Source organism: Myotis daubentonii, chromosome 15, assembly GCF_963259705.1.
Source record: "Myotis daubentonii chromosome 15, mMyoDau2.1, whole genome shotgun sequence".
NCBI classification, from domain to species: domain Eukaryota; kingdom Metazoa; phylum Chordata; class Mammalia; order Chiroptera; family Vespertilionidae; genus Myotis; species Myotis daubentonii.
In genome coordinates this window covers 15522996-15594925 of record NC_081854.1, presented here as the reverse complement: position 1 = coordinate 15594925, position 71930 = coordinate 15522996, and the positions used below count along the sequence as shown (strand labels likewise).

The following is a 71930-nucleotide window of genomic DNA, read 5'->3' as shown; positions in this document are numbered from 1 at the left end:
CTGGCTAAGGCTTTCCCTGATCACCCCCGAGTGGTTGGTGTAGAAACAGCAAGACTCTCCTAGAGCCAGACAGAGGCCTTCCTGCTTTAGGAAAAGCAGATCTAGGCCTCGTCTGCTTTGTAATACTACCTCTGCAAGTGAACCAAGGGAGTCCTCCAGTTGGCTAACAGATTTTTCGAGAGAGCTTAAATCTTGATCTATCTGCTTACTTAACTCTTTATAATTCTGGTGGCAGGTTGCTAGGGCGGCTGTTCTGACGGCCGTGGACCCTGCTAGTCCTATTCCCATAAGGAGGGGGACTAGGATGGGGGCCCTTTTAATCCTTTTGGATTCGAGGTTTAAATGTTCTCGGCCCCCTTCTCCCGAATAGTAATATACCTGTGGGAGGATATGAATTAGAATGCATAGTCCAGGGTCCATCGGATTCTGGAGGACTGGAGAGAAGATGCAAGGAGTTATACCAGTTGTACATGCCCACCAAGTCCCCTTCGGAGCCACTAAGTAGGTGGGGGGCCTACCTTCTCCCATGCCTCTACATTTACCTTTCCGGCACCTTTCCTTCCTCAGAAAAGCATGGACGTATTTCTTGTATAAAATGTTCTGTCTGACTGGGAGTAACCTTAATTCCTCTGCTAATAAGCATATATGTTAAAAGATCAATACGGAGTCTTTTTTCTTTAGACTCAGTATGGCACATCTTCTTAATCTAAAGATCAGTACAGAGTCTTCTTTCTTTGGACTCAGTATGGCACATCTTCTCAATCTAAGAATCAATACAGAGTCTTCTTTCTTTGGACTCAGTATGGCACATCTTCTCAATCTAAGTTCTGTACTATCCACCTTCTTACCCTACTTATCCTCTATAGGGGGGTCTGTAGCACCCTGGTGGAGTCCTATCCGTCCCGAGTGTGGGGTTCTCAATGGGGGGGGGGGCTTACCTAAGGGAATCCTGTTCCAGGGGTTCCCAAAGGTGTGGACGGAGTCAGCGAAGACTATCCACCCTCTTCCTACGGTGGAGTCTGATCCGTCCCGAGTGTGGGGGTTCTCAATGGGGGAGGGGGGCTTACCTAGGGGAATCCTGTTCCAGGGGTTCCCAAAGGTGTGGACGGAGTCGGCAAAGACTATCCACCTTCTTCCTACGGTGGAGTCCGATCCGTCCCGAGTGCGGGGCGCTTACCTAGGAGTCCCTGTTCGGGCGCCATATGCCAGGGTCCAACCCCAGCAGGTCCAGGGGTCCCCAAAGGCGTGGACGGAGTCGGCGAAGAAGGAATGACACAGGGACTTCTCCAGCCAGGTTTGGTGAATCACATAGATCTGTATAGGTGGAACTGCTAAGGGGGTAATTCATAGGGTACACACAAGTCCCGGGGTTTAAGATGTCCCCAAGAGTAAGTCCTTGGTGTTTGTGTCCCCACATACACAGTCCGTCTGGCAGACTTTCTGCCGAAAGGTTCCTGATGGCAGAAGCATCCTTCCCGAGCTGGGCCCCTGCCCCTATCCCAACATAATAAGGGGGTTCAGGGTTGAGGCACAGCCAGCAATCCGCGGTCAGGTTTGGGGAGGTGCGATTTAGGAAAGAAAACATTAAGTCCAAGGTTCCCAGCAGCTTCCGGTTTGGTTTTCCTGTGCCTGTATCCAAAAGCTGTTGTAGGTCCCCAAGGGCTGGCAAGGTCGTGGCTGCAGGTGGAGTAGGGCTGGGGCTCCCAGAGTTTTGTGCCCCAGGGGAACCAGGAGGTTTAGCTGGGGCTGGGTGCTGTGGCTGGCTGGGCCTCTCTGGCTTGTCTAGGCGACGCAAGGGGCCAATCGGGTTGAACCCCCGGGGAAGAGTCCGGCACTGAATGGTGAAGAGCTGGCCAGGGTCTCGGCCGCTTACATAGAGTCTTAGTCCCCACGTCTTTCCCCCTTCCCATTGGTCAGTCCACCAGGCGAGAGGCATGAGGAGGACGGGGTTACAATTTCCGATCGTGCAGTTCTTCTTCGGGGCCCCAGGTCGAACCTCTCTGTTCAGATGGAGGAGCTTGTCGGTGGGAGGTTTTTTCCATGGGGCTAGGGTCTCACAACCCCAAGAGGCACAATAGAAGTCACCCTCTCCTCCACAGTTACTACCCCCTTCCTGGGGGCAGACATAATGTCGAGTGTGCCACAATTTTTGCTCTAGGGCTAGGTCTCCGCACCCGTAACCCCTGGCTTTGGTGACCCGTGGATGGCCCCCCGAGCCATGCCCAGTCAATGCAGTTTTGCTATGGGAATTTCCCCCGTTTTCTCCAAACAGTTTCCAGAGATCTGTCGGGATGACAGGCGCCCCTATTCCAACAACAGAGCCTATAACAGTCCCATCAATAGTACGTGTGACCTCCCAAGAGTAATTTCTGGCCGAATGGGGATTTCCCAGTCCCGGCTGCAGGCAGATGAGGAGAGTTAGGAAGAACACTGAGTGAGTCTGACCTTCAATGGGTCTCCGGTCTTCTGGACCCGCCATCCCTTGACGCTGTCATTCGTTTTCTTAACCTGCGTACGATGGATCCAGTGTCTCTTTCCTGCGACTCTGATGGCGGTTGGAGTGCTCAGCACCACCTGGTAGGGTCCATCCCATCTAGGTTCCAGGTTGCCAGGGTCGTGACGCTTCACCCAAACGAGATCTCCCAGAGAGAAGGCAGGCTGTGTTGGACTGGATCTCAGCACGTCCTCCTCCCGTATGGCTCTCACCACCCGTCGTGCCGACGAGGCGCTGCTCTGCAAAGCCTGTAAGGACTTAAGCAAATTTTGGGTAGACAGTCGGGCAAGCTCTTCCTCCCTTAGGCGGGGAAGAAGAGGTGGTGGCCTGCCAAACATAATTTCAAAAGGGGTGAGTCCCTTTATGTATGGAGTGCACCTAGCTCTGAGGAGAGCAAAAGGAAGGAGACTTACCCAGTTTTCGCCAGTCTCTAATTTTAACTTAGTTAATTTTTCCTTTAAGTTCCCATTCATCCTCTCTACCTGTCCAGAACTCTGTGGCCTATAGACACAATGCAATTTCTAGGTAACCCTCAGGACCTTAACTATGGATTGTGTAACTTTGGCGATGAACGCTGGGCCATTATCGGACCCCATGTATAGTGGCAGGCCAAACCGGGGGACAATTTCAGTGAGGAGTTTTCTAACTACTACTTGTGCTGTCTCTGCCTTGGTTGGGTATGCCTCAGGTCATCCAGAGAAGGTATCAATGAAAACCAGCAAGTATTTATACCCTCCTTGTCCTCCTGGTATCTCGGTGAAGTCCAAGTCCCAGTGTTCTCCAGGGTTCTGTCCTCAGAATCGCTGCCCTTGCGCGGCCACAACAGGGGGCCCTTGGTTTACCCGGCCACATACTTGGCACCTCCTAACCACATCTTGGGATATTTTCGGGAGCCCTGGGATGCAAAATTCTCTTCCCAGTAGTTCTGATAGCTTCGTTCCGCCCAGGTGGGTGCTCTGGTGGGTCTGGGAAGCGATGGTCCGCCCCAGGGCTTCTGGCACTATAGGCCTTCCATCTGGCAGGATTAGCCATCCAGCCTCTCCTTCCTGGGCCCCTAGTTTCACAGCTAGCCTCTGCTCCCCCGTCACATAAGTAGGCTTCTCTGGGAGCCTTCGTGCTGGCAGGGCTATGAGAACTTCTAGGGGCCCTACTGGTCTTTTAGCCACGTCCTTGGCGGTTTGGTCTGCAAGTCGATCTCCCTGTGCTTCGGGACTATCACCCTTCTGGTGTCCTCGGCAATGAATTACTGCCACTTCTTTTGGCCCCCATATGGCTGCCAGGAGGTTAAGTATCTCAGAAGCATTTTTAATGTCCTTTCCTCCTGAGGTCAGGGGGCCTCTTTCCTGATATAGGGCCCCATGTACGTGTACAGTGGCGAAAGCATACCGACTGTCTGTGAAAATGTTCACTCTTTTTCCTTTTCCCCAATGGAGGGCCTGAGTGAGTGCTATAAGTTCTGCCTTTTGGGCTGAGGTGCCTCGTTCTAAGGCCTGTGCCCAGAGAACCTCCTTTTGTGTCACCACTGCCGCCCCCGCATACCAGGTACCTTCCTCTACGAAGCTGCTCCCGTCCATGTAGAGGGTCTCATCTGGATTCTGCAGGGGCTGGTCCACAAGGTCCTCTCAGAGGGAAGTGAGGGCAGTCAATGTCTCCTCCCAGTCATGCAAAGGAGGCTCTGCCTCCTTGTCAGGGAGGAGTGTGGCCGTGTTCAAGGCAGCTGTTTTCAGGAAGCTGACTTGTGGTGGGTCTAGCAGTAACACCTGGTACTGGGTAATGAGGGCGTTGGACATCCATCTCTCCGGGGGGCTCCTTAATAAGGTCTCAACTGCATGTGGAGCGACTACTTGGAGATTTTGGCCAAAGGTTAGCTTTGAGGCTTCCTTTACCAGGAGGGCGGTGGCTGCAATGGCTCTCAAGCAGTTGGGCCATCCCGAGGCCACCAGGTCAAGTCTCTTAGAGAGATAAGCTACGGGGCGTTTCCATGGTCCTAGGGGTTGTGTGAGGACCCCTTTCGCCACCCCTTTGTTTTCAGCTACATATAGCTGAAAGGGTTTGGTTAGGTCTGGCAGGGCGAGTGCCGGGGCGCTTACCAGGGCTTCTTTCAGTCTCTTATAAGCCTCTTCTTCCTTTTCTGTCCAGACCAGGGTGGCCTCCTTTCCCCCCGTTGCAGAGTATAGTGGTCTTGCAATTTCTGCAAAACCTAGTATCCATAGCCTGCAATAACCCACTGCCCCGAGGAACTCCCGGACTTGCCTTTTGGTGGTAGGCCTGGGGATTGACAAGATGGCCTTTATTCTGCTACTGGATAAAGTTCGCCTACCCCCTTCTATGTTGTAACCCAAATATGTTACTCGGGTAGTGCATAGCTGAGCTTTCTTGGTTGAGACCCGATACCCAAATGATCTAGGGTGGTCAGCAACTCTCAAGTGGCCTGTCTATAGTCCTGTTCCTCCTCCGTGGCCAGTAGGAGGTTGTCTACATATTGGAGCAGAGTCACCCGTGGATGGTCCTGACAGAACTCCCGGAGGTCTTGGTTTAGGGCCTCATCGAACAGAGTGGGTGAGTTCTTAAACCCTTGTGGCAACCTGGTCCAAGTTAACTGTCCAGACTCTCCCTCTGTCGGGTCCACCCACTCAAAGGCGAAAACAGGTTGACTCTGCTTTGTCAGCGGAAGGGAGAAAAAGGCATCCTTTAGGTCTAAAACAGTATAGAACCAGTGTTCTGGCTTGAAGAGGCTGAGAAGAGTGTAAGGGTTCGGAACCTTGGGATTAATAGTCTCAACCCTCTTGTTTACTTCCTTTAAGTCCTGCACCGGCCTGAAATCCTCAATACCTGGGTCTTGTAACTTGACCTCTGGCCTTGGCCCCTCAAAGGAGATTGTGGCCCGTAATTTACTCAGCAAGTCCCCGCCTAGCAGAGGGTAAGGGCACTCTGGCATTACTAGGAATGAGTGAGTCACTGAGCCGTTTCCTAGGTCACTGATCCAACCTTCAGTTTATGGGTAGGATTTTACTTTTCAGTTGCCCCTTTGATGGGGATTTTGGTCTTAGAGACTGGACCCACTGGCTATTGCAGGACAGAGAAAGTGGCTCCCGTGTCCACAAGGAAGTTCACCTTCTGGCCCCCCACTGCCAGAGTTATCCTGGGCTCTCGGGGGCCAGCTGAGCCCTGATGACCCTAATCCACCTCCTCCACCAACATGGGAGTTGGTTCCCCCCACGTGTTTAGGGCACTCCCTTTTCCAATGTCCTTCCTTTTTGCAAAATGCACACTGATTTTTTCCAAGCCCAGGTTGGACTCCTTTTCTCCTGCGAGGCTTTCCTTTGTCCTCCTTGTCTCTCCAGCCCCTTGGGCCTTTTTCCTCATTTAGGGCCAGGAGGACCTTGGCCATCCGGGTGTTTAAACATGTTGCCGGGTCCCCCCGATTGTTAAAAACCTTCTGGACTACCTCAACCAACTCAGAGATTGATTTCCCCTTAAAGCCTTCTAACTTCTGCAATTTTTTTTCTAATATCTGGGGCCGACTGGAAAACAAATGCAACAATGACAGCCCTCCGATTTTCTGGGGCATCAGGGTCAATGGGAGTATACACCCGATAGGCCTCGCACAGCCTCTCAAGGAAAGCTGCCGGGCTCTCATTAGGCCCCTGGACTGTCTCTGTCACCTTAGAGAGGTTTGTGGGTCTCCGAGCAGCAGCTCAGATGCCCCCCAATAGAGTCTGGCGATACCGATCGAGAGCCTCCTTTCCCCTCTCACTACTGGGATTCCAGTCAGGTCGCCTGGAGGGAAACACAGCCTCTAATCTATCTTGGTCAGAGGTAGGCTGCCCATCCGGACCCAGTACAAATCTCCTCCCTTCCGCCTTGACTCTCTCTCTCTCCTCCGAAGTGAAAAGAGTTTGCATCAACTGTTGGCAATCATCCCAGGTAGGTTGATGGGTAAAAAACACGGACTCTAAAAGAGAGATTAACCCCTGTGGGTTCTGGGACAAAGAAGGATTCTGGTTCTTCCAATTGTACAGGTCACTGGTAGAAAAGGGGACATAGACCATGAAAGGTTGCCTGTCTGGACCCAAATCTCAAGGGCCTGCCTGCCGTAGTGGCAGCATAGGAACTGCAGGACTGGCAGATGCTGCTGGGTCCTGCAGGTTCTTCCCCCATCCCTCTCTCTCTCCATATGCTGTCCCTTGCCTAGTGTGAGGAGGGGAGAACGAAGCCGGGTCCTGGACTGGTGTTTTCGGAGGAAAGGAAACCAGCTGTGGAGGAGGCAGAGGTTCCGGGCCGGCGGGTGGGGGAACATACGGGGGAGGCCTGACCTTGGGGAGTGCCTCCTCACTTGGATCCTGGAGAACAGGGGGAGTCTTGTCCTTCTGGGCCGAAGCCAAGAGGACTGTCTGTCTCTGTTCCAATTTTCCCCTTGGGAGGCAAGCCCTCATCCACCGGGGTTTCTTGGACAATATGTCAACCCAAACCTGAATATAAGGAATTTGATTAGGATGCCCTGGGCTGTCGTATATGACATAATAGACCCGGTAGGCAGTGGTCAGATCAAAAGACCCCGCATCCAGCCACCCCTCCTGGAAAGAGGGCCACTCCCGTTCACAGAAAGCAGAATAAATCAGAGTAGCTTTCACTTCACACAGACTCCCATACTCACATTCATACACCAGACAGTCCGAGTTTTTGACTTCTACCAAATGTTTACTCAGAGTTTCAGCAATCCAACCAATACCTGACTAATTGCCTAAGGGAGCTCTATGGCTTCCCAGGAGGTGATCAAGCTCCCCTTCCACTCACTTGGAGTGGGCCTGACTGATAGGGGGTCGACGAAGATCACTGACTCTATCCCTTTTTGACAAAGACAAAGAACAGAGACAAAACAAACCAGCCAAATGCAACCTAAGGTTGCCCGGAACCTGCAGCTCACTCCTTGAAGTCCTGAAAATTTTTCAAAAAACATTGCAGCAGGGTGTACACAGAAGCAGACAACTTTTTGACAATAAACACCAAGACAAAGAAATACCAGACAGACAAACCCAGTGCAGCCTACAGCCGCACAAACCAGGACCCCGACCACCGTAGTGGCCGCGGGTCAGGATCAGGAGTACCACTGCGTCCAGCCTTCCGTATAGGTCCTTCCATGGGATGTCCCAATTCCAGTTTAACGACCAGTCCTTACCTCTCTCAAGAGTCCAGGTGGCTCGATTTCCGAATTGAAAGTTTTGGGTGGAGTGGATGCCTCCTTGATAGTTGTTCTCCACCGGTGTGGGGTATCTCGCTGAGTGCCCGGCGACAAGTGGGGGAGAGCCTCCTGCCTTGAATAGGGGGTCCCTCTCCTCCCTGCCGCGTGAGAGCCTCCAGCCCTAAATAAGGGGTCCCTCTCCTCCCTGCCGGGTATCTCACTGGAGCCTCCAAATGTTATGGGTTGACTCAGCGAGATAGACCACCGACTCAGAATTTAAATTTAGGAACCTTTATTAAGCTGGCCAGCTGTCTGCAGTCCCAGCACCCCGCCAAAGCAAAGGCGGAACTATAGCCCTGACTGCAAGAGTTACAGCATATTTATTTGCAAAAACTACAAAGTTACAAAGCCTTGTTTACGCAATTTGTTCCCGACACAGTATAGCATTATCACCTTCCTATCTATGTTTTCCGGGAACAGAGAGCACAGTATATTGAGGAGGGACCATGAGACCATATCTCAAGGCCTGACCTGATGTCAGTACCTTCCTATCTGTCTGTTCCAGGAACAGACAGTACAGCGCGCCCCGATATGCAGCCCAGTACAGTTTGTCATATAAGGTTTTTATTATGTTGAGGTATGATCTCTCTATTCCCACTTTGCTGAGAGTTTTTATCAAAAAAACGGTGCTGGATTTTGTCAAGTGCTTTTTATGCATCAATTGATATGATCACGTTGTTTTTGTCTTTCAATTTGTTTATGTGATGTCTCACATTTATTGATTTGCGGATGATGTACCAGCCTTGCATCCTGGAATAAATTCCACTTGGTCATGGTGTATGATCTTTATAATGTATTGCTGGATGTAATTTGCTAAAATTTTGTTGAGGATTTTAGCATCTATGTTCATCGGGGATATTGGCCCATAATTCTTTATCTTTGTAGTCTCTTTATCTGGTTTTGGGATTAGGGTAATGCTGGTTTCATAGAAAGAGCTTGGGATTGTTCCTTCCTCTTGAATTTTTTGGAATATTCTTAGGAGGATATGTTTTAGTTCTCCTTTGAATGTTTGGTAAACTCCCCTGTGAAGCTGTCTGGATCAGGCCTTTTGTTTGCTGAAAGTTTTTTTTTTTTATTACTGCTTCAATTTCATTGGTAGTTATCGGCCTATTCGGGGTTTTTTATTCTTCCTTATTGAGTTGTGGAAGATTGTATTTTTCTAGGAATATGTCCATTTCATCCAGTCCATTTCTCTACTTTCCCTATTTTGTTGGAATAGAGTTGTTAATAGTATTTTGTCATAATCCATTGTATTTCTGTGGTGTTGGTTGTTACTTCATCTCTTTCATTTCTGATTGTTTATTTAAGTCCTCTCCCTCTGCTTCTTGCTGAGCCTGGCTAGAGGTTTATCAATCTTGTTTATCTTTTCAAAGAACCAGCTCTTGGTCCAATATATCTTTTGTACTAGAGGCCCAGTGCACAAAGTTGTGCACAAGAGGGGGGAGGGTCCCTCAGCCCAGCCTGGGCCCTCTCACAATCAAGGACCCCTTGGGGGATGTCAGGCCTAAACTGGGAGTCAGACATCCCTTTTACAATCTGGGATGCTATATGCACCAGTGACCATACTTTTCATACAGCTGAAAGCATCTTGCTGTTGTATGGGCAGCTACATTATTTGCCCTGATTATAAAAAGTAGTACATAACATGATCCTTCTGAGGCAGTAGCACCATTTTCCTCATCTTATGGGTGGAAAAACTGAAGCAGAGAGAAGTTAAGTAATTGGCTTTGTCACACAGTTATAAGTTTCAGAATCAGGTCTGACCACAAAATGTGCAAGCCAGAGTCCATGCATGTCATCACTGCATCATCCTGTTTTTTCAGTGTTAGATTAGCCTTGTCAGGTTTTAATGTTTAAATCTAAGAGACTGTTCCCAATATATAGGGTAGGATCACTAGGCCTGGCCTGCGATCAGGGCCATCTGTGGGGTGACCGGCCGGCGGGGTGATAGGTGGGCCCCCGCTGGTACCTGCCTTCGCTGGTGGCCTGGCACTGCCCGCTGGCTGTCCCTGCTCCCCGATCACCACTGCTGTACCTCCCTCTCAGGGGACAGTGAGCATCATAGCAACAGGACCTTCCACCAGTTGTTCCACTGTTCAGTTGATTTGCATATTAGGGTTTTATTTTATAGGACTAGAGGCCTGATGCACAAATTCGTACATAGGTGGGGGTCCCTCAGCCTGGCTGGTGTTTGAAGCTGATCAGGGCCATATCGCCCAGTCCTGATTGAGGCCGGTTGGCTGGGGGGAGTGACTGTGGGAGGTTGGCTGGCTTGGGGAAGGCACCACAGAAGGTTGGCTGTCTCGAGGTTGGGAGGGGCCATGGGAGTTTGGCCCACCAGGAGGAGGGGCTGTGGGAGGTTCCGATTGGGTCCATTGGTGCCGGTCAGCCAGGGGGAGGGGCCATGGGAGGTTGGTCTTGGGAGTGCACTGACCACTAGGGGCAAGCTCCTGCATTGAGCGTCTGCCCACTGGTGGTCAGTGCACGTCATAGCAACTGGTCGACAGGTCATTCTAATCGCCTGGTCATTCCAGTCGTGTGGTCCTAAAAGTCGCTTAGGCATATATATATATATATATATATATATATATATATATATATATATATATATATATATATAGAGAGAGAGAGAGAGAGAGAGAGAGAGAGAGAGAGAGAGAGAGAGAGAGAGATTGTTTGTTTGTTTGTTTGTTTTTGGTCTCTAAATCATTTATTTCCTCTCTGATCTTTATTATTTCTTTCCTTCTACTTACTCTGGGTTTTTCTTGTTACTCTCTTTCTAGTTCCATAAGTTGTAGGGTTAGATAACTTATTACCAGTTTTTCTTGTTTTTTGAGGTAAACCTGTGGTGCTATGAACTTCACTCTCAGACTGCTTTCATTGTGTCCCATAGATTTTGGACTGTCGTGTTTTCATTGTCATTTCTTTCTAGGGTGTCTTTTGTTTCTTCTTTGATCTCTTTGATAACCCAGTCATTGTGTTTGATTGTTTTTGAGCATTTTTATTGTAGTTGATTTCTAATTTTATGCCATTGTGATCTGAGAAGATGATTATTATGATTTCAATCTTCTTGAATTTGTAGAGACTTAGCCTGTGACCAAATATGTAGTATATCTTAGAAAATTCCCCATGTGCATTTGCGAAGAATGTATATTCCATTGCTTTGAGGTGAAATATATTGAAGATGTCAATGAATTTCATCTGATCTAGTGAGTCATTTTAAATTGCTGATTTTTTGTTTAGGAGATTTACCCAGTGATGTCAATGGGGTATTAAAGTCCCCTACTATGATTGTATTGCTGTCTATCTCTCTCTTGATATCTTCCAGAAGTTTTTTTTTTTTTTTTTTTTATGTATTTGGGTGCTCCTGCATTGGGTGCATATATGTTTATCAGGGTTATATCCTCTTGTTGTATAGATTTCTTTAGTATTATGAAGTGGCCTTCCTTATCTCTTGTTGAGGTCTATTTTGTCAACTTACTTACTATGTGTCTTGTTGTTGGTCTTTTTTAATTCATCCTGTTTAGGTCTCTCTGTGCTTCTTGGAGTTGTGTGAGTTTTTTCTTCCCAATATCAGGAAAGTTTTCTGTCATTATTTCTTCAAACAGGTTTTCTATTCCTTGCTCAGTTTCCTCTCCTTCTTGCACCCCTATTATGCACATGTTGTTTTGTTTCGTATTTTGATACTCCTGTATTGTGTGCATATATGTTTAGCAGAGTTATAGCCTCTTGTTGAATAAATCCCTTTACTATTATTAAGTGGCCCTCCTTATCTCTTGTTACATTCTTCACTTTGAAGTCTATTTTGTCAGATATAAATATTGCTATCTCAGCTTTTTTTTAACTTCCTTTTGCCTGAAAATTTTTTTTCCATCCCTTCCCTTTGAGTCTGTGTGTGAGTCCTTTGTTCTGAGGTGTGTCTCTTGTAGACAGCATATATATGTTTTCTTATCCATTCAGCTACCCTATGTCTTTTGATTCGAGCATTTAATCCATTTGCATTTAAGGTTATTCTTGATAGGTACTTGTTTGCTGCCATTTTTATTCTTTATGTCTGTGTTCCTTGTTCCTTTTCTATTTCTCCTTTTTACAGCAGTCCCTTTGGCATTTCTTGCATTTCTGGCTTGGTAGTGATAAACTCCCTAGCCTTTCTTTGTCCACAAAGCTCCTTATTTGACCTTCAATTTTGAATGATAGCCTTCCTGGATAGGGTATGCTTGCATTCAGTCCCTTGCTTTGCATCACTTTATAAGTTTCCTTTCATTTTTTTCTGGCCTGATGTGTTTCTGTTGAGAAATCAGTTCACAGTCTAATGGGAGATCCTTTGTAGGTAACGTTTTGACTCTCTCTTGCTGCCTTTAATATTTGCACTTTGTTGTTGACCTTTGCCAACTTACTTACTATGTGTCTTATTGTTGGTCTTTTTAAATTCCTCCTGTTTAGGTCTCTGTGTTTCTTGGAGTTGTGTGAGTTTTTCCTTCCCAATATCAGGAAGGTTTTCTGTCATTATTTCTTCAAAAAAGTTTTCTATTCCTTGCTCAGTTTCCTCTCCTTCTTGCACCCCTATTATGCACGTGTTGTTTTGTTTTGAGTTGTCCCAAAACTCACTTAGGCTCTCCTTCAGCTTCTTAATTTGTTTTTTCAGTTTCTGCTCTGCTTGGGTGTTCTTATTACCTTGTCTTCTAACTCGCTGATTCAGTCCTCAGCTTCTTCTAGTCTACTGTTGAAATCTTCCATTGTCTTCTTTATTGCACTATGTTTCCTTCTTCATTTCCTCTTGATTCTTACACATGTTGGTGAACTTGCCAACAATATATTTGAGCATCCTTACAACCATTATTCTGAATTCTTTCTCTGACAAATTATTGGCCTCTATTTCATTTAGTTCACTTCCTGGTGATTCCTCCTTTTCTTTCATTTAGGATTGTTTCTTTGTCTCCCCATTATTGCTACTCCATTGTAACTGTTTCTATGTATTAGATCACACTGCTATGACACCCAGATTGTTTGAATTAGCCTTATGTAGTAGATATTTTGTGGGTCGCAGTGGTGCAGTCTCTCAGGTCTCCTGGGCTGAGTGTCCTAGGGAGGGCCCCTGCTGGAGATATTTGGGTTCTCCTGTTGTAGTTAGATCTTGAATACTATTGTCCTGTTCATGGATGGAGTCTCTTCTCAGGGTGTCTGATTTTGTGACTCACTCCCTACCACATTATGCCAACTGTTGTGGAGGTGTTGACCAAAGAGGACAAAATGCAACATGACAAGACACGACACAGAAGGAACAAAACATGAATGTACACAAGACACCTATAACCCAAATAAAAGTGACCACCAGAGAAAAGAGAATTAGTAAATATAAAACAGAACAAGAATGATTGTGAGAGAAAAGAAAGAAAAACTATGGGGAGAAAACACAACAAAACAAACAAAAAACACCCAGAAAAAAGGGGAGGGGCAGAAATTGTAGATGCAGAGTTTAAACAGGGAAAACAAGGTGGAGGAATTGGATGAGTGTGGAAGGACCATGGTTTAGAATATTTGTTGGGGAAAAGAAATGTGAAGACATGAATAAAAATAAAAATAAATAACTTTTTAAAATTTTCTGTCATTTTGAAAAGGAGAATAGAGGAGATGTTATGGAAGAGCAAAGAAATACCAAGCACACTTCCTAGAGAAAGGGAGGGACGCGGTTTATTAACACTAGTGGACTCTGGGAATAATTTTCAAATCAGAGTGAAGTAACATGCAGAGGCTTAGCGTTTTATAACCTTCTGGAATTATTGTCTTGCAGATATGGTTCCGCCCCCTTTCAAGGCGTACAGGAAGGCTCCCAGGTGTTGATGATCTGCCCTGGGGCCAGTGATAACAACCTTTCCTCCTCCCTCCCTCACCCCAGGGCAGTGCATTGTTCACAGTTTTTATGGCCTGACACACCTTGCAAGACCAGTTTCCTCCTCATTCCCCCCTCCCCTTGACCCACAAGCTTCTTTTAGCCTTGTGGAGCAACAACCATGGGATGTTATGGTGAACAGGGGTGACGACCGCTCTTAGCTACTTCCTGCTTGAAAGGGATGATGACATAGGGGTTAGCATCCCACTTCTTCCTCTCATAGGGGTTTGTAGGGAGTTCTGGTTTCAGGCAGGCAAAGGTAAGCAGTGGTCCCACATGTGTAGAATGTTCCTGCAGGGGGCACCAGGGGTAGGTGGTGTTTTCAGCCTTGGGGGTAAAGTTGCATGGCCCTGCGTACTGCTGAAACAAATAGAAGCAACATTAGTTAGCTGCACATTAGCCATGGAAGGTCCTATCCAATACAGTTCCCCCCGCCACGTGCATTTGGTAATAGAGTCGTAACATGCCGCAGGCTGATAAGTATAGCTAACAAAAATCTGGCTCAACTGGGTTTTCTTGTGGACTACCTGGTCTAGCATATTTAGGTAGCAAGTTTCTAAGCAAGGAGCAAAGGATGGCATGACAAGGTGTAATCCAACAATTTATGATAAACCCTTTGTTTCCTTGCTGTGTGGGGAGCAGTAATTTTATGGTGCTTCTGTGTCCCAGCAAGTGCAGATGAGTTCTCCTCCTGTTACTAATCTTGGATTCTGCTGGCACTCATAAAAAGACAAAATAAGAATTATTAGATAAAACCAGTGATTATCCAGAAATACTAGAGCATGTTACGTTAGGAGGAGATAAGAAAAAAAGCTTAGTGTTAGGGAGAATTCAGCAGGGTGTTATCTGAATTCCTTGGAGCAGGTTGCTTGGCAGGTCTGCTGTCTTCTTGAGGGTGATCCGCAGGGTGTGTTACTGGTCAGAGGTCACCTTCCACTCAGACTGGATGTCACTTGGCTGGTGGTCTGCCTTCCCCCGGGAGTGGTGGATCCAGGTGTTTAGTCCTGCAACCTTAAGAGCTGTGGGAGTGATTAATATGACTGGATAGGGTCCCTTCCAGGTAGGCTTGAGGGGCTCCTTTTTCCAATCCTTTACCCAAACCTGGTCTCCAGGTTTATAAGGATGTACAGCTGTTCCTAGAGAGATGGGTAGTTGGTCAGTAACCCACCTGTGGACCTCAAAGACAGTTTTTCCAAGTCCTTGTAGTTGTTTCTGGATTTCTAAGTTTCCCCCCAAATCTCCCTTTGGCTGAATTAAGGGAGGGGGTCTATATTCTTTGCATATAGAATTTCAAAGGGAGAGAAACCTACCCTGGCCCTTGGGGCACAGCATACCTGCAAGAGTACAAGAGGCAACATATCTGTGCAGGGTAAGGTTGTCTCTTGGCATAGCTTTATTGTCTGATTCATGCGTTCTACTTACCCTGAACTCAGGCCTGTAGGCTGTCTGTAGGTTCCATTTAATTCCTAAAGACTTAGCTACCTGTTGTACTATTTCTGCTACAAAGGCTGGACCATTATCAGACGCTATGGTCAGAGGCATTCCATACCGTGGAATTATATCCTTTAGCAATGCCTTAGTGACTTCTCTCACCTTTTCAGTGCGAGTGGGATATGCCTCGACCCAACCTGAAAAGGTGCAAACAAAGAGTAGCAGGTATTTATTCCTTCTGCTAGGCCCTATTTCTGTAAAATCTACTTCTAAGTCCTCAAAAGGAGCTTGCCCACAGCGCCGGACTCCTATCGGTCCCACAGGACTCTGGTTAGCATTGTTCTGAGCACAGAGGAGGCAACACTGAGAGACTGAGGCACACAAGGAGGGTAGACAGGCAATTAGGTAGTACCTGCCTAACAAAGCTTCTAGGGCAGTCTTCCCTAAATGGGTAAGTTCATGCTGCTGAAGGACTACCTTATGGGCTAACTGTTCTGGGACATATATAATCTGGGAGTATCTACCAGTCTTCCTTTGTTCTCTTGCCCCCTTCATGCTGGGTCCATTTCTCTTCCTGAGGAGTGTATTTTGGAGGTTCAGGTAATTCGGGGGCCAACATGATCCGTGCAGGTGCTGCTTGTTCTTTAGCAGCCAGCTTGGCTGCGGAGTCAGCAGGCTGGTTTCCTTCTGACACTGAGTCATTGGAGCATGAGTCAGCCAGTGCTGCCCCCTTGCTTCCATCAGGGTGACAACAGCATGAGGTACTTTTACATTTAAGTTTTGTCCTAAGGTAAGCTTATCCGCTTCCTTGACTAATAATGCCATGGCTGCAAGGGCCTTGAGACATGGGGGCCATCCGGAGGCAACTGAGTCAATCTGTTTGGAGAGATAGATTACTGGTCTTTGCCAGAGTCCAAACTCCTGGGTTAGAACTCCTAGGGCTACCCCGCTGTTCACATGAACAAAAAGATTAGTCTCCTGTCACATGTCACATCTGGTAGCCCTAAAGCTTCATAGAGAGGTTTAGCTCGGTCTGAAAACCCTGGGATCCAAATTCGTCAGAACCATGCTGCTCCCAGGAATTCCCGAATCAGCCACTGGGTGCAAGGGACTGGGATGGCGCATAAGGCCTGCTTTCTTTCAATCCCTAGCCTTCGTTTCCCTTAGGTGATTCGGAAGCTTAGATACTTGACTTCTTTCTGACAAATCTGTGCTTTTTTTTTTTTTTTTTTTTCTTGGACACTCTGTAACCTGTTTCAGTTAACAGTCTCAGAAGGGCTCATGTTCCCTCCCAGCACTGAGCTCGTGTGGAGCTGGCCAGTAGGAGGTCATCTACATACTGGAGTAGAACTCACCCCAAGTCCTGTCCTGGGAACTTAGACAGATCAGATGTTAGTGTTCCACTAAAAAGAGTAGGGGAGTTCTTGAACCCTTGTGGCAGTCTGGTCCACGTGAACTGCTCCTTGGCCCCTGTAGTTGGGTTTTCCCATTCCAAAGTGAAGAGAGGCTGACTGGAAGGCACTAATTGAAGACAGAAAAAGGCCTCTTTCAGATCTAGGCATGTAAACCATTCTGCCTCTGATGGGATGAGTCCCAGAAGAGTGTAGGGGTTTGGCAGTGCTGAATGCAGGGTTATAACAGCCTCATTAACAGCCTGTAGACGCTGTACGGGGTGGTAGTCATTAGTCACAGGTTTATTTCACAGGCAAGAGAGGTGTGTTCCATGGAGACCTACATCGTTTAACAAGTCCCCACTGAAGCAGCTGGTCTAAGTGGACCTGGATTCCTAGGCATACTTCCCTTGGAATTGGATATTGGTGGATTTTAACAGGCTGTGCCCCAGGCTTTAAGTCAATCAGTAGCTGGGCGTGGTCCTTAGCCAGGCCTGGAGGATTCCCTTCTGCCCAGACCAGCTGGAACTCTTTCTCTAATTCAGGTTCTAATGGTGAGGCCTTTACTCTGGGGGGTATAAAGTCTCCATTCTTCCTCCCTTGGCACTGCTAGGGACAGATCATTGGTGAGGTCTCTTTACCTAGGCGAAGCTGTGCTGAGCCATCTGGAGCAAAAGTGGTTTCTGCTACCATTTTGGCTAAAAGGACTCTGCCTGTTAGAGGGACCAGGCAATCTGGCAAATACAGAAATTCATAAACCACCTGGTGGCCGCCTAAGTAATATCGGTGGGGGCAGCAGAAGGGTCTGCAGCTGTGGTCCCTGGTAGCTCCAATAATGGTGACTTCGTGTCCTGAGAGGGGAGCTACCTTCTGAGTAACTACCGAGTGCTCTGCCCCTGTATCAACCATAAAGTTCACAGTCTGGCCTCCTATTTTCATTTCGACCATGGGCACATGGGGGCCCAGTTGGAAAGAGCCCAGTCTGACCTAGTTGGAGTCAGCTGTTGCCAGTCTGATGAGGTCTACCTCAGGCGGCTCTGGCAGATAGCGGCTAGGTTTTTTGGATGGCCTTGCCAGCTTCTTCTGGCTTGCTCCTGCCCTGCCTGCCTCTTCACTCTTGCTACTAAAACCTTACTCTGTCCCTTCTTACTCACACAGAAACAGACCCAAGGCAACAAGGTTTGAGCAATTTCTAACCAGCTGTCTATATAAGGGAACTGATCTGGGTGACCTGGGTCTCCTGTGATAATTCTGTGAACATTCCTGATCGTAGGGACATCCAATGTGCCCTCTGGTGGCCATCCTAATCCTTTTTAACTCCCAGGGGACTAGTTTTACTCTGTAGTCCTCAACAAACCCCTTTTTAAAATTCCTTAACATACATTCTACGATAGTCAAATTTGAGGAGGAGCTATTACCCATGTTGCAGAGAGGGGCTCGGTTGCCTCCTCTTTAAAAAATACCTGAATAAAAGAACTAATCAAAATAAGGCTTATTTTCTATCCTCATTTGTCCTTGGGTATGTGCCGGGGTCCAGCCCCAGCAGGTCCAGGGGTCCCCAAAGGTGTAGACGGAGTCGGCAAAGAAGGAAGGACACGGAGACAGCGTTCAGTTGATCAGCAGCCTAGCCAGGATCTCCAGCCAAGTTCTGGTCTTGATCTCCAGAGAGGCTCTGCTTCGGATTTCCAGCGAGGTTCTGTAGCCATGTTCCCTCGCTAGGTTCTCCAGCCAGGTTCTGTCCAGGCTCTCCAGTCAGGTACAGTGTCCAGGTTCCAGTCAGGTTCTCCTGCCAATCTCTGTAGTCAGGTTCAGTCCAGGATCCCTTGCCATGTTCTCCCGCTAGGCTCTGTCTCTAGGCTCTGAGGCCAGTCCCTCTCCAGGATCCTCCGGCATGCTCTCGCCAGCGAAGTTCTTCTGTCTCTAGAGAACGTTCTGTGTAGGTTCTGTGCCTAGGCTCTGTCTCTCTTGGTCCTGTCTTCCAAGCCCTGTGTCCTTAGTTCTGTGTTCTGAGTTCTGTGTGTTTCTGTCTTGTTACAACTGTATTTATACCAGTTGATTCAATCCTATCAATCTCTATTACAAAGGTTAGGGCGTTTCTTATCTCCATTCCAGGGAGAAAAGATTATGTAGTTTAAGCATGATTGTTCGTAGTTAAAGGGATTAATTACCCGCCTGGCACTTAGTTGAGGGGTTTTATTCCCTCCCTAACTTCAGGGGAAAATCCCTACCTGGGGATTCAACCTTTCTCAGAGAGGTGACCTTGGTTAAAACACAGCACCAAGAAGGTGAGCAAACATATTAAGAACCGTATGCCATATATGCCAGGTCCCTTGAAACAGCAAGCATGGACCGGCTCCCGGCAGGTATGGACAGCAAATGACACTAATCAGATTGACATAAATTATTTAACTTCTGTTTAGGGAGGCAAATGCAAATCATTTACTCTCAATTGTCCTTGGTTTAGGGAAGACAGGATTTACAAGATGTCTCCAATGTCCTTGATTTAGGGAAGACAGGATTTAAGGATTTAGGAAGACAGAATTTCTGCTCAGTTTCCCTATTCTACTTGTCCCAGCTTACTGGCCTGTCATCCATTCAACTTTCTTTCAACATTTGTTTACCTTCCTCCATTACACCAAAGCCATACTCTCCAGTTAGTTAGAACTCTTTTTTTTTTAAATTAAATCTTTATTGTTCAGATTATTACATTTGTTCCTCTTTTTTTCCCCCCCATAACTCCCCTCCTCCCAGTTCCCGCCCCACCCTCCACCCTCACTCCCCACCCACTGTCCTCATCCATAGGTGCACGATTTTTGTCCAGTCTCTTTCCACATCTCCCACACCCCTTTCCCCAAGAATAGTCAGTCCATTCCCTTTCTATGTCCCTGATTCTATTATGATCACCAGATTATTTATTCACTTGATTCTTAGATTCACTTGTTGATAGATGTGTATTTGTTCATAGTTTGTATCTTTACCTTTTTTTTCTTCTTCCTCTTCTTAAAGGATACCTTTCAGCATTTCATATAATACTGGTTTGGTGGTGATGAACTCCTTTAGCTTTTCCTAATCTGTGAAGCTCTTTTTCTGACCTTCCGTTCTGAATGATAGCTTTGCTGGATAAAGTAATCTTGGTTGTAGGTTCTTGGTATTCATCACTTTGAATATTTCTTGCCATTCCCTTCTGGCCTGCAAAGTTTCTGTTGAGAAATCAGCTGACAGTCGTATGGGTATTCCCTTGTAGGTAACTGGGTTTCTTTCTCTTGCTGCTTTAAGATTCTCTCTTTGTCTTTTGCTCTTGGCATTTTAATTATGATGTGTCTTGGTGTGGTCCTCTTTGGATTCCTTTTGTTTGGGGTTCTCTGCGCTTCCTGGACCTGTAGGTCTATTTCTTTCACCAGGTCGGGGAAGTTTTCTGTCATTATTTCTTTAAATAGGTTTTCAATATTTTGCTCTCTCTCATCTTCTGGCACCCCTATAATTCTGATGTTGGTGCGCTTGAAGCTGTCCCAGAGGCTCCTTACACTATCTTCGTATTTTCAGATTCTTTTTTCATTTTGCTTTTCCAGTTGGGTGTTTTTTGCTTCTTCGCATTTCGAATCTTTGACTTGATTCTTGCGCTCCTCTGGTCTGCTGTTGGGTGTCTGTATAATATTCTTTATTTCAGTCAGTGTATGCTTAATTTCTAGTTGGTTCTTTATCACAACATCGAGGGTCTCATTAGATTTCTTGAGGATCTCACTACATTTATCGGCGGTCTCACCAGTCTTTTTGAGGGCCTTACTAAGTTTATCGGCAGCTTCTAGACAGTTCTTAAGAGACCTTAAAAGTGTTGTTCTGAACTCAATATCCTCCATTGACAGTTTTGTCCTGTTTCTTTGTCTCCGCATTTTTTATGCTTTCTTGGTACACCCCCTAGTGGTCTTTGTGCACAGTCTTGTTGCCTTTAAGCCTTGATTGATGTCGGCAATACCTGGGGTGATTTGACCTCCAGGCTAACTGGCTATGAGAGTCCGCTGTGTCTGCAGTGGGAGGGCTTCTGTGCTGGATCTCTAGGGCGGTGCTAATCTAGCGTTTGCCTGAGGCTATCCGGCAAATGGTTCTGTGCAGGGCTTGGGCGGGGTGGGTCCCCGGGGATCTACAGGGCAGGCGGAGCAAGCAGTTATGGCTGCTCTCAGTTCCTTCCCCAGGGGCTCTGCCTCTCAGAGTCCCAGCAATGGCTGCAAACCTCGGAGAGAAAGCTGCCTTCGAGTTCCGACTGAAGCCAGACAGTCCCGTTTCTCCCGTTTGAGTCTTGGTCCCCAGAGACTTGCCCGGATCTGGAGCTCAGAGTCTGAAACTCCCTCCCGATTGAAAACAACAACCGCGCCCTCTGCCGCCAGCCCGCTCCGTGTATGCACTCTGCACCTGAGTATTTCACTTCAGCACTGTGCCTCCTCTGAGTCTGGGTATGATATTCTCTTTCCTCCTAGTTGTAGAATTTCCACTCAGCCAGCCTTCCTATGGTTCTGGATGATGTCCGTTCTGTCCTTTAGTTATATCTCTGAAGTGGTTGTTCGAGGGCAGCAATCTCCGATGTTAACCTATGCTGCCATCTTGGTTTCTCTTCAGTTAGTTAGAACTCTTAACCTTAATTTTTAGGTGACATGTAAATATTTAACATTCCTCAGATAGCAATACATTCATATTTTTTTAAGAGCCACAAACAGAAATTTCACTAGCTAAACAATTTTAAACAAACAACAAAGACACATATTTAAACAATAAAGACAGATAACATTCCCCATTAAAAACTTTGAATCACCATGGAAACATGGGAGAGGTTTAGAAGGGTTTTAAAAAAAAAAATCAGAAACAAACAAACATAAAAAAAAAAACAATTTTACACTGGAACGCACCACATTTACACCACAGAATACCACCAAATCAGTTTCAATAGTGCAGAGATACAGATCAAGTCCCTGAACAGAGGCAGTAGAAAACTGCCTAGCAACGCTTCTCTCATACCTTTTTTTTTAAAAAAAAAGACAGGCCAGACTCGAACCCTTAGCCAGTCCGAGTTTTGACTTCCCTCCCAGAAGTCCCAGAGATGGTGAATACCATCTAGGAGCCATTCCTCCAGATACAGGACAAGTCCCTACTACACAAACATAGACAGAAATTTTTACTAAGTGGGCTGATTCCTTCCATGATAGAGAGCAAACGTCTCTGAGAAAACTAACTCAACAATGCTGCTTGTGACTTTTGCAGACCATCACAGGTTCAGCCTTCAGCAAATCAAAGGTTTTAACCAGATGAGCAAACAGAAAATCAAAATAGATTTCGCTTTCATACAGACCAGTTAATCAGCAAACATCCTTATCCACACTTTCTCAGAATAGCCCAGACTGCAGCTGAGCAGATAATGCCCAATTCCCCAGATGGGCATGGGGGCACTCCCGGAACCCATGCCCAAGACCAGAATTCTCGACCGATGTCTTGGTGAGAACCTACCAGAGGAGTTACGGTTGTGTCCAGCCCACCTTCTTGGTAGCAAATTGGCTAGTCCCACACACAAACAAACAGAAGAGTGAACCCATAATTCCTTAATAGAATCTGAATTCACTCACCTCCAGAGTCCTGATTCCTGATTTATCTGACGAAGTCCTATGACTTCCAGGGAGGTGATCAAGCTCCCCCTTCCACTCACTTGGAGTGGGCCTGACTAACTGGGGCCCCTACCTTACAGTTTCTGTCTACAGGTCCAGAGGTGTCCTTCCACTTTCTCCAGATGCTGGCTGGGTCCTGGGCTGAGGTCCAGGAGTGCCTGGAGTTCCCCCCAGTTCAATTCTGCTAAAATCAGCAGTGTGTGCCTTCCGGAGGCCTGTCCTGCAACCCCGGGCCCCACACCTCGTCCACTCACCAGAGGCAAGAGCCAAAGGCGGTTAGCATCCTGGTTCAGGAAACCATATGATACAGAAGAGCAACAAAATACCAAGCAGGCTTCCTAGAGAAAGGGAGGGATGCTGTTTATTAACACTAGTGAACTCCCGGAATAATTTCCAAATCAGAGTGAAGTAACATGCAGAGGCTTTCCTTTTTATAACCTTCTGGGGTCTTTGTCTGGCAGATATGGTTCTGCCCCCTTTCCTGAGCTTACAGGAAAGCCCCCAGGTGTTAATGATCTTTCCAGTGCCAGCATTAATGACCTTCCCTCCCCTCCAGGGCAGTGCATTGTTCACAGTTTTTATGGCCTGACACACCTTGCAAGACCAGTTCCCTCCTCAGAGAGAGTAGATAGGCCTATATATAGCAAGTGAAACAAGTTAAAAATTAGTAAAAGCAAAGAGCAAGAGAAGAGAGAAAAAAACTGAGTAGTGAAGAGAAAGGAAAGAGAAGGGGAAATGGAGTAGGAGCAGGAAAAAGGAAATTAGATATTTGAATAAATCAACAGAGACTAGAATAGTAACACATCAATAAAGCAGATAAAGAAGATCCATTTTTAAAAGGGTGAAAGAAAGGAAAGAGAAAAACTAAAATGGGGATAAGAGAAGAAAAACAGGAGGATAAAAACAGAAATGAGGAAGACAACGGTGCAAAAAAAGTAAAATAAGATAAAGTGAAAAATAAAAAATAATAGTGAAACTCAAAAAATAAAAAAATGAAGTGTCATTTGCTTCAGCTGAGTTTTAATGCCCCATGGGAGCTCATTTAGGACCTCGCTCTTCTGTTCTGTCTGCTAATTCTGGGATTCCTGTTAGGTACTTAGGTGCTGGCCGCTGTCAAACACTTTCTTTCGGCTTTTAGCCCCCTGCTTGAAGCTCCAGTCAGGGGTCCTCAAACTACGGCCCGCGGGCCACATGCGGCCCGCTGAAAACATTTATCCTGCCCGCCAGGTGTTTCTGCCGCCACTGCCTGTTGCTTAGCAGCTGACTAGTTGTTATTTTTTAAACTATAGTCCTGCCCTCCAAGGGTCTGAGGGACAGTGAACTGGCCCCCTGTTTAAAAAGTTTGAGGACCCCTGCTCCAGGTGATCCACAGGACCTCGGCTTGTGTCTGTCTCCACAGGCCTTGGCTGGAAGCTGATGGAGCCAAACTGACCTCATTGCCTGTCTTCCAGCTGTCAGTCTTAATCACTCAGGAGTCTGTTTCTGACAGGGCTTTAGGTGGGGTTGGTGCTGTTCCGCTTTCAGGGAGTAAGATGAGTGTTGTTGTGTGTTTATTCTGACCTAGAGCTACTCCTCCTTGGTGGCCCAAAATATTACTCTGGCCTTGGTTGGTCAGAGACCAATGGGGTTGGCTAGCAACCTGGAGTTTTTATCAGTCTGGTTCCCAGAATAGCGGGGTGGACCAGCCCCTCTTCCAATCCAGTTACGGAGGGATCTATTCAGACTTGGCCTCTGCCTTTGTTTCCTTTTTATAGCTCAAAATGCAGGCAGGGTATGGCAGACTGTATTGCCTGCCTTGAGGCTACAGGGAGGGGCTAGATCTTCTGGAGATAAATGTCCACTTAGGTTGGGAAGCTTGAGAACACTCCAATGCAGGATTCCTGGCCAAGACTCCCTCCCTGCCCTGCTTTCCTCCCCAGGCTCTCCTCAGGCACCTCAAGTCTGTGCCTCTCTCCCTGTGCTCAGGCCTTGGGTGAGTGTTGGAAATTGAAAATTCCTGTGTTCTGGGTTTAGCAAATAAAATCAAGGACAAAACAAAACCAAAGCAACCATGAAACTGTGGGTTTCTCTCCCCCCACTACTGTGCTGCTCAGGCAGCCTTTTTGGCTGCCTTTTGCAGTGCAGCCTTTTGGGGCTGTGGTCTTAGGTCCAGATTCCCCGGTGTCAGCAGCCCTGTGGCATTTCCTTTCCACAGTTGTATGTTATGCCTGTCACCAAGGGATGCAACTTTGGTGCAATGCACCTTTCTCCTGGCCCTCTTGGCCCACTGGTCAGGTGTACCTCTCAAGACCACATCCTTGATCCTACCATTCTCCAGATGTCCTCTGCCATTTCTGGTAAATTGTCTCCTCAGCTGTGTCTAATTCATTAATTTCAGGTGGATGTTTTCCAATTTGGTTGTTACTCAAGTCTGGAGCCAGGACGAGGTGGATGAGATGTCTGCTTACTCAGTCGCCATTTTCTCTCCTCTGTCCCACACTCTTAAAGACTCCTCAAGCCCTCTTGTGTCTCTTCATTCTGTCCTTCTTCCACCCTCATTCCCCGTGCTAAGGAAACTCTCATCTGCTTTCTGGCATTATAGATGAGTTTGCATTTTCCAGAATTTCCAAAAGTTGAATCATACAGTATGTAATTTTGGGCAGAGTTTGGCTTCTTGACTCAACATGATTTTATTGGTTTAATAGGAAGCAAGGAGCATTCTGAAGCCTATAATTTGGCTGTTTAATGCTGCCTGTCAAGCTGCAGCACCAGCTAAGTGGTTTCCTTTTGCTTTAAAGGTGGCAGCTTTAGAATGCTCTGGAATTTTTATAATTGCCAATTGTTTTGATTTCTTTGACATCCAATAAGTCTACAGCCTATTTTCTATTACTTATGCATTGCCATGAGAAAGTTAAGAACCCTCACTACTTCCATGGCATTCTAGAGTTGTGAGTAACTATACCAAGGGCATAGTTACTATTAGTTCAAATATTGGCTATTTTATTTTTGGTCAATTGACAAGCCCGAATTAGAACAATTAATTAAGCTTGTTGGGCATATCTTATTCAGGTAAATAAAAGCTTTCAATTGTGTCCATCATGGAAGTTGTTGCATATTCAGCTGGGTAACATACCTGATTATCTATCACATGTCCATCTGTAGACCAAATTAAGTCAGCATTAGCAAGAACTTTCCTATAAACCATTCCTAGAATCAAGAAGCTGGTCAGTGGACAAAATGCAATTGTGGATGTCTTCATTCTACAAAAAATTTAGCATAGTTGTGGGGTTAAGACCTTTACATTGATTTAAAGACATTTTAATAAGAGCCAGTTGACTGATATAAATGTTGAGTGTGATGAGAATTCAGTGAAGATTCCACAGAATGAGGAACATAAACAAAGGAGAGCCCATAAATACCTTTTGTTAGTTTGCATACCTGTCTTCAGCAGAGATGACTTTCATGCAGGGAGGGAGCCCTTTGGCTATTGAGTCTAATGGCTGACTATAATATTCTACAAGTATATGATAATCTCTGTTTTTTAGCTGAAATTTCCTAAATATTTTGTTTATTTTCATGTATAAAAAGTTAGAAAATTTATACTTAAGGTGTCCCAGAGCATGAGCTTCAGATAATTCTTTAAAGATTTTATAGCTTATTTTCCTTCTCAGTTCCACTGAGTTAGAACAGGTCAATTTGACTTCAAAAGGACATATAGACTCTGGGGCATTAATGAAAAACTTGAAACCCAATTGAAACAATGTCCAGTCACAATTGAAACAATATCCAATCCTCTAAGCTTCTTTCTTGGTTTTGGAAGAGGAAATGATAGAAGCCCTCTGATTCTTTCAGAGTTAATCATTAGCCCATCCCATATCATAAAAGCCTAATATGCAAATTTACCAAATGGCAAAATGACTGGTAGCTATGATGTGCGATGACCGCCAGGGGGCAGATACTCAATGCAAGAGCTGCCCCCAGCCTGCTGGCCCCAGGCCAGCCAAGGTGGGTGGGTGCCAGCGGGGACCCTCCGATCACCCCTCTGGTCGCCACACAGATTGGCCCTGATCGCCAGTCAGGTCTAGGAACCCTAAATGTGCACAAATTTCATGCTTTGGGCCTCTAGTCTTTATATAAGACATGGAAAGGTAATTTACTTGAGCAAAGCAAAATAAAAACTTGTCCTTTGAGCCTTTATGTCCTTTTATAGCTAGCTGTTATAATGGGTAAATTGTGTCTTTTTTATCCTAGAAAATAAAAGTAAGTCATCCACATATTGGATGAGAGGGCAATTTCTAGGAAATTTAACATAATATCAACTGTTAATATCTTGGAGAAATAGGTGGGACTCTCTGTATATCCCTGTGGCATTTCAGTCCAAATAAATTATGGATCTTTTCAGGTGAAAGCAAAGATATATTGACTGTCATTTTCTGCTGGAATGCTGAAAAGTCACACTATAAATCTATCACTGAAAAATATTGGCAATCCATAGGCATAGCTGATAATGAGATATGTGGATCTGTAACCAAGGATGTCTGGGAATAACTATCTTATTTAAAGCTCTGAGATCCTGTACAAATGTCTACATTTTTGCCTTTGGAGTCTTCACTGGAAGGATAAAAGAATTACATGAATTATAAAGCCCCCTTTGAGGTAATATTGTATAATGTGCTTAAATGCAGCTGGCACATCAAGTCTTAAATGATATTGGTGAATATTTGGAAAAGGCAAGGTATTATCAATAGTTATTTTAATGGGAGTGGCTGACTTAACCTTGCCAATGTCCATACTAGAAAGGGCTCAAAGTTGCATTGGAATGTCCTACAACAAATGTTCAACTCCTTGAAGAAGTTCGTTTATAATCATCTACCCACTTGGTTTATGATTGGTTTATTTAGTTCTAAATACATTTCACCCATTCAGGAAAAATGATATGTGAGTTTCAAGAAAATCTCTCCCTACCAGGTGAATTGGAACTGGTATGACCACTAAAAGTATATGTTGCCTCATAACACTCCAGAGCTGGAAATGAACGGGTTCTGATTTAAAAACAGTCATTAGTTGGTTAGATATCTCTACCATTTGCACAGAAGCTTTGCTTCAAAGATGAAGGCAACTTAGTTGGAGATGGTTTAAAATAGATAAAGTATCCACAGTATCTGCAAGGGCCTTAATAAGTTCCCCTTTTATGCTAATTTCAACTTCTCCTAAACTATTAGTAAGGAGAAGGAGAAACACCCTCTCATAGATTTCAGAGCAGGCACATGCTTGCTTCTGTTTCTCTTCTCTTTCTAAATCCCACTTTGGTTTTCTATAACCCTTCTTATGTTGAACAGACTGCGCTACAAAAGTTTCCTGGTGAAACTTCCTTAGTAATTCTGGTGCTTTGCTCCCAGAAACCAGTGGGTATATTCATTGAAATAGGTCAGAATAGTCAGGATCACATGTTCTGACGGTTGAATTAAATTACTTTCAAACCCATCAGGGTCCCAAATAAAACTGAGAAAATCTTTAGGTAGGTTTCTTAATTCTGGTCCAGTCCAAGGGAGTTATATATATATATATGGAGAGAGAGAGAGAGAGAGAGAGAGAGAGAGAGAGAGAGAGAGAGAGAGAGAGACCAGATTATTATGACCACCTGATGTTTGTAGGCAAATTAGCCATACACTGCATCATAGGGGATATGAAAGCCGAAGACCTGTTCGAACACCTTTGCTATCTGCAGTTACTAAGATAAAACGTCTCCAATTCTCACAGGGACACAAAGACTGGACAGTTGAGCATTGGAAAAAAAGTCATGTGGTCTGATGAATCATGTTTCCATTTGCATCATGCAGATCGCAGAGTGAGAATTTCACAGAAATAGCATGAAAATGTGCACCCCCCATGCATAAGTACAACCCTTCAAGCTGGTGGGGGCAGTGTTATGATTTGGGGTATGTTTTCCTGGCATGATTTAAGCCCTTTAATTCGTGTGGAACAATGTTTGAATAGCACAACATATCTAAGTATCATTGTTGATCAAGTTCATCCTATCATGTTGATGGCGTATCCCAATGGAGATGGGTTCTTCCAACAAGACAATGCGCCATGCCATGGTGCTCGTATTGTGCAGGAGTGGTTTCAAGAACATGAGGGAGACTTTACCTTGCTTAGGTGGCCCCCACAATCACCAGTTCTCAGTCCAATTGAGCATTTGTGGGACAAAGTTAAAAGAGACATCAAGCAGCTGGTTCCACAACCATCAAATCTCACAGAACTGGACAGTGCTATTCATCAGGCATGGTGTCAGATTCCTCGCATCGTCTTTCAACATCTCGTGGAGTCAATGCCAAGAAGAATCACCACAGTATTGAAGGCAAAAGGTGGCCCAACGAAGTACTGATGGGGTGGTCATAATAATCTGTCTACTCAGTGTATATACTCATTGGTTCCCTATCATCTGAGGATGGATTTACTCTGAAGGCAGGTGCTAAAATTCCTGGATTATCTTTGCCTGACATTCTATTCTCATTTTCTCTTATTTTGTAGGGAGTGGTAGTGGAAGCAATATAGTGGAGATAGAACCAAAAAAGAAAAAAAAAAGGGGAGAGAAAATCCAGACTCTGAAACTCAGAGAGCAAAGGATATTGTGGAGGAGCTGTAGAAGAGACGGAAATGGGGTATTGGCATTTATTAGCTTCAGAAGCCGTCTTTAGTTTAGAGAGAGTCTCTAAATTTGCTATTAACTTCTTTACAAAAAGAGCATTTATCCATGCTCCTTCTAAAAGGTTCTCATTTCCACCCTCGCTGGTTTGGCTCAGTGGATAGAGCATTGGCCTTCGGACTGAAGGGTCCCAGGTTTGATTCTGCTCAAGGACACATGCCCAGGTTGCAGGCTTGATCCCCAGTGTGGGGCATGCAAGAGGCAACCAACTGACGATTCTTTCTCATCATTGATATTTCTGGCTCTCTCTCTCTCTCTCTCTCTCTCTCTCTCTCTCTCTCTCTCTCTCTTGCTGTCTCTTGCTCTCTCTCTCTCTCTCTCTCTCTCTCTCTCTCTCCCTCCTTTCCTCTTTGAAATAAATAATAATATATTTTAAAATGAATAAATAAATAAAAGCTTCTCCTTTCCAGTAAAGATAAGCTTCCCTTCCATTCAGTTCAATTTTAGACCCAAATTTTTTTACTTCTGCATGCAAAATATCAATTAAGAATCCAAAAGGTTCCATTTTGGCCATCATAAGCTGATACCACTTTCAGTTAAATCTTCTTATATCTATAATACTTGTGAGTAAAGACTTCCTATTACCTGTATATGTGTAGAGTATTAATGGGGGCCGAGAACCGACCTTTAGGTGTGCATCCTAATACGAGTCAATGCTTTAATTACAGCTGAGTTGCAATTCCCTACGGAATTACTGCACATCATGAAGGATTCCCTCTGACACCTCCACAGAGATTCTTATTCCCTTAAGAATACTAGAGCCCTATCCAGTTTGGCTCAGTGGATAGAGCGTCGGCCTGCAGACTGAAAGGTCCCAGGTTTGATTCCAGTCAAGGGCATGTACCTTGGATGCAGGCACATCCCAGTAGGAGGTGTGCAGGGGGCAGCTGATCGATGTTGCTCTCTCATCTATGTTTCTAACTCTATCTCTCTCCCTTCCACTCTGTAAAAAAATCAATAAAATATAGTTTAAAATTAAAGAATACTAGAGATTCAAGCTGGAGAAAGGAAGTGCCCCTCATCTTTGGAACTGAATGACTTCAGGCTGTCATTTATCAGGCAAAATGTTTTGTTCTGGCCTAACCGGTTTGGCTCAAGCATTGGCCTGTGGACTAAAGGGTCCCAGATTTGATTCTGGTCAAGAGCGTGTACCTTGGTTTTAGGCATGTAGCTAGGTGGGGAGTGTGCTGGAGGCAGCTGATTGATGTTTCTCTCTCATCGATGTTTCTGACTCTCTATCGCTCTCCCTTCCTCTCTGTAAAAATTCAATAAAATATATTTTTTAAGAATTTTTTTGTTCTGACTCTCACAAATCAATTCCAATTGAAAGTCAAAATTAAAAACCAATCACCACCCCGCAGTGAGGCTCAGTGATTGAGTGTTGAGCCATGTAACAAGATTCCCGGTTGGATTCCCAGTCAGGGCACATGCCCAGGTTTCAGACTCGATCCCCAGCAGGGGGCATAGCATGCAAGAAGTAGTCAATCCATGTGGATGCATTGATGTTTCTATCTTTCCCTCTCCCTTTACCTCTGTCTAAAATCAATAGGAACATATTAAAAAAATAAAAGTAACCACCCATTTTTCTCTTGTCCTGGGTTGTCAACTGTTATATTTTGTTTGGGTTCTTTCAACCTTTAATCCTTGACACATAAGATAAATTTTTTAAAGGACTTTTTAAAAACCCTCAAATAAATGTAGTCCTCTTTGCTTAAAACTGGAAGGTCGGGAATTGCAAGAAAAACTGACTCAAGATCACCTAGAGGAGCCATGTGGTACAATTGACCACTGCTGTTACGTAGCACAGGTCTGAGTCCTTGGAGGGCTTCTCTGAAATTCTGACACACTACCCCAAATAATTGTCAACATAAAAAATGTTTAAACCTGTGGAGAATTATTATTCTGGGTTTTTAGGGCAAAACTGATAACAATTATCTGGAAGCAAAATCTGAAGGGATTGAGAAAATGCTCCAGAGAATGGCAGTTTTGCACCTTATTTTATAAATTACCATAAAGAGAGAAAACATAAGGAGTGACATGAAATCCATTGGTCATACATTAGAGAGGTGATAGAAAACACAGCAAGGCATATGGAGAGTCTCTGGGATTCCATAAAAGGTAATAGACACATATTTTTTTTGTATTAGTTGTACAGGAATACTTAGCAGTAAACAATTAACATGATAAAAATAACAATGAAGGGTTTTGTGGTCTCTGCTCTGAAGTTGTGAGGGGTTTGGAAAAAAGAAAATTACCCTGATATTCCAAAGCTATGTTATTGTAAATGTAAAAAGTCAATAGATGGGCTCAGTTAAGGTAAAGTCTTACCTTTGTCAGGAAAGATACCAACCTAACACATGACTACCCACCATGACTCCCTTTAACTTAGAGGGTTTTATTTTCAGACCATCCTATGGGGTTACTTCAGGCTTCTAAGTATGTAAGGCCCCCCACACAGGTCTTTCCTGAGCTCATCAGGTTGAGCATATAGCCCCCTTTTCATTCACACAGCCCAAACCTTTAACCTCTTGGGAGGAGAGAGGAGCTAGAGATAATTACAAATGGCCAATTATTTAATCAGTTATGCCAACAAAAGGATACTTCCAATAAAAACCCTAAACATGGGGTTCAGAAATCTTTGGGTTAATGCTGGAAGGCTGGGAGCTCAGGGGAAATATGGAAGTTTCACACCTCTCCCCATGCCTTCATCTGAGAGTCTCAGAATTGTATACTTTACAATAAACCTGTAACAGTAAGTAAAGTCCTTTCCTGCGTTCTGTGAGTTTTTTTAGATAACTATAATCTGAAACTTGGAACCTCCAAATTTGGAGTTAACCAAACAAAAATGAGTTACCTGCGCACCCCATTTGTGATGGCATCTGAAGAGGGGCAGTTTATGTTACTCAGCCTTGAACCTATGGGGTCTACAAACACTTCAGGTAGTTAGTGTCAGAACTGAAATGAATTGTAGGACACCCCATTGGAGAATTGGTTGTTGATGGGAACAAAACAAAAACAAATCCTTAAACTCATATAAAAACTACCCGGCAGGGTGATGCTAGAAATGATTATGATACTGTCAGTGACCTGCCTGTATTAGGTGCTCAGGGAGTTTGAGAAGACTTTACTTTCACTCTCTTCTCCCACTAAACCTTCTATCACCTTCACAGTCCACCTTCACCCCATTTACTCCTCTCTGTTCTCACAGAACGAGGCTTGAGGCAGTGTTTTTGATCCCAGGAGCAGTGGAGGTACAGGCCTGTAAGTCTATTCATATTGTTGTCCACCCTGAGGTGGGGTCTGTTCTCCTAATGCCTAGACAGCCAGTAAACTGACACCAGGTTGCAGGGAAAGGAACGAAAGCATACATTTCAAAGGTACCAATGAAGGGGAATGAGGCAGCTGATGCTCAAAGACCAGAATGTTCAGTGGTTTATATTTAGGGTCTTTTAAGAGGAAAAAATCATGACTTGAGGTTCTGAGTCATGGGCTTTGAGGATTGGTTAGTTATAAGTACTCATAATGTGACTTATTTCTCCCTGGCACCATCCCGGCTGGGGTCTTTGGTTACTGGGGCCTAGAAGTCTTCCTTCGTGCAGACAACCCAATGTTCTGCAAGCCATTTTGGGGTTGAGTCGGTGATGTTACCCTAAGAGCAGAAAACATCTATCAATCTTGTGCTTAGCAGACAACATCTTTGTCTTATCTTGAGCAAGATATCTCCTGCAACCTGTTTCACTGACTAGTTTCCATGCTCCAGGCTGCATCTGCATTCTTTCCTATCAGACCTGCAGGTTATATTTTCTGTTTATTCTTTAACTAGAAATCATAACATCCAGCTATGGGAACAAAGTGTATTCTTACTCTCATATTTTAAATTCTTCTATCTGGGATAAAAGTCAAATGAACAAACAGATTAACAGGAGACAATGTACAAAGTCCGTTATAAGAATGAATATTCTGGGGCTATAAGAATAGAGACCAAAGGAAGCATTGGGTAGTGGAGGCTTGTATGTCATTCTGAAGCTAAGGGGGAAAGAGGGTTATGATTTGAGGCTTCAAAAGGCAGGAACATTGGCATGGAGATGCCAAAGCAAATGAGAATGTCCCTCCTGGAGCTGGTCCTCCATCTAAACACATTCTAAGCAGTTTAGTGGGAAGGTCCAAACCTTATTTCTTAAACCTTTTCTTTTCCATTAAGGATATCAATATCAATACCCTAAAAGGCATATCTGGGGTAAACACTCGGCTTCCCTAAATAGCAGAGCCACGACTCTTAGTAAGGTTTAAAAGTCTAACTAAAAGCTCAATCCTAGTTACCTACTCATTGAGTACCTAACACTTCACCAAAACAAAACAAAATATAAAAATACTCAAACATTGCTCTTTCAGTCCATATGTGTCCACTTTAGACTTCTCATTGGAAAAGAAACTAAAAGATACATTGGAATCTGCTAGTAAAATATGTCTTCATTCCTGGAGAGCAACTTGACACACTCACATCATCCATATCTGTTCAGGAAGAACTAAGTTTCCAGAGACCCTGACTCACGTTTCACGTTAGTGTGTATGCCATCACTACTCACTGCTTAAACTGTTCCTTTGTTGTGTTTGTACATGTCCCTAATTTCGACTAGTATGTGAGCTTCTTGCCTGCCTGAAGGACTCCAGTTACGTCTCTATTGTTGAGGAATTGGGGGCAGGAACCTCGCAGAGAGTTGCCAGCTAGGTTTCAATATCACCCATGCACTTTCATGTTTAACTTAATTTAGTTCCAAAATGCGTACAGCATGAATGCTGGAGAAAGGTCCTGATGTGACTTACAAAGGCAAATGGGTTCATATTGGTCCCGGCAGTAATGGTAACTTTATGGAATCTCTGCATTTAGGATGTGATTATCCATTTGTTGATCTGGAGATGTGTAATGGACTCCTACTATATACCTACCAGTCACTATCCAGCACCCTAGGGGCATGAGAGTGGATGAGAGGGACAAACTGGACATTATTGCTGATGTCCAACTATTTATTTCACAGCTAATATCTGAAAGGCATTTCAAGATGCCCTAAGATCCTTGATCCCCGCCAAAATTCTGACCTCAGTGTGCTCCTCCAGAATTTTCCTGAATCTATTTCACTGTCTCCCACACCCCACATCCAATCATTCAGCAAATCCTCTTGAATCCATGCTTTCAACAAATAAAAAAACTGACCTCTTCTTCCCTTGCTTGTCTGACCACCCTCACCTGTCACCTGGATGACTGCACTTGCCTCCTCACTGGGCTCCCTGCCCTCCACCCAGCAGCCACACTGGTGCTGAGAAATGTAGGCTAAGGAGAACATCCTGATTCCTTTCCTGAGCACGTTTTTCTGTCTGAATCAATGCCAGGAATGTGTGTGTGTGTGTGGGGGGGGGGGGCTTCTGGGGGGGAGGCGGGTCAAAAGTTCTTACTGAGATTTGTTTCTTAAAAGCTTGAAATCAATATCCCAAAATAGGAACTTCAGAAAGGCTAAATTTTGGATGCCATCACTAAACACAGATCTCTCACGCCCACTGCAGCTCTCAGCCATCCAGAGGCTCCGCAGGTCACTCAGAGGGAAGCCAGACTTCTGGCTATGGCCCCGCCCTCTATGACTCCATCTCCTCTCATATCCAGCTCTGTCTGTTCCCACCAGCATGTCTCTTTTTGGCTGTCCAAACGTTTTAAATGGAAAGAAGTAAAAACACCCCACACATCCCTTATTTTACTCTAACGTACTATCACATTATTACTGTTGTTGCTGTGTGGGTTACTGGGCGACTCCCTCCCCCACCAGCATGCCATGTCCATGAGTACTGGGGTTTTGTCTGCTCTGTCTCACACCTGCAGCCCCAGTGTTTAGAGCAGTGTCAGCGGATGGTGATCAGTGGGTCGGTCTTCTTTGATAAATGAATAAAGAAGTTACACTTGTGATCATGGTTGAAAGGGTGAAATATGGAGCGTCATTTCCTCACATAACTGGGATTCTGACCTAGACTGAGGGACCAGGGAAGACTTTCCTGAGGAGAGGCATCTAATAGAGCAAGAGCCCAGGCTAAGCTAGAGCTGATGTGGGGCAGGAGTAAGAGGTCCAGGCAGAGAGCACAGCAGGTGCAAAGGCCCGGAGGTGGGAAAGTCGAGGAAAATAAACGAGTTAAACTGACTCATTTGGGTGATTAAATGAGCTAATAGACCTGAAGTGCCCAGTACACAGTTTGTGCTGGAGAAAGGCCAGCTGTTGTCATTATTGCACATCCATGGTCTGCCCACCTGAGAACAACAATAACAGAATAAAGGGGTTCCTCCCTCCAAAACTACACAATCAATTCATGACATCAAGCCTTGATTACAGCTTGACTGTGGTATAAGTGACAGGCCATAAACCACACATATGTAAAGTGTACAATCCGGTTAGTGCTGACACGCATACACACTCCCTGTCACCCAAAACTTTCTCATGTGCTTTTGTAGTCCTTCTCTCTGCACCCCACCCCACAGTCATCAGGCAATCACTCATCCTGCCTTTCCTGATAGATTATTTTGCATTTTCTAGAATGTTATATACATTGAATTACGTCATATGCTCTCCTTTTGGTATGGCTTCTTTCAGTAAGCATAATGATTTTTCTGAGGTGAAATTCTTATAACCAGATATTAATCCTTTTAACATGAACATTTCACTGGCAGTATAGCCACAATGTTGTTCAGCCACCATGTTACCTAGTACTAAAACATTTTCATCCCCCAAATAAAACTCTGCACCCAATGAAAGGTTACTCCCATCCCCCAGCCCCTATCCCTCAAAACCACCAATCTGTGTTCTGTCTCCTTCTCTTTCTTGTCCCCTGTTCTCTGTACCATCTACCCTGTCAGCCTGTACATCTGGTGCCCCATATGTCCCAATGTCAGGGCATGGATCTAAGCCTTCAAGACCTTATTCTTCCTCTGAACCCCGTTTCTCATCCCTCACATCCATCTAGCTCTGTGGAAATGCCACCCCAATACCACTGCACTAGCTCCAGTGGCTGCTTTCTCAACAAGTAGGTCAGCCCCTCTCGTGACCCTTAGCCGAACCATAACCCACACATAGAGAGCCTTCCTACATTACAACCCTAGGTGCTATTGAACTCATAAAATGCCTCACACCCTCAAACATCCCAAGCTTTATAATTTCCCATCCTGACTCTGAACAAACCCCATCCCTCCATGACCACTTCCTATGCTCCCTTCTGCTTACCCACAACCCAACTTTGGCCAGTTCTACAAAACTTTCCACCAAATACCCTGGAGGCCTCAATGAGCAGGAAGCAAAACAGATCCAGAGGAGAGATTTATTTCCATTTCCCAGGTTCTGGTTGTTGACGCTCTAAGGCCAGGCACATCGAGTTTGCAAAGCAGCAACAAAAAGAGACAAAGAATGAGGACCCTGATATCTGGCCTGAGCTCTGGGTCATGTAGGGCTGGAAACAGGATCGTCCAGTGTGGGCCTGCAGGTGGCTGATGTCACAGGGACGTGCATGTTTATGGAGTTGTTCTTTTATCACTGAATATTTGCTTAATTCTCTGTGATATTGTTCTTCGGAGGTGCAGTGAAAATGAATATAGAATGAGAACACTTTTGATGGTTAGGTCGCATCTTCTCAGATCTGGTACAAAGGCCACTCAGAGGCAACCTGGGAAAGATATGGGAAGTCAGGCCATCTCCTGTTGTGAACCCCACTTCAGAAGAGAGGAAGAAAAGTGGGAAACATTTATTTGGAAGATTGTAGCCACATAAGGAAAGAAATGGGAAAATCTGAAAATATAATAAGGATTGACACTGTAAGATGACAGGTTCAGCTAATTACAGGTAGATGATGTCAAAGTAAAACTTGAGCCAGAACAATTAGGGAGGCAAGAGAGTCCTTATTCAAGACCATGCAACAGACTGACTTCAACACCCCCAAAATAAAAGTCTGTGGAGATTTTAAGAACAGGAGAAGAAATCATAGGCATCTGTATTTGCTAATTGGATTGACACAAAAAATAAATAAAACTCATGAAATCCTGATGGGAGGGTTTTCATTATTGTTACATTTAAACCTAACTCTTAAATAAGTTTTTATTGATGAGAGAGAGAGATGTGAGAGAGAAAATAACCAGTTGCCTCCCATAAATTCCTTGACCAAGGATTGAACATGCAAGCTTTAGGTGTTTGGGACAAAGTGCCAACCAATGTAGCCACACTGGTGAGGGTAAGCAGGATTTTTTACATCTTGGTGTTAAATGTCCCCATCCAGGTTAAGCTCCCACTCTTCCTCAACGACTGAAACACAGAAAACAGGAGAATTAAATTTTAACAGAATGGACCCAAACCTTCTAGGCAGATATTCTATGAATCATATCACTGGAAAGAAGTTGTGTTTTTTAAAAATATGCTTTTATTGGTTTCAGAGAGAGGAAGGAAGAAGGGGAGAGACATAGAAACATCAATTATGAAAGAGAATCATTGATTGGCTTCTTCCTGCACACCCCTACAAGATTTCAAGCCTGAAACCCAGGCCTGTGCCCTGACTGGGAAATGAACCATGATCCCCTGGTTCTTGGCTTGATGCTCAACAACTGAGCCACTCCAGCTGGGCAGCAAGAAGCTTTTAAGGAGACTTAGAGGTAAATTTCAAAAGGACAGAGAAAGAATCTGCAATTACATATTGCAGTTACATTTCTAAAGGAGATGCTCTAAAAAATAATCGAGGTAAGAGGCCTATAGTCAGGAAAAAGGTTAGAGACTCTGAGGCAATAATGACGCCTTTGGTTCATAACACAACTGCTTTCTGCACAGCTGAGGGAAACAGAACTAATTCCTCTCAGCCAACACACAGTTTGCATCGCCATCAGTTCCTGCAATTGATAAAGAAGTACAAGTTCCCAGCCATTTATAAATAGATGCAAAATAGTTGAGAGACTGAACAGAGATGGCATCTGATCTCCCAGAAGGCTGTGCTTCTGGAGTTTTACAAGGAGACTTTTCTCTCTACAGTCACATTCACTTTGATCAAATGTCATCTCCAAGGAAGAAGAGCATCCTCCATCCTCCAACATGGCTGGTTTCTGCTTAGGGAACTAAGTGCAGAGGAACTGATGTTCACCATATAGTTTGCTCTGATGCAGGATTTTCTATGAAACCTGAGATGGGAGATTTAACAGCCCCTTGAGGATAGGCGGCCTCACCCTCACACTTCACCTGCAGTCTCTCTAGCTTTGGGTAATGCCCTCCTCTCAAACAGATTACAAGTCTTCATCAGGTCAAAATTAGCTCCATAAAGGTGAGGTCATTTATAATTCTGTGGGCATCAGTTTGAACTAGGACATTTGCTATGCCTTGGTTGCGTTACCTACGTTTCCAATTCTATTCTATCAACAAAGAGGACAGAGTGCTACTGAATTTATGCAAATAAGTCTATTGCTATAAACATAAGAATACTCCAGAAGGCATTAATAATTTTTTGGGAGAAGTCAAACAGGGAATCAAAGTCACTGTTGCATCTCACATAGGTGTTCTCTTGTCTATTCCCATTGTCACAAGTGTCCAGGTACCCTCCACAGGTCTCCCTGGAAATGGGAAAGAGCTCATATTCCTGTGAGTTTATCTCTTACTCGTGCCAATCATCACACAATGACTGCCCCTCCTGTGAAGCACATGGTGTCCCCTCCATTGGGGAGATGGTGGAAATTTGGACCAACCAGAGATGGGGTCCAATGTGGAATGTTACCTTATGCCAACAATAATGACAATGCCAGCTCACATTTTTTAGTATTTATTGATTCAAAGCAAGTCTTCTAAGCAATTTCCACCACCACAAGAAATCTAATAGGTGCATTGTTATTTTTACTTTTGTTTTTTTTTAGTTTAAGAACATAGTGGAGGGGAGGAGGATCAGTAGTACTTGACATCTAACTCTACAGGTGAACTTTCAGTGGAGCTGACGGGGTTAGAGACTTTACACTGGTAGTTCCCAGCATCCTCTCTCCTGACAGGGTCTATGGTGAGGGTTCTGTGGTCCTGGGACAGCTTCATCCTCTCCCTGAGCCGCAGACGCGTAGCATTGAATAACCAGTTGGTGGAGCTCTCATCTGTGTAGCAGGACATGACCACAGCATCCTCATTCTCTGTGACTGTGGTGTTGCTGGCTAGGAGTATGGGCACACTCACTGGCCCTGTGAAGAAATTGAGGGAGAGAATGATTGAGTGTGAGCTTGAGACCTGGGGCATGCTCCTTCCTCAAAGATCTTAGCCCTGACTCTGATAGTTCTGAGGGTAATTTTGTTCCACAGTAAAAATTAATTTATTCTAAATTTGCAATCACTCCCCAAACCAAATCTAGCCCTCTGAGCTGAAGACCCCTAAGAAGGAAGGAAACGAACCAATGATTGATCTAGGGATCCAAAGGCATCTAATAAGGCCACTGGGATTGGAGGAAAAGATGGGGCTATGGCTGCAGATAGACCTCAAGTGACTCAGATCAATTTCTCATGGTCTTCGTGTTTCTGCTTAGGGACTCTATCCCCTGTGCCTCACTTTCTCCTCAGTGAAGGAAAATGAATATTTGACTGTCAGGCTGACAATGTACTAATGAAAAAATACTCACAGTATCTGACATAAATATTGGGAAGGAAAACTGCTCAAATAAGAGGCATCTGTTATTGACGGACTCCAAGAGAGAATCCCCTGGGCTGCTCCCTGGTGGATGAGCAGCTGCCAGGAGCATCTTTTCTCCTGCTCCTCCCTTGGGATGCTGACCTTTCTCGAGACTCTCCTAAGTCTCCCAGAACAGCCAGCTAAGAATCTGGGAAGCTCGTCTAGTTGTGCTCTCCTCACACTGTCTCAGGTGAAGGACCAGGTTCCATCTCTTCCCAGACGTGGCTCTTAGGGTTGAGCCCCAACTAGAGACCAGGTCAGGAGCCTTGTGAATCTGGCATATGGAAAACTGTTGTTCTCACTCAGCCCCTTTCCAGAAGCAAAACCCAACCGGACACACGCTCCCCAGGGCCTTTGGAGTCAGGACATTGTGACAGAGCCTGGAGAGGGGCTGCCCAAACTAGGATTCTCTGTGATGAACCCAGGGAGACCCTCAGGCCAGGTCCTTAAAGATTCCTGCAGGGTCTATCTCAGGCACATGTTCAGGGAAAGGGGCCCAGGGACCTGGACTGACAAGGGTCTCTCTCTGCTGACTCACTCCCATCAAACTGGTCCTTCTCTCTGTGGTGAATGTCTGTGGGGCTGAAATCTGGGAAGGGAACTCTGACCTTTGGAAGTTTGTCTCCACTGTGTGTCCTGCACTAAATGCCCAAACCCAGCTTGGGACACGATGCAGAGGGGGATGGAGGAGAGTCCAAAGCTGGCAGTTCTGTATGTGTAGTAGAATTCACCCCACCTGAAACCTAGAGGTCAGAGAGCAATAACTCACGGTATACATTGAGCCGTCCAAATCCAATTTCTTTTTGTGAATTATGAAGGACGGCTACTACGATGTAGATTCCTAGGTCCCACACATTGACTTTTCTTATGGTCAGGGATCCATCAAGGTTTACTGTCTCTCGACCACTGTATTCGGGCCCTCTTAGAGATCGCCTTGAATGCAATGTAAGAGATGCAATAAGAGTATAGTAGTTCATCTCTATTCCCCTGTACCAAACAAAGCCTGAAACAGCTAGAGGCCTATTTTTGGTACGTAGAATCACATCTTGCCCTTCAAGAGCACTGGTCATGACAATCTCAAATCGCGCAGTGGTGGGCGGGATCCAGAAGGTTAAGAGGAAGACTAGAAGGGAAGAGAGAAATTGGTCAGTATTTCATCTGTGTATTGGGATGGAGAGATGAGGCATTTCTCTTCATCTCTCAGCCTTGGTTGCGTGTGAGTTCGTGTGTGCATCTCCTTGGTCAAGATCAGCAACATGGCCACCATGGCTTCAGCACCTCGGAACCTATACTTTTTGGTTTGAATACTCTTTCCCAGCTGTCTGTGTGACTGTCCTCCTCACTGCCCTCAGATCCCTGTTGACACTCAGGGGACTTCTTGGAAGACCTTCCCTGACCACGTCCTCTAAAGACCCTCTATCTTCACTCTCTGACCTGTCCCCACTCTGTACCCTTCAGGGCACTTGTGAGTACCTGATATCACAAATAGATCTCTTCTCATCTCTTTTCTCTCTGTATAATGTGAGCTGCATGTGGGCAAGGGATTTTGTGATCTTGTGCCCCATGTGCCTGCAATAGGCTGTAAACACCTGTGGGTGCATGAATGAGTGTTCCGGGCTTGACCACATCCCATGTTGTATTTTCCCATATTTGTAGTTGGTGGTGGGGACAATGTTTAGCACTCCTGGTTAAAATGTTTCTGGTATCACCTGAAATAAATTGTCATGACTGTGGTCAGTTGTCAAAATTCAATACTCAGTGATGAATAACAGAAAATGAACAGCAATTGAGGTTTTCCTGGCCCTCTCACCACTTTGACATCATGAGATTTTCCTGCTGCTGAGCCCCCCTATCATCCTACTCTGCACCCCTGTCCTATCACTCAGGTCCAAAGGGAAGCCCTTCCTCCCCTCCCAGAGTGCTGTCCTCCCCAGGAGATCTTGGCCAGTCTCCGACTCCCAACCTCCTTTCCATTCCCACGGATTGTCCCCTCCTTACCAGACAGTAGGAGCCCCAGCCAGGGGACAAGTCCTCTCTGGGCAGGAGTTGCAGGGAACTCCATGGTGACTGCTGCCTGCTCTGTCCCTCCCTATGAGACAAGAGCTCGATATCCAGTAAGGCTCCCAGGCACCTCTGTCCAGACTGGTGGGATGTGCTGTCCCTCCTTCCTGTGTGCTGAGCCTCCTGCTGGGGCAAGATAACCTCCCTGGTCATGTGGGCCAGGGCTGGGTCAGGGCCCAGGACCCTCCCTCTCCCTCCCCTCATTTTTGCCAACCCTGTTTCCCCTTTCAGTTTACCTTTACTCTGTATTTTGGTTCCGTGGAAACTGCTGAAGCCTCTCACAACACACACACACACATACAAACACAAACTTCCACATGCACAGACACGAGGCCAGAAAAGCACTGGCCTGAGGCATCCAGTTCCTGGTCATTCTCCACAGTTCCCTGTCAGTGCACGTTTGACATTTTCCTTCAGCAAAAGAATTCTAGGCCCACCTCAAAAAATTGTCACAAGGATCTCACCCTGGCTCTGCATTGGATCTGCTGTGAAAACTTTTTAAGGATTAGGATGCCCAGGTGACATTTTAGAAAGGCTACTTCAGCAGATGCCCATCTACATGGATGCCAGGATGAGACCCTTTGAAGTGAGGATGGGGGGCCCTGCCCCTCTCCTGTGCACAGGGAGGGTCTCCGCATCCTGTTAAAATGCAGATTCTGACTCGCCAGGTGTACAGTGGACCAGAGACACTGCATCTGACCAGGTCTCAGGGGAGGTGGACCTTAATGGCCTGTGGAGCCCACTTGCAACAGCGAGGCAAATGGAGGCATGTGTCCCCAGAGAGGGTGACCCTCTCACCCCAACATTGGACCCTGCTGCATCTTGGCCTTGGGCCTGTCAGCACCGCACAGAGAACCCCACAGGCCCCAAACTGGGCATTATTTCTGTTTGTGACACAGAAACACAGCTGGGCACTAGGTCTTCCGTGTGTTCTCAAATGTGCTGGGAAGATGGGATTTCCACCCAGCAGGAAGGCCAAAGAGGTGACTGGCTGTGAGAAGGCATTAAGCTGGGTGATGAATGCAGAGGGGACCCTCCCTCTATCTCATGTTGTCACCAGCCTGGCCATTGTTTCCAGAGACAGAGACCCCATCACCAAGGGTTTCAGAAGGACCTGCAGTTTCGAGGTGTGAAGGGTAAGGTGTGAAGCAAGAACTGTGGTGGGAGCCCAGGTGGCTGTGGGCTCTGTGGACCTTGGGGAATGTTTCCAAACAAAGGAGACCCTCCCTCTCCTTGTTGGTTGACCCACTCCATGTCCTCCCTGACTGTTCTGGCAGCCTCTGTCCTCTGCCTGGGGAACTTTGTTGAGGACACCTCACCTCACCCATGTGTAATTCCAGTTATGAGTTGGTGAGCAGCATAAATATCCTTGAAAAAGCAGCTGCCCCTAGACCCTGTCAAGGTCGGAAATGTCCAAACCCGTGGAGGATTTTTATGAGTATTTCAGCTGAATTGATGTCATATGACTGCAATCAAGATCTCAAATCTTAAGAAGAATAGAATTTTTGTGGCTTATTTTTTACATTATAATCAAAGGAGAAGATGAAAAAGTTGAATGAAATCGATTGGAAAGTGAGGGAAAGGATAGTAGGGACATCTCTAGAAATAAATAAAAAGCAAAATGGAGGAACACATATTATTTTTACTTTGGAGTGTCCAGGATAGTTATCATTTATAGCAAGTACAGAGGCTGTGCAGGGAAACAGGCAACATGAGAGTGCTCTGTGGTCTTGTATTCCGGTGCCACAGGCTGTGCCTTCAATGGGTCTAGCAAAAAAAATTTGCTGGAGGTATGTGATGTCAAGGTATGTTATCCATGATGCATAAGAACAGGGAAAGGGCTCACTTAAGGTAAAGTCTGACATTTGCTAAGGAAGCTGTAGGCCGGAGAAATGACTACCTGCCATCACCTGCCCAGTTAGGCATTTGTGATCAGACAACACTGTGCGTCCCTGAGCTTGTCAGGCCTGCCATGGGGCCCCCTGGGCTTATCAGGTTCCTTGCACAGCTGCTTTTTCATTCACAGTTTCTGGAAAGAGCAGGTGGGACAGGACAGGCATGACGGAGGGGACCAGAAAAATCTTTTAGTCAGGGAATGGAAATAGGTCTCCTTCTGCACCTCCTTAGCCAAAGCCCAGTTCAGGTGTGGATTTCCTGTGTTTTGTAGGTGCTTCTCAATATCGCCCCCTGGAAGGCAAAAGGAGACCTGCAGGCAATGTCAGGTACAGCACTAGGAATGCTGACCAGGCTCCAGAAGGTGGGAGCTCACTGTGAGCCCTGGACAGAGGTGAGCTCTGACCTCTAGACTAAGAGCCAGCCATCTGGGGCTTGGTCCCTCTGTGTTTCATGCATCCTGACTGCATCCCAGGGCAGGCTGGGCCCAGTGAGAGGACTGGCTTTGTCCAGAGTATTATGAGTCCAGTGTCAAGAGAGCTGTCCCCTCTGGTGGATATGCTGTTTCAGGAGTATGTTCTGTTCCAGGTTTTCAAAGCCAGGGTCTGGTGAGCGCTCTTTTGGGAAAGGGTGCTGGCCTGGATGGTTGATAATGAAAATGCCCTCTGTGTTTCCCATCACAGCATTGGGATGTTGCATCCATTCCCCTGTGTCCCTGCCTGTCATCTGCAATAGGCCTCCCAAAGGGCCCAGGTTCTAGAGCAGCTCCACATGGAGTGTCAACCAGGGGACTCTGTGAGTTCCTCTGTTAGGGGTGGAGAGCTCCCCGTGGTGCCCTCAGCTCCTTTGAGATGAAAGCAACCCCAAATCCTGGGTCCTCCTTTCCCATCCTGCTGAGGGAGTTCCCCTTTTTCCCAGGACACCGTGGGATGGGGAAATGTCCTTAGGGGCCACAGGCAGCTGTATACCGAACAGGGACCTTGGGGATGGGGATTCATCCCCTAATTTCCTTGAGGAAAGTGTAAGCACCCTCCTGTCTTGGTAGAAACTCTATCTTGTATGGAGAATTCATGTCTGCAAGGTCAGGGATCTGTGATAAAAGGAAGAACATGGCCTGCTTTCCATGCACTGCAGAAATGAGGGTTGTGGAGGGCTGTGATTTCCTGGCAATGAAATCAGAGCTGTCTGGCCCCTTACTGTTAGGAGGTTCCTATTCCCCTTCCTGACTATAAGTGGTGTAAACACCTGGCCCTGGGATATCGCCTTGTAAAAAGTGGCTGTGGCCTCCTCCCAGGCTGACACCAAGGCCTTCGTGTGAAAAAGGAACATGATCTGACTGCAGGTGTCACACATGATGAACTGCTTCCATTATATGGCTTCCCTCATCCACTTAATGAGTGTTTACTGTGTATCTGTGATGTGTGTGTACAGGGCTGGGCCCTGGAAACACCACAGAGAGCAGGAAATACGTGGGACCTGCGCTCATGGAGTTAAACTTGTAAGGAGACACAGGCTCTAAGATAAATGTTCCATAAACATTTGTGTAGAAAAGTCTTTCACAGGAAGAATTAGGTGCTTGTAAAATTATCAAAGGGCTAGAAAAATGGAAGTTGAAGAGTTGCCAATGGAAGTTGGGTTTAAAGGTCACGCTGGCACAGCCACCTCCCACAGGCAAAAAATTAGCTGTGTCTGCCAGAGGCCACCCATCAGTCATCACAGTAACAGAAATAATGAGCCCATCTCCTTTCCAGCTTCCAAATTACACACAAGTGCATCTCAGAGGCTGAGTTTAATTCACATCTAGATTCTCAATCACAAGAAATGGGGGAATGGAGTATTTAACCTTTCAGTATATCTGATATCAGAGGGAACATGGAAAGGGGTGGAACATAAATTTCACGTGTCAATACATGGCATGTCTGAGCCCACATGCAGACTGTGGGACTCTAGGCAGGTGATCCGCCCTCAAAAATCTTCAGTTTCACTATGTGATATCACACAAAGATAATTGCTGTTATTTCCTGGTTCTTAGAACTTAGCAACAAAAATACTTGGAATTTTCTGATTTATAAGGGTTGATAAAAGTGTCTTTTTTGATGATGAAGAAACCCTGACAGGCCTCTGGATAGATGGAAGGTAAGGGCATGCCACTATAAAGACAAAACCTTGCTTAGAAGCTGGAATTTTCCTGAAGAGATGAGGGTACATAAAATGTGTAGGAATTTTTGGCTGCCAATGTAAGAAGTGTTTAAATCTGTAGATAATTTTCATGAGTTCATTTGAGCCAAACTGATGAGAATTGCTGGAAAGCCAAAACTCAATGGACTGAGAAAATGCTTCAGAGAATGGGAGTTTTACTTCTTATATTATACATTACACTCAAAACAGAAGGAGTAAGGGGTTACATGAAATCCATTGGTGAAATATTAGAAGGTGGGAGAAAGCAAAGTGGGGAAATCTCTCAGATTTGATAAAAAGTAAAACAAGTAGACACATGGTAATTTTATATGGGTGGGTGCAGAATAGTTAACAGTTAACAACACGATGACAATAATAATGAGGGGTTCTGCAGTGCAGTAGGAAGTCTGGAAATAAAGAAATTACACAAACATTCCATAGGTATGCTATTGTAGAGAGGCTCCGTTAAACTGAAGATTGGCCTTTGTTAGGGAAGAGATTGGCCTAACATATGACTACCCACCATGGCTAGCTTTTGTTTAGAAGATGTTCATTTCAGACCATCCTATGTGGTTACTGTAGGTCTCTGAGTTTGTAAATCCCACCACAGGCCTCCCCTGAGCTTTTCAGGTTGAGTATGTGGCCCATTTGTCAACACGTTCATATTTTCGTCAGAAGTCAATATAAAGGATGCATTAATGATGAATATTTTGATTGGCTAATGTGTTCCCACAGGGCTAAGAAGGCTCATTCCTAGGAAGTCTTAGTGCAAGCATTTGTCTTGCTGAACAACCAACCATTGGGGATGGTTCAAGACTGTAACATGGGATGGAAGTCAAGGCTGAATCTTCTTAAAAGTGAAAAGCAGGTACATGGGAGGCAGGAAGGTTCAATGGGGCTGCACTAAAAAAAAATAACTCTGGATTATTTCTAACCTATAATCAAAGTTTTACTCTCTTTCTCATTTCTCTGTGTTTTGCATCTAGTATGACATATACTCATAGTTTGAGGACAAACTATACAACTCTTCAATTAATATAATCTGACCAGCAGATGGGTTCCCATTTTCTATGGTCCCTATGTTTCCCATTGGAAATGCTCAAGTGCCATTCATTATTGTTCTGATTCCTGCTAGTTTTGCAATTGGAAATTATATTCTTAAGTTATATACAAAAACAAGACTCAAGGAACACAATGCTCTAAATTACAATTACCATCTAAACATTCCAAAGTCAAGGAAGACAGTAATGTTTAATCAGTAAATTTCCTATTTCTCAGGAGCTATTATCGAGGGCCTTGTTTGTAAAGCTTCTATTTTAATTAATATAGTTTAGTAATCCTTGATATGTTGAAGTGTAAGCTTATTCCCATAATCACGTTATAGCATTCTTAAAAAAAATATATCTTACTCAAAATTTCTTTCGACTAACTTTCTAGATCTTCCCATGATCTTCTTGGTTTATCGCTTTTTAGTCATTCAAAAATAACCAACTTATGAAAACATGCTCAAGTCCGTAATCATCCGAGATATGCAAATTAAAATGACAGTGAAGTACCATCTCACACTGTCAGAATGACTATCATCCACTAATCAACAAATGACAAGTGTTGGCAAGGATGTGGAGAAAAAAACCCTCGTGTACTGCTGGTGGGAATGCAAACTGGTGCACCCACTGTGGAAAACAGTATGGAGTTCCTCAAAAAATTAAAAATGGAACTTCCATTTGACCCAGTAATTCCACCTCTAGGAATATATTCCAGGAAAACAGAAACACCTATTATAAAGGATATATATGCACCCTATATTCATAACAGCACAATTTACAATAGCTAAGATCTGAAAACGACCTAAGTGCTCAAGAGCAGACGAGTGGATTAGAGAACATTGGTACATCTACATGATGGAATACTATGCTGCTGTAAAAAAGAAGGAATTCTTACCTTTTGCAACAGCAGGGATGGAACTTGAGAACATTGTGTTCAGTGAAATAAGCCAGTCAGAGAAAAATAAATATCACATGACCTCACTCATTTGTGGAATATAATGAACAACAAACTAATGAACAAAAATAGAACCAGAGACATAGAAGCATTGAACAGACTGTCCAAACGATGACGGATGACGGTGGATGAGAGGGTAAGAGATCAACCAAAGAACTTGTATGTATGCGTATGAGCATAACCAATGGACACTGACAGTAGAGGTGATGAGGGCATGTGCTGGTGGGTGGAAGCGGCCAGGGGTGGGGGGGCGATGGGAGTAAAAGGAAACTCATGTAATACTTTAAACAATAAATATTTAAATTTCTTTAAAAGCATAAAAGTGCTTTTAATCTTAAAAAAAAAAAAAAAAAAAAAAAAAAAACAACTTGCCCAGCCAGTGTGTATGAGTGGTAGAGCACCAACCCATGAACCAGGAGGTCACAGTTGAAATCCCAGCCAGGGAACATGGCTATTCTTTCGTCTCCTTCCCCCGCAGCGGACTTGCACAAGGGAGCCAAACTATGTATGATTCTCTCTCATCATTGATGCTTCTCTATCTCCCTCTCCCTTCCTTACTCTGATATCAATAAAAATATTTATTCAAAAAACCTACTGATTAGGAAAAACTACTTAGTTTTAAATTCTCTTAAAACACACACACACAACCCATTCCTTTCCTTTGCAATAGCATCCCTTCTAAATTTCAAAATGTTACCAGAAATGGAGCCAGGTCCTGAATTGATTTGCTTAAGGCCGGCCTGCAGTGTCTGGGTTCTTTATTTGGTGCAAGAAAGATTTTACAACATAAGTTCAGGTGATTTTGAAAGTATTTTTTTTAAAGCTTGGAACAGTGAAACAAGGAAAGGCTTAGGGTAGAGACAGTAAGAAGTAGAATAGGCAGGGCTGTTTGGGCTCTCTAGCAACATGGGAATGAAGTGAGTCTAGGTGGGGCTGCTATCAGCTAACAGGTAAAAGAGTTTAGGGGACACGTCGATGGAACTAGTCCCAGACATGCTGCTGCTGCCCATTGCTCCCCTGGATGCAAGATTCATGGGGACCACATAGTGATTAAAAGAAAGAAAATTCACTCAAAAAGGAGATTTGGGGGGTGGGGGTGCCACGAGGAGGGCACACACTGTCTTCTTTGTCTTGAGCGATTTTATTTACTTTCTAAAGGTGAGGATTTAGCGGAGGTCTCAGGGGAAGATCTCAATAGAATTTTCATGAGCTTTCCCAGGTGTCTCTTTTAAGGGAGATGTTTTCTAATAACAGGTCAGTGCCAGGGAAGGCAGTCTAAACCTCATTATCAGCAATATTACATGGAAGGGAAGGCCTCCCTGGGGGCAGTTTTGCCCATTACTAGGCACCCGGAGCACTCCACCCTGATGGCCTTCTGCATCTGCTTGTAAATTGCTTGGCCAGTTTGTTCAGCTGTCTGTCTCAGTTGCCTAATTCCACTTGGCAAGGAATTTTCCTAGTTTCTTATTATCCTGTCTCAAAAAGAGAAAACATGAAAAAGTATTATTAATAATACAAAAGTTGTCATATACACCTTTAGTCGTTATTAAAAATCGGGCTATATAGACAATGTTTGAGAAAAGTCCAAAGAACAAGTGTAACTATTATTAGCACTAGTATTCACAGACAAGTAAAGGTAATCAATTTGTAGTTATACAAGCCTTCTCGGTGTCTTGGGATAGTTGTCTATCTCTGATGTCGTTGACCTCTCACTCTCAAAGTCTTTGTTCAATATAGGTGGAGGCAAGTGTCAGAGACAGGGCAGATGTCCATTTGTGGTTGGGCACCTGATAAAGTCCCTTCAAACAATGTTGGGGAGTCTTTCATTGATGTCTTTTCCAGTTGACAAAATAAGTCACGGTCTTTGAATTCTTCATGCGCTGAGAGCACACCTGTAAGTAAATGTCACTAATTTATCTGTCCCTATAAGCTGGTTAATAAGTTCTTAATAATGATGCAGAATGTCTCCTTTTTCATAAGGTTGATTCATATGTCCCTTCATCTAGGTACATGGGTGTTTACTTAATGAAGAGAAAAGCTATGTGTTTACCAAAAAAGTAGATTCCAGGTTGAGAAGAACCATAAGGAGGGCTTTAGGCCAAGGGAGATTAAAAGCGTTTGAAAATTCACTAATCCGGTCCTCCGCTACTCCTACTCTACTGTTGATACTTTCAATGGTGTTTTTTATTGCAGCTATATCGCTCTTCATTTCTTCTTGGGTCTTACTTAAGTTGTTGATTTTTTCATCTGTTTCTTCTTGCTTCTTGTATATGTTGTTGATTTTTTCCTCCATCTGGTTTATGCACTCTAGGACCCTTATTCTGAATCCTTTTTCTGTCATGTTGCATGCCTCTGTATCACTTAGGTGCTTTTCTGGAGAGTCCTTTTTTTCTTTCCTTTGGGGGTTTCTTTGTCTACCCATGTTTGATCTCACCGACAAATATAGATATTGAGTCCTTCGGTGTCTGCTCCCTGGGTGGCAGTGCCTTCACGGGCTGTGGTTGCTCCTTGGGCGGTTGTGGTAGCCACTGTTCCTCCATTGTTAGCAAGTTCTCTGATAGGCGCTGTTCACAGCTGTGGTGGCTCTTCTGGCTGGTTGAGGGAGGCTTCACACACAGCAACTATTCCTCAGAGAGAGCGTGTGGTTATCAGGAGGCTGCTGTTTCTTGGATCCGCTGTGTTGATTTAAAGGCATAAAATATAACAGAACAAGGCACAACGTACCAGGCACTGAACACAAATTTATTTACAGTATTAATAACTCCAAATAAAGGTGGGCACCCGAGCTAAGAGAGTTGCAGGATAAGGAAGAAAGAAGCGAAAAAGATAGAAGAGAAAACAAAAGGAAAAAAAATAAGAGAGAAAAGAGAATGAAGTAGAAGAGGGGAGGAGACTATTCATATGAGGAGAAAACCCCCATAGAACTGCCACTAATCCCAATAATTTCCAGCAACGGATCCCTGGAGATGAATACAAACTACAAACAACCAATAATATCAAGCGAGGCAAGGGAAACCAGAAGCAGAAAAGTAACCGGGGAATGGGGTTGGGGGGTGGAGGTGAGAAACAGAAAACTAACAAGAAAATGCAGAACAACCTCACAAACAATCCTTAAAAAAACCCCAATATACTCAACAATCAAGCAAACAATAACAAAACAATAGAGAAAAGAAGAAAATAAATTTGGATTGTGAAGAAAGATAAGGGAGAGGTGTATAAGGATTTAGAGCAGGTGATAGGAAATAGGATATATAAGTAGGGTGAAATTTAGACAGGTGGTAAAAGGAATAGGGAAAATCTAAAGCAGGACTAAGGTAAGAGAAACAGGAGAGCAAAAGGAAAAAAGTGGGGAAGAGGGTTTTAGCACAGAGGCAAAATTGAGGTAAAGAAAAATGATGCTAAATGAACGATGAAAACAGAATGGAGAACACTAGTCCCAAAATAAAATAAAGAGAAAATAAAATAACACTATAAAAAATGGTAAAATGGTAGCAGTAATAATACTGGTTAAAAATAAAAATGTAGTAATTAAAGGAATAAAATCAGCCACTCAAGAAGGTGCAGTCTCCATGGCTGAGCCTGTGCACCCGGAGAGGTTTCAGCCTCAAACTGTAACCGTTCCATTTTTCTAGGAGTTCTCTGTCTTTCCTGGCTGCAGACTGTCTCTAAGCTGAATCTCCTCTGCTTATTCGGGCTGTATGTTACCCATTTCAGCTGCTCGCCCTTATCTGCTCCAGGACAAGGTACCAACAAGTCCCTCTAAACCTCCGCAGTTTTTTTTCTCTCTATCAGAAATTCTTCAGACAGTCTTTGCAAGAGCAAAACAAAGATCATCTTCCACAACAAGTCTACTTCTGTATTTAGACTTGATAACCAACAAGCTGGAAAACCCTGTTTCATAAAGATATGTTGCTGGAAATGGAAGAAAAGGCGCAACAATCTCAGACAGAGGAGGATATGACTGCAAACACTTGATCCAGAATTTTGTAACTGGCATTGTAGAGAAATCAGTCCTTGCTGCATTATTGTTCATAAATTCAATGAACTCCTCTTGTGCTGTATCAGGAACATCTTCAACTTTGACTGTGAATGGGCTTCTGGCAAGCACAAATGGGGTGTCAGGTAGATTTGGAATGTATGATGAAATTTCGTCTGCAAACATATGCAAGGGTTCTTTCACAGAAATTATCATCGTAATCCTTTTGTGTGGTTCAATGTCATATTCCTCAAAGAAAGCAGATAAGGTAGGCAACATGTAAATTTTATTTTCATCCAATTTATTTTGCCAAAGCTGAAGTTTCATTTGGAGTGTTCAGAACTTTTCAGACAAGTAGAGGCATGTTGCTTTTGGTCCTTACAGTGATAAATTTAACTCGTTTCAAGATGGCAAAGATGTCAACCAAGCACGCCATTTTCTGCAGTTCACTTTTATCACTGAAAAGTGCTTTGAACTGCGGTCTTGGTTTCTGATTAAAAAACTTCCTTTCGACAACCATCTCACTTCAGTGTGAAATAGCAGAGCATTGTTTGGCGCATCCAACTGGTTGTACGGCTGCGAAAACACTCGACTATTTAAAGTGCTCGCCTTTACAAAATTGACACAACTTATGACGCTTTTCATTACTTCTTGTAATTCTTGTGGCAGTGTCTTTGTTGCTAATATTTGCCGATGAATCATACCGTGAGTTCCGATGAGTTTTGGTGACTCATTCCGTACCAAATGTTGAAATGCAGATCGACATCCTAGTATAGCTGGAACACCATTTTGCAAACACCACAAACCTTTTCCCAAGAGCTTTTATGGTCTTTCAGAAATGAACCAACTGGGTCAAATACATCACGTGCAGTAGTTGTCATTTCAAGAGGTTTGAAAAAAAGAAACTCATCTTTAAAGTCGCCATCATTAATATACCTCACGTAAACCAGTAACTGAACAGTTTGCAACGTCTGTAGACTCATCAAGCTGGATACTAAATATTGGAAATGGAGCAGATTTAATTTACAGGATTGCCAGATCAAGAATATCAGCAGACATGTCATCTATTCTTCTGCGGACAGTTTCGTTAGATAAGGAAATTGCACTCAATTTCGTAAAAAATTCATCTCTGATCATAACTCGAACAATGGCTTTGGCCACTGGCAACAGTAAATCCTCAGTAATGGTGTGAGGTTTCATAGCTCTGGTGATTCTGAGTGCCATCAAATATGAAGCTTCAATGGCTGCTAAGTTTTGTTTGTGGTAATTGCCACCAGTGTCAAGTCTGTCTTTCTTGAGTCCATCAGCTTTGCTTCTAAAATAGTTGGTATCCTTGCTGGCAAAGCTCGGATGCTTGCTTTCAAAATGGTGTTTTAGTTTCATTGGATTCATAGATTCAGCTGACAGAACTTCACAGTAAATTACACATCACAGTTTCTCAATTCCTGCTGCAATTACTGAGGTAAAACCATACTGTAAAAAATCCTCACTATATTTTTTTTTCTTAACATTCTTCTCTACACGAACCATTGTCATGGGAAGGTTTGCTAATGAAAATAATATATAATGATGGCATTAATAATACAAAAGATGATACATGGCATAGTTCAGTCAATACAGTGCATTAAAGTTTCCTATGATTTACCATTCCCTGTGTTGTTTTTTTATTTACATACCTGTTACTATCACAAGGTGGCAGTATTCACATTAACCACAGCTGAATATAAAAAGAAAGATCAGCATCCAGATTAAGTTCCCATGGTGCAGATCTTTCTTTGCAGTAGTTGATGATTTTACAGTACATGATTTTACATTTACCCAGTAATCATAATTCATGAAGTGTCGTTTTACATCCAATCCTACTGCTTTCTACACAGTAGCTGCTCTCGACACATGTGTAGCTGGTCTGCATAAGTACATTATGGTGCCAACCCTGTCACATATACCTGTATTTGTACCAGGTGTATGTGATGCGGTTGGCTCAATGATGTCTTCACGCCCGGTACTCATATATGGGCATATCTGCATGTGGGCAGACCTACCTTCAGACGGATAGAGGACTGGTGTCTCGGTGCCTATGACCATGGGAAATATGTGTTTTCCGATGGTCTTAGGTGACCCCTGTGAAAGGGTCCTTTCACCCCTAAAGGGGTCTCTCCCCCGGGTTGAGAACCACTACCATAGAGGCACGAGAGTGGATGAGGGAGACAAACTGAACATTATTGCTGAGGTCCAACTCTTTATTTGAAAATTAATATCTGAAAGGCACTTCAAGATGCCCTAAGATCCTTGATCCCCACCAAAATTCTGACCTCAATGTGCTCCTCAAGAATTTGCCTGAATCTCTTTCTCTGTCTCCCACACCCCACATCCAATCTTTCAGCAAATCCTCTTGAATCCATGCTTTCAACAAATAAAAAAAACTGACCTCTTCTTCACATGCTTGTCTGACCACCCTCACCTGTCACCTGAATGACTGCACTTGCCTCCTCACTTGGCTCCCTGCCGTCCACCCAGCAGCCCCACAGGTGCTGAGAAATGTAGGCTAACGTGAACATCCTGATTCTTTCTTGAACAAGTATTTTTTTTTTTTATCTGAATCTACAGCAGGAATGGGGTGAGTGGTTGAGGGTGGGGAGTGGTCATAAGTTCTTTCTGAGATTTGTTTCTTGAAAGCTTGAAATCAATATCCCAAATAGGATCTTCAGAAAGGCTAAATTTTGGAGGCCTTCACTAAACACAGATCACTCATGCTCACTGGGGCTCTGAGCCCTCTACAGGCTCCTCAGGTCACTCAGAGGGAAACCAGATTTCTGGCTATGGCTACTCTCTCTGATTCCATCTCCTCTCATCTCCAGCTCTGTCTGTTCCTACCAGCTTGCCTCCTTTTGGCTGTCCAAACATTTTAAATGGAAAGAAATAAAAACACCCCACACATCCTTATTTCACTCTAACGTACTATCACATTATTACTGTTGCTGCTGTGTGGGTTACTGGATGCCTCCCCCACCAGCAGGCCATGTCCATGAGGACTGGGATTTTGTCGGTTCTGTCTCACACCTGCATCCCCAGTCCTTAGAACAGTGTCAGCAGATGGTGATCAGTAGGTTGCGCTTTAATAAGTGAGTAAAGAAGTTACACATGTGATCATGGTTTAAAAGGGTCAAATATGGAGCGTCATTACCTCACCTAACTGAGATTCTGACCTAGACTGATGTACCAGGGAGACTTTCCTGAAGAGTGGCATTTAATAGAGAAAGGGCCCCGGCTAACCTAGAGCTGATGGAGGGGCAGGAGTAAGAGGTACAGGCAGAAGGCACCACAGATGCAAAGGCCAAGAGGTGGGAAAGTCGAGGGAAGTAAATGAATTAAACTGACTCATTTGGGTGATTAAATGAGCTAATAGACCTGAATGGCCCAGTACACAATGTGTGCTCGAGAAAGACCAGCTGTTGTCATTATTGCACATCCAGGGTCTGCCCTCCTGGGAACAAAAATAACAGAATAAAGGAGTTCTTCCCTCCCAAACTACACAAGCAATTCATGACATCAAGCCTTGATTACAGCTTGACTGTGGTATAGGTGACAGGCGATAAAACACATATAAGTAAATACACACTCCCTGTCATGCAGAAGTTTCTCATGTGCCTTTGTAGTCCTTCTCTCTGCACCCCAGCACAGAGTCATCAGGCAATCACTCATCCTGTCTTTCTTGATAGAATATTTTGCAATCTCTAGAATGTTATATTCATGGAATTATATCATATGCTCTCCTTTTGGTATGGCTTCTTTCAGTAAGCATAATAATTTTTATGAGGTGAAATTCTTATAACAAGATATTAATCCTTTTAAAGTGAACATTTCACTGCCAGTATAGCCACAATGTTGTTCAGCCACCATGTTACCTAGTACTAAAACATTTTCATCCCCCAAATAAAACTCTGTTCCCAATGAGAGGTTGCTCACATTCCTCAGCCCCTAACCCTCAAAACCACCAATCTGAATTCTTTCTCCTAATCTTTCTTGTCCCCAGTTTTCTGTACCATCTATCCTGTCAGCCTGTACATCTGGTGCCCCACTTGTCCCAATGTCAGGGCACCAATCTAAGCCTTCAAGACCTTATTCTCTCTCTGAACCCTGTTTCTCACCCCTCACATCCATCTAGATATGGGGGAATGGCACCCCAATACCACTGCACTATTTCCAGTGGCTGCTTTCTCAACAGGTAGGTCAACCCCTCTAGAGTTCCTCAGCCCAACCTACACTCACGCATAGAGAGCCTTCCTACATTACACCCCTAGATGCCTTTGAATTCATAAAAAGCCTCTCACCCCTAAACCTCCCAAGCTTTCCAATATCCCATCCTGACTCTGAACGAACTCCAACCTTCCAAGACCCCTTCCTATGCTCCCTTCTGCTTATCCACAATCCAACTATGGCCACCTCTCCAAAATATTCCACCAAATACCCTAGAGGCCACAGTGAGCAGGAAACAAAACACAACCAGAGGAGGGATTTATTTCCATTTCCCAGGTTCAGCCTGTTGACTCTCTAAGGCCAGGCATATTGAGTTTGCAAAGCAAGTACAAAAAAAGAGACAAAGAATAAGGACCCTGATGTCTGGCCTGAGCTCTGGGTCATGGAGGGCTGGAAACAGGGTCGTCCAGTGTAGGCCTGCAGGTGGCTGACATCACAGGGACGTGCATGTTTACTGGAGTTGTTCTTTAATCACTGAATATTTGTTTAATTCTCTGTGATATTGTTCTTCAAAGGTGCAGTGAAAATGAATATAGAATGAGAACACTTTTGATGGTCACTCAGCGGGGCAGTGAGACTGACCTCAACACCTTTGAAATAAAAGGCTGCAGAGATTTTAAGAACAGGAGAAGGAATCATAGGCATCTGTGTTTGCTAATTGTTTTGACACATAAGCAAAGTAAATCTCATTAAATCTTAACAGGACGGTTTTCATTATTGTTACATTTAAACCTCGCTCATGTATAAGTTTTTAATGATGAGAGAGAGAGAGGCGAGAGAAAATAATTAGTTGCCTCCAAAATGCCTTGACCAAGGATTGAACATGCAAACTTTAAGTGTTTGGGAGAAAGTGCCAACCAACTTGGCCACACTGGTAAGGGTAAGCAGGATTTTTTACATCTTGGTTTTAAATGTCCCCACCCAAGTTAAGCTCCTACCCTTCCTCAGAGACTGAAACAAAGAAAACAGGAGAATTAAATTTTAGCAGAATGCACTCAAACCCTCTAGGAGGATTTTCAATTAATCATATCACTGGCAATAAGTTGTGTTTTTTAAAAATAGACTTTTCTTGATTTCAGAGAGAGGAAGGAAGAAGGGTAGAGAAATAGAAACATCAATGATGAAGAGAATCATTGATTGTCTGCTTCCTGCCCACCCCTACTGTGGATCAAGCCTGAAACCCAGTCATGTGCCTTGACTGGCAATTAAACCATCACCTCCTGGTTCTTGGGTTCATGCACAACCACTGAACCACTCCAGCTGGGAGACAAGAAGCTTTTAAGCAGACTTAGGTATATTTTGAAATGATAGGAAGAATCTGCAATTACAAATTGCAGTTACGTTTTTAAAGGAAATGCTCTAAAAAAATAGAGATAAGAGTCCCAGTGAGAAAGAAAAATTAAAGACTCTGAGGGAATAACTAGGCCTCTTGTTTATAACACAGCTACTTTCTGCACAGTTTAGGCAAACACAACTAAAACCTTTCAGCCAGGTCCCAGTTTGCATTGCCATCAGTTCCTGCAATTTATAAAGAAGTGCAAGTTCCCAGACATTTATAAATATATGCCAAATAGTTGAGAGACTGAACGGAGATGGCATCTGATCTCCCAGAAGGCTGTGCTTCTGGAGTTTTCCATGCAGACATTACATTTCTCTCTACAGCCACCTTCCCTTTGATCAATCGTCACCTCCAAGGAATAAGAGTATTTTGTTCCTATCACATATATGCCTGGTGTCATTCAATTTGCCCTGATTAATGACCTAAGTGCAGAGGAATGACATTCACCTTATAGTTTGCTCTGATGCTGGTTTTCCTATGAAACCTCAGATAGAGGATTTAACAGCCTCTTGAGATTAGACAGCCTCACCCTCACACTTCACCTGCAGTCTCTAGGTTTGGGTGATGCCTTCCTCTCAAACAGATTATGAGTCTTCACCCGGTCAAAAATAGCTCCATAAAACGTGAGGTCATTTATAATTCTGTGGGCATCAGTTTGAACGAGGACATTTTCTAAGCCACGTTGCATTAATAACATTCCCAATTCTATTCTATTAACAAAGATGAGAGAGTGCTACTGAATTCATGCAAATAAGTCTATTGCTATAAACAAAAGAATACTCCAGAAGGCATTAGTAATTTTTTGAGACAATCAAACAGGGAGACAAAGTCACTGTTGCATAGCACATAGGTGTTTTCTTGTCTATTCCCATCATCACCAGTGTCCAGGCACCCTCCACAGGCCTCCCTGGAAACGGGAGAGAGGTCATGTTCCTGTCAGATTACTCCCGAGGGTAATCACACAATGACTGCCCCTCCTGTGAAGCACATGGTGTCCCCTCCATTGTGGAGATGCTCCAATGGTACCAACCAGAGATGGGGTCCAATGCGGAATGTTACATTATATCAACAATTATGACAATGCCAGCTCAGATTGTTTTAGTATTTATTGATTCAAAGCAAGTCTTCTAAGCAATTTCCTCCACCACAAGAAATCTAATAGGTGCATTTTAATTTTAATTTTTGTTTTTTAATAACATAGGGTAAGGGAGGAAGATCACTAGTACTTGACATTTAACTCTACAGGCGCACTTTCAGCAGAGCTGAAGTAGTTGGAGACTTTACACTGGTAGCTCCCTGCATCCTCTCTCCTGACAGGGTCTATGAGGAGGGTTCTGCGGTCCTTTGTTAGCTTCATTCTCTCCCTGAGCCGCAGACTCGTAGAATTGAATAACCAATTGGTGGAGCTCGCATATGTGTGGCAAGTCATGACAACAGCATCCTCATTCTCTGTGACTGTGGTGTTGCTGGCTAAGAGTGTGGGCACCCTTACTTGCCCTGTGAAGAAATAGAGGGAGAGTTTGATTGAGTGTGGGCTTGAGACCTGGGGCCATGCTCTTTCCTCAAAATATCAGCCCTGACACTGATGGTTCTGAGGTAATTTGGTTCCACATTTAAAATTAATTAATTCTAAATGTGCCATCACTCCCCAGACCAAATCTACTGCTCTGAGCTAAAGATCCCTAAGAAAGAAGGATATCAACCAATGATTGACCTAGGGAATCCAAAGACATGTAATAAGCCACTAGGATTGGAGGAAAAGATGGGGCTATGGCTGCAAATAGACCTCAAGTGACTCCGATGAATTTCTCATGGTCTTTGTGATTCTGCTTAGGAACTGTATCTACCTGTGCCTCACCTACGTCTCAGTGATGAAAAACGAATATTTGACTGCCAGGCTGACAATGTATTAATCATAAAATATTCACAGTACTTGAAATAAATATTGGAAAGGAAAACTGCTCAAATCAGAGGCATGTGTTACTGATGGACTTCAAGAGAGAACCCCCTGGCTTTATCCCTGGTAGATGAGCAGTTGCCAGGAGCATCTTTTCTCCTGCTCTTTTCTTGGGCACTGATGTTTCTCTGGACTCTCCTAAGTTTTGTAGAACAGTCAGGTAATAATGTGGGGAGCTAGTCCAGTTGTGCTCTCCACACAGTCTCAGGGGAAGGAGGGTTCAGCCCAAATGGTGACCAGCTCAAGAGCCTGTGACTCTGGCACATGGGAAACTGTTGCCTTAACTCAACCCTTAACAGAAGGTAAAACACAACCTGACACAGGGTCCCCAGGGACTGTGCAGTTAGGACATTGTGACAGGGGCCTGGAGAGTGGCTGCCCAAGCTGAGTTTCTCTATGAAGAACCCAGAGAGCACCTCAGGACAGGTCCTTACAGAGCCCTGCATGTTCTATCTCAGGGAAATGATTAGGGAAAGGGGCCCAGGGACCTGGACTAAGACTGGTCTCCCTCTGCTGACTCACTCCCATTAAATTGCTCCTTCCCTCTGCAGTGAATGTCTGTGGGGCTGGAATCTGGGAAGGAAACTCTGACCTTATGATGTTTGTCTCCACTATGTGTTTCCTGCACTAAATTCCCAATCCCAGCTTTGGACACGATGAAGAGGGGGATGGATGAGAGTCCAGGGCTGGCAGTCCTGTGTGTGAAGTAGAATTCACCCCACCTGACACCTAGAGTAAGAGAGCAATCACTCACGGTATACATTTAGTGGTCCAAATCCTAATTCTTTTCGTGAATTTGGAAGTATGGCTACTACCATGTAGACTCCTCGGTCCCAAACAGTGACATTTCTTATGATCAGGGATCCATCAAGGTTTATTTCCGCTCGACCACTGTATTCAGTACCTGTTAGATATACACTGTAATACCCTGAAAGAGACGCAATGAAATTATGGGACTTCATCTCTAGGCCCCTGTACCACATAAACCCTGTAACATTGGGAGGCGTATTGCGGAGACGTAGAATCACATCCTGCCCTTCAATAGCTATGGTCGAGACAATAGCAAATCGTGCAGTGGTGGGCGGGATCCACAAGGGTAAGAGGAAGGCTAGAAGGGAAGAGAGACTTTGATCAGTATTTTGATCTTTGTATTGGGATGGAGAGATGAGGCATTTCCCTTCATCTCTCAGCATTAGTCTTCATGTGAGTTCGTGTGTGCATCTCCTTGGTCAAGGTCAGCAACATGGCCACCATGGCTTCAGCACCTCAGAACCTATGCTTCTTGTTTTCAATTCTATTTCCCAACTGTCTGTGTGGCTGTCCAGCTTACTTCCCTCAGATCCCTGTTGACACTCGGTGGCCTTCTTGGAAGACCTTCCCTGACCACGTCCTCTAAAGACCCTCTATCTTCACTCTCTGACCTGTCCCTACTCTGTGACCTTCAGGGCACTTGTGGGTGCATGATGTCACAAGTAGATCTCTTCTTGTTTCCTTTCTCCCCATATAATGTGAGCTGCATGTGGGCAGGGGATTTTGTGATCTTGTGCCTCCAGTGCCTGGAATAGGCGGCAAAAACCTGTGGGTGAATGAATGAGTGTCCCCAGATTGTCCACGTCCCATGTTGTATTTTCCCACATTTGTAGCTGGTGGTGGGGACAATGTTTAGCACCCCTGGTTAAAATGATTCTGGTATCACCTGAAATAAATTATCATGACTGTGGTCAGGTGTCAAAATTTAATACTCAGGGATGAATAACTTAGCAAATGAACTGCAATTGAGGTTTTCCTGCCTCTTACCACTCACCACTTCCTCATGATGAGATATTCCTGTTGCTGAGCACCCTCTCTCATCTGACTCTGCACCCCTGTCCTTTCACTCAGGTCCAAGGGAAGCCTTTTCTTCCCTCACAGAGTGCTGTCATCCCCAAGAGATCTTGGCCAGTCCCCGTCTCCCAACTTCCCTTCCATTCCCAGGGACCGTCCCCTCATTACCGGTCAGAAGGAGCCCCAGCCAGGGGACACGTCCTCTGTGGGCAGAAGCTGCAGGGAACTCCATGGGGACTGCTGCCTGCTCCATCCCTTTCTCTGAGAGAAGAGCGCGAGGTCCAGTAAGGCTCCCAGACACCTCTGTCCAGACAGTTGGGATATGCTGTCCCTCCTCCTGTGTGCTGAGCCTCCTGCTGGGACAAGATAACCTCCCTGGTCATGTGGGCCAGGGAGGGGTCAGGGCCCAGGAACCTCCCTCTTCCTCCCCTCATTTTTTGCAACCCTGTTGCCCTTTTCAGTTTACCTTTACTCTGTATTTTGATTCCCTGGAAACTCCTGAAGCCTCTGACAACACACACACATACAAACACAAACTTACACATGTACAGACAGGTGCCCAGAAAGCACTGGCCTGCGGCCTCCAGTCCCTGGTCATTTTTTACAGCTCCCAGTCAGTGCACATTTGAGTTTTCCCATCAGTGCAAGAGGTCTGTAGCCACCTCAGGAAAATTGTCGCAGGGATGCCCTGGCTCTGCATTGGATTTCCTGTGAAACTTTGAAAGGATTGGGATGCACAGATGACATTTTTGAAAGGTTGCTTCAGCAGCTGCCCAGCAACATGGATGCCAGGATGAGACCCTATGATGTGAGGGTGGGGGGCCCTGCCCCTCTCCTGTGCACGGGGAGGGTCTCCCTATCTTGTTAAAATGCAGGTTCTAGCCCTAATCGATTTGGCTCAGGGAATAGATCGTTGGCCTGCGGACTCAAGGGTCACAGGTTTGATTCTGGTCAAGGGCATGTACCTTGGTTGTGGGCACATCCCCAGTGGGGAGTGTGCAGGAGGCAGCTGATCAGTGTTTCTCCCTCATTGATGTTTCTAACTCTCAATCTGTCTCCCTTCCTCTCTGTAAAAAAATCAGTCAAGAAAATATTTTTTAAAAATGCAGATTCGGCCTCGGCAGGTGTGCAGTGAATCAGAGACTTTGCATCTAACAAGCTCTCAGGTGAGGTGGATCTTACTGGCCTGTGGATCCCACTTGCAACAGCAAGGCTGATGGAGGCACATGGCCTCCTGAGAGGATGACCCTCTCACTCCAGCATTGGCCCCTGCTACAGCTTGGTCTTGTGTCCATAAGCACCACACAGAGAACCCAACAGGCCCCAAACTGCAGATTTTTTCTGGTGGTGACACAGAAACAAAGCTGGGCACCGGGTCTTTTCTGTGTTTTTAAATCCCCTAGGAAGTTGGGATTTCGTCCCAGCAGGAAGGCCACAGTGGTGACTGGGGGTGAGATGCCGTCAAGCTGGGTGATGACAGCAGAGGAGATGTTCCCTCTATCTCAGGTTGTCACCAGCCTGGCCGTTGTTTCCAGAGACAGAGACCACATCACCACGTGTCTCAGAAGGATCTGCAGTTTCCAGGTGTGAAGGGTAAGGTGTGAAGCAAGGACTGTGGTGGGAGCCCAGGTGGCTGTGGGTTCCGTGTTCCTTGGGGAAAGTTTTCAAGGAGATGCTCCCTCTCTTTGTTGGTTGACCCTCTCCCTGTCCTCCCTGACTGTTCGGGCAGCCTCTGTTCTCTGCCTGGGTGACTGTTTTGAGGTCACTTCGCCTTACACATGTATGATTCCAGTTATGAGTTGGGGAGCAGCATTAAGATCCCTAAAAAAGCAGCTGCTCCTAGACTCTGTCAAGGTCAGAAATGTCCAAACCTGTGGAGGATTTTTTTAAAAATATATTTTATTGATTTTTTACAGAGAGGAAGGGAGAGAGATAGAGAGTTAGAAACATCGATGAGAGAGAAACATCGATCAGCCGCCTCCTGCACATCTCCCACTGGGGATGTGCCCGCAACCCAGTACATGCCCTTGACCCGAAACAAACCTAGGACCCCTCAGTCCGCAGGGCGATGCCCTATCCACTGAGCCAAACCGGTTTCGGCACCTGTGGAGGATTTTTATGAGTATTTCAGGTGAATTGATGTTATATGACTGTAAGCAAGTTCTCAAATACTGAGAAGAACAGCAGTTTTGTAGCTTATTTTATACATTAAAATCAAAGAAGATGAAAAAGGTTGCATGAAATCTATGGGAAAGTGAGGGCAAGTATAGCAGTGAGATCTTTAGAAATAAATAAAAAGCAAAATGGAGAAACACATATAATTTTTACTTTGGAGGGTCCAGGATAGTTAACATTTACAGCAAGTACAGAGGCTGTGCAGATAACCAGGCAACATGAGCGCTCTGTGGTCTTGTATTCTGGTACACAGGCTCTTCAATGGGTCTAGCAAGAAAATTTGCTAGAGGTATGTGATATCAAAGGAATGTTATCCATGATGCATAAGAACAGGGAAAGGGCTCACTTGAGGTAAAGTCTGACATTTGCTAAGGAAGATGTGGGCCTGTGACCTGACTACCTGCCATCACCTGCCCAGTGAGGCATTTGTGATCAGACCACACTGTGTGTCACTGAGCTTGTCAGGCCTGTCATGTGGTCCCCTGGGCTTATCAAGTTCCTTGCACAGCACCTTTTTCAATCACAGTTTCTGGAAAGAGCAGGTGGGACAGCGCAGGCATGACGGAGGGGCCCAGTAAAATCTGTTAGTCTGGGAATGGAAATAGGTCTTCTGCACCTCCTTAGGAAAGCCCAGTTCAAGTGTGGATATCCTGTATTTTGTTTTTGCTTCTCAATATCGTCCCCTGTAAGGCAAAAGGAGACCTGCAGGCAATGTCAGTTGCTGCACTAGAAATGCTGTCCAGGCTCCAGAAGGCAGGAGGTCACTGTGAGCCCTGGACAGGGGTGAGCTCTGATAGCTAGACTAAGAGCCAGCCATCCAGGGCTTTGTCCCTGTGTGTTTCATGCCTCCTGACTGCATCCCAGGGCAGGCTGAGCCCAGTGAGAGGACTGGCTTTGTCCAGAGTATTATGAGTTCAGTGTCTGCGGAGCAGTCCCCCCTGGTGGATATGCTGTTTCAGGAGGATGTGCCGTTCCACGTTTTCAAAGCCAGGGCCTGGTGAGGCTCTTTTGGGAGAAGGTGCAGGCCTGGATGTTTGATTTGAAAATGCCCTCTGTTTCTCATCACAGCATTAGGATATTGCATCCAGTCCCCTGTGTCCCTGTCTGTCATCTGCTCTCGGCCTCCCCACAGGGCCCAGGTTCTGGAGCATCTCCACATGGAATGTCAACTAGGGTACTCTGTGAGTTCCTCTTTTAGGGGAGGAGACCTCCCCCCTGGTATCCTCAGCTCCTTTGAGATGAAGCAACCCCAGATCCTGGGTCCTCCTTTCCCATCCTTCTGAGGAAGTTCCCATTGTTTCCCATGACACTGTGGGATGGTGAGATGTCCTTCGGGGCCACAGGCATTTGTTTACAGACCGGAGACCTTGGGAATGGGGACTCATCACCTAATTTCCTTGAGGTGCACGTGAGCACACTCCTGTCTTTTTAGAAAGTCTGTCTTTAATGGAGAATTCAGAATGTCTGCCATGTCAGGGATCTGTGATAAAAGGAAGAACATAAGCTGTTATCCAGGCCCTGAAGGGATGAGGGGTGGGGAGGGCTGTGATTTCCTGGCAATGAAATCACAGTGGTCTGGCCTCTCACTGTTAGGAGGTTCCTGTCACTCTTCCTGACTGTTAAGTGGGGTAAACACCTGTCCCTGGAACATCTCCTTGTAAAAAAGGCAGTGGCCTCCTACTGGGCTGATGCCAAGGCCTTTGTGTGGATAAGGAACATGATCTGACTGCAAGTGTCACACACGGTGACCTACTTCTATTATATGGCTTCCCTCATTCATTTAATGAGTGTTTACTGAGTATCTGTGGTGTGTGTGGTCAGGGCTGGGCCCTGGGAACACCACATAGAGCAGGAATACGTGGGCCCTGCGCTCATGGAGTTTAACTTGTAAGGAGAGAAAGGCTCTAAGATAAATGTTCCATAAACATTTGTGTCGAAAAGTCTTTCACAGGAAGAATTAGGTGCTTGTAAAATTATCAAAGGCTAGAAAAATGGAAATGGAAGATTTGCCAATGGAAGTTGGGTTTAAAGGTCACGCTGGCACAACCCCCTCCCACAGGCAAAGAATTAGCTGTGTCTGCCAGAGGCCACCCATCAGTCATTACAGTAACAGAAATAATGAGCCCATCTCCTGTCCAGCTTCCAAATTACACACAAGTGCATCTCAGAGGCTGAGTTTAATTCAAATCTAGATTCTCAATCACAAGGAGTGGGGGAATGGAATATTTAACCTTTCAGTCTACCTGATATCGGAGAGAACATGGAAAGGGGTGGCACATAAATTTCATGTGTCAATACATGGCTTGTCTGAGCCCACATGCAGACTGTGGGACTCTAGGCAAGTGATCCCACCTGAAAAATCTTCAGTTTCCCTATGTGATATCACACAAAGATAATTGGTTTATTTCCTGGTTCTCAGAACTGAGCAACAAAAATACTTGGAATTTTCTGATTTATAAGGGTTGATAAAAGTGTCTTTTGTGATGATGAAGAAACTCTGACAGGCGCCTGGATAGATGCAAGGTAAGGGCAGGTCAGCATAAAGACAAAACCTTGCTCAGAAGCTGGAATTTTCCTGAAGAGATGAGGGTATATAAAATGTGTAGGAATTTTTGGCTGCCAATGTAAGAAGTGTTTAAATCTGTAGGTAATCTTCATGAGTTCATTTGAGCCAAACTGATGAGAATTTCTGGAAGGACAAAACTCAATGGACTGAGAAAATGCTTCAGAGTATGAGAGTTTTACTTCTTATTTTATACATTACACTCAAAACAGAAGGTGTAAGGGGTTACATGAAATCCATTGGTGAAATATTAGAAGGTTGGAGAAAGCAAAGTGGGGGAAACTCTGAGTTTTGATAAAAAGTAAAACAAGTAGACACATAGTAATTTTATATGGGTGGGTGCAGAATAGTTAACAGTTAATAATAAAAACGATGAAAATAATAATGAAGGGTTCTGCAGTGCAATAGGAAGTCTGCAAATAAAGAAATTACACAAACATTCCATAGTTATGCTATTGTAGACAGGCTCCATTAAACTGAAGATTGGCCTTTGTTAGGGAAGAGATTGGCCTAACACATGACTACCCACCATGGCTAGCTTTTCTTTAGAAAATGTTCATTTCAGACAATCCTATGTGGTTACTGTAGTTCTCTGAGTTTGTAAACCCCACCGCAGGCCTCCCCGAGCTTGTCAGGTTGAGTATATGGCCTGTTTATGTTAACACTTTCAAATTTTGGTCATAAGTCAATCTAAGGGATGCATTAATGACCAACATTTTGATCGGATAATGTGCTCCCACAATGCAAAGAAGGCTCATTGCTAGGAAGTCTTAGGGTAAACATTTGTCTTGCTGAACAACCAACCATTGGGGATGGGTCAAGACTGTAACATTGGATGGAAGTCAAGGCTGAGTTTTCTTAACAGTGAAAAGCAGGTACATGGGAGGCAGGAAGGTTCCATGGGACCTCACTAAAAAAAAAATCACTCTGAATTATTTCTAACCTATAATCCAAGTTTTACTGTCTGTCTCATTCTCTATGTTTTGCATCTAGTATGACATATACTCATAGTTTGAGGACAAACTATACAACACTTCAATTATTATAATCTGAGCAGGCGATGGGTTCCCATTTTCTATGGTCCCTACGTTTCCCATTGGAAATGCTCAAGTGCTATTCATTATTGTTCTGATTCCTGCTACTTTTGCAATTGGAAGTTATATTCTTAAGTTTTATACAAAAACAAGACGCTAGGAACACAATGCTATAAATAAAGATTACCATCTAAACATTCCAAAGTCAAGGAAGACAGTAATGTTTAATCAGTAAATTTCCTATGTCTCAGCAGCTATTATAGAGGGCCTTGTTTTTAAGGCTTCTATTTTAATTAATATTGTTTAGTAATCCTTGATAGGTTGAAGTGTAAGCTTATTCCCATAATGACCTTCTAGCATTTTTAAAAGAAAAATATCTTTCTCAATATTTCTTTTCGACTAACTTTCTAGATCTTCCCATGATCTTCTTGGTTTATTGTTTTGTAGTCATTCAAAAATAACCAACTTATGAAAACATGCTCAAGTAGCTAATCATCCGAGATATGCAAATTAAAATGACCGTGAAGTACCATCTCGCACTGTCAGAATGACTATCATCAACAAATCAACAAATGACAAGTGTTGGGAAGGATGTGGAGAAAAAGAAACCATAGTGCACTGATGGTGGGAATGCAAACTGGTGCAACCACTGTGGAAAACAGTATGGAGTTCCTCAAAAAATTAAAAATGGAACTTCCATTTGACCCAGTAATTCCACTCCTAGGAATATATTCCAGGAAAAAAGAAACACCTATCAGAAAGGATATATGCACCCCTATATTCATAACAGCACTACTTACAATAGCTAAGATCTGAAAACTACCTAAGTGCTCAAGAGCAGACAATTGGATTAGAGAACATTATTACATCTACATGATGGAATACTACGCTGCTGTAAAAAAGAAGGAATTCTTACCATTTGCAACAGCAGGGATGGAACTTGAGAACATTATGCTCAGTGAAATAAGCCAGTCAGAGAAAAATAAATATCAAATGACCTCACTCATTTGCGGAATATAATGAAAAACAAACTAATGAACAAATATAGATCTAGAGACATAGAAGCATCGAACAGACTGAACAACCGATGAGGGAAGACGGTGGATGAGAGGGTAAGAGATCAACCAAAGAACTTTTATGTATCTATATGAGCATAACCAATGCACACTGACAGTAGAGGTGGTGAGGGCATGTGCTGGTCAGTGGAATCGGCCGGCGGGAGGGGTGGGGGACAATGGGAGTAAAAGGGAACTCATGTAATACTTTAAACAATAAAAAAATTAGATTTTTTTAAAAGCATAAAAGTGCTTTTAATCTTATATAAAAAAAAATTACCAACTTGCCCAGCCATTGTGTATGAGTTGTTGAGCACCAACCCATGAACCAGGAGGTCACAGTTCAATTACCAGTCAGGGCACATTCCTATTCATTGGGCTCCTTCCCCCGCAGGGGACTTGCACAAGGCATCCAATCTATATATGATTCTCTTTCATCATTGATGCTTCTCTCTCTATCTCCCTCTCCCTTCCTCTCTCTGAAATCAATAAAAACATTTATTCAAAAAACCTACTGACTAGGAAAAACTACTTACTTTTAAATTCTCTTAAAAAAAAACACACACACACACACACAACCCACTCCTTTCCTTTGCAATAGCATCCCTTCTAAATTTCAAAATGTTACCAGAAATGGAGTCAGGTCCTGAACTGATTTGCTTAAGGCCGGCCTGCAGTGTGTGGGTTCTTGATTTGGTGCAAGAAAGATTTTACGACATGAGTTCAGGTGATTTTGAAAGTATGTTTTTTAAAGCTTGGAACAGAGAAACAAGGAAAGGCTTAGGGTAGAGACAGTAGGAGGGAGAATAGGCAGGACTGTTTGGGCTCTCTAGCAACATGGGAATGAAGTGAGTCTAGGTGGGGCTGCTGTCAGCTCACAGGTAAAAGAGTTTAGGGGACACGTCGATGGAATTAGTCCCGGACAAGTTGCTACTGCCCATTGCTCCCCTGGTTGCAAGATTCATGGGGACCTCATAGAGATTAAAAGAAAGAAAATTCACTCAACTAGGAGATTTGGGGGGTGGGGGTGCCACGAGGAGGGCACACACTGTCTTCTTTGTCTTGAGCGATTTTATTTACTTTCCAAACGTGCAGATTTAGTGGAGGTCTCAGGAGAAGATCTCAATAGAATTTTCATCAACTTTCCCAGATGTCCCTTTTAAAGGTCATGTTCTCTAATAACAGGTCAGTGCCAGGGCAGGCAGTCTAAACCTCATTATCAGCAATATTACAGGGAAGGGAAGGCCTCCCTGGGAGCAGTTTTGCCCATTGCTAGGCACCCAGTTCTCTCCACCCTAATGGCCTTCTGCATCTGGCTGTAAATTGCTTGGCCAGTTTGTTCAGCTGTCTGTCTCAGTTGCTTTATTCCACTTGCCAAGGAATTTTCCTAGCTTCGTACTATCCTGTCTCAAAAAGAGAAAACATGAAAAAGTATTATTAATAATACAAAAGTTATCATATACACCTTTAGTCATTATTAAAAATCGGGCTATATAGACAATGTTTGAGAAAAGTCCAAAGAACAAGTGTAACTATTATTATCACTAGTATTCAGAGACAGGTAAAGATAATCAATTTGTAGTTATACAGGCCTTGTCGGTGTCTTGGGATAGTTGTTGATCTCTGATGTCAGTGACCTCTCATTCTCAAAAGTCTTTGTTCAATATAGGTGGAGGCAAGTGTCAGAGACAGGGCAGATGTCCATTTGTGGTTGGGCACCTGATAAAGTCCCTTGAAACAATGTTGGGGAGTCTTTCATTGATGTCTTTTCCAGTTGACAAAATAACTCACAGTCTTTGAAGTCCTCATGCGCTGAGAGCACTCCTGTAAATAAATGTCACTAATGTATCTGTCCCTATAAGCTGGTTAATAAGTTCTTAATAATAATGCAGAATGTCTCCTTTTTCATAAGGTTGATTCATATGTCCCTTCATCTAGGTACATGGGGTTACTGGTGTTTACTTAATGAAGAGAAAAGCTACGTGTTTACCAAAAAAGGAGATTCCAGGTTGAGAAGAACCATAAGGAGGGCTTTAGGCCAAGGGAGATTAAAAGCGTCTGAAAATTCACTAATTCGTTCCTCCGCTTCTTCTAGTCTAATGTTGATACTTTCAATGGTGTTTATTTTATTGCAGCTATATCGCTCTTCATTTTCTCTTGGGTCTTACTTAAGTTGTTGATTTTTTCATCTGTTTCTTCTTGCTTCTTGTGTACGTTGTTGATTTTTCCTCCATCTGGTTTATGCACTCTAGGACCCTTAGTCTTAATTCTTTTTCTGTCATGTTGCATGCCTCTGTATCACTTAGCTGCTTTTCTGGCGAGTCCTCTTTTTCTTTCCTTTGGGGGTTTCTTTGTCTACCCATGTTTGACCTCACTGACAAATATAGATATTGAGTCGTGCAGTGGCTGCTCCCTGGGTGGCAGTGGCTCCTCGGGCTGTGGTTGCTCCTTGGGTGGTTGTGGTAGCAGCTGCACCTCCATTGTTAGCAGGTCCTCTGATGGGTGCTGTTCAGAGCTGTGGTGGCTCTTGTGGCTGGTGGAGGGAGGCTTCACACACAGCAACTGTTCCTCAGAGAGAGCATGTGGTGATCAGGATGCTGCTGTTTCTTGGATCTGCTGCGTTAATTTAAAGGCACAAAATACAACACAACAATGCACAACATACCAGGCACTGAACACAAATGTATTTACGGTATTAATAACCCCAAATAAAGGTGGCCACCCGAGCTAAGAGAGTTGCAGGATCAGGAAGAAAGAAGAGAAAAAGATAGAAGAGAAAACAGAAGGAAAAAGAAAGTAAGAGAGAAAAGAGAATGAAGTAGAAGAGGGGAGGAGACTATTCATAGGAGGAGAAAAGCCCATAGAACCGCCACTAATCCTAATAATTTCCAGCAACGGATCCCTGGAATGAATACAAACTACAAACAACCAATAATATCAAGCGAGGCAAGGGAAACCAGAAGCAGAAAAATAACCGGGGGGTGGGGGTGGGGGATGGGGGGTGGGGGTGAGAAACAGAAAAATAACTAGAAAAAGCAGAACAACCTCACAAACAATCCTTAAAAAAAATGCAATATACTCAACAATCAAGCAAACAACAACAAAACAATAGAGAAAAGAAGAAAAAAATTTGGATAGTGAAGAAAGATAAGGGAGAGGTGTATAAGGATTTAGAGCAAGTGATTGGAAATAGGATATATAACTAGGGTGAAATTTAGACAGGGGGTAAAAAGAATAGGGAAAATCTAAAGCAGGAATAAGGTAAGAGAAACAGGACAGCAAAAGGGGAAAAGTGAGGAAGAGGGTTTTAGCACTGAGGCAAAATGGAGGTAAAGAAAAATGATGCTAAAGGAATGATGAAAATGGAATGGAGAACACTACTCGCAAAATAAAATAAAGAGGAAATAAAATGACACTTTACAAAATGGTAAAATGGTAGCAGTAATAATACTGGTTAAAAATAAAAATGTAGAAATTAAAAGAGTAAAATCAGGTGATGAAAAAAGGAAAAAAAATGGTTTCTTAGTTAAAAGGTGAAAAAATAATAAAAATAATAATTAAAAATGTGCAGTAATGAAGGTGCTTCAGATCTTCTACTCTTCTTTTTGGCATGCCAGGGATTCAGGAGAATGTTTAATTGGCTTCTGATACACTGTTACTCCGTGTTGTAAGCCACAGTCCTGATTTTAAGGCAGGCCGTATTGGTTTCCCAGACAGCCTTTATCTGTATTTACAAAAGAGTCAGTTTGTGGCTCTGCCTCTGGGTGGCAGTGTGTCGGGATTGACCTCTGAGGCTATAAGTCCTCTCTGACAAGGTGTTCTCTATTGTACCTGAAACTGGCTTGGGAAAGTCCTCTGCCCAGAGCTGGTTCCCCAGCCATCACACCCTGCTCTGTTTCCCAGGCTCCCCAAAAACAACCTTCCCTTACAGGCTCTGGGACTGACCCCAACTGGGTAATCCCATGCACTGGGTTCAACAATCAAACGCACAGATTTCAGAGGAAGTGTACAAACAAGAGCCTGGGAAGCTGTTTGAAAAGGGCTCCACCTTCCAGATCTGGTCGGAGTCTCTGTGCAAGCTCTCTGGCTCCTGGCACCAAGTAGCCAGCAGACTGGCAGAATCTGAGGCTGCCCAT

The 71930-nt window shown here is 44.4% G+C and overlaps 1 protein-coding gene across 1 annotated transcript; it reads right to left on the bottom strand.

Annotated features, from left to right (window-relative positions):
• Positions 1–37064: 37064 nt before the first annotated feature.
• Positions 37065–63702, bottom strand: LOC132217318 (carcinoembryonic antigen-related cell adhesion molecule 3-like). Its single transcript, XM_059667411.1, has 7 exons — positions 63654–63702; positions 59898–60071; positions 58438–58683; positions 40251–40604; positions 38730–39000; positions 38267–38394; positions 37065–37108 (listed from the first exon to the last, which is right to left on the bottom strand). Exons 1-7 carry the CDS (start codon positions 63700–63702, stop codon positions 37065–37067), a joined length of 1266 nt encoding a protein of 421 aa, XP_059523394.1.
• Between the last annotated feature and the right edge of the window lie 8228 nt (positions 63703–71930).

What these genes read in the sequence shown, in the direction of transcription:
- LOC132217318 (XM_059667411.1), bottom strand. Translation starts at nt 63,702, where the DNA reads ATGCCTGCGCTGTCCCACCTGCTCTTTCCAGAAACTGTGATTGAAAAA. An exon ending in CTACTTCAGCTCTGCTGAAA is followed by an intron (nt 40,605 to 58,437) that starts GTGCGCCTGTAG and finishes CTTCCCTTCTAG; the next exon opens with TCTTCCTCTTAACCTTCTGG. An exon ending in AATTATTAATGCCTTCTGGA is followed by an intron (nt 37,109 to 38,266) that starts GTATTCTTATGT and finishes TCTGTGTTTCAG; the next exon opens with TCGTTGAGGAAGAGTGGGAG.